This window comes from Lissotriton vulgaris, chromosome 6, assembly GCF_964263255.1.
Source record: "Lissotriton vulgaris chromosome 6, aLisVul1.2, whole genome shotgun sequence".
NCBI lineage: Eukaryota > Metazoa > Chordata > Amphibia > Caudata > Salamandridae > Lissotriton > Lissotriton vulgaris.
The window spans coordinates 1,921,835,606-1,921,907,694 of NC_141694.1; the positions used below are offsets into that span (position 1 = coordinate 1,921,835,606).

At 45.4% G+C, this 72,089-nt stretch overlaps 1 protein-coding gene across 1 annotated transcript; it reads left to right on the forward strand.

The window, feature by feature from the left end:
- The first annotated feature begins 26,099 nt into the window (after window positions 1-26,099).
- On the forward strand, window positions 26,100-27,053 carry LOC147709930 (olfactory receptor 2K2-like). The gene has a single exon (XM_086926136.1). It carries the CDS (start codon window positions 26,100-26,102, stop codon window positions 27,051-27,053), a length of 954 nt encoding a protein of 317 aa, XP_086782262.1.
- The last annotated feature ends 45,036 nt before the right edge of the window (window positions 27,054-72,089 follow it).

A 72,089-nucleotide genomic window follows, 5' to 3' on the forward strand; every position in this document is an offset into this window, starting at 1 on the left:
ACAAAAAGTAGAACAGGTAATGAATAATTGAGAAGATGGCATGCAGTGGACAGCAATGGCTGTCTGGCTCTGATGAAACCAATTGCTGTTTGTTTTTTGGGCATGAAATGATGAATCATATGTCTTGTCTTAGTTATTATTTAATCTTTTACACAGTAATTGTAACTCATGTCAACTACTCTGTTTTTTTTACCTTGTTTAATTCAAATTGTACTTAAAATTCAGGGGCCACTATGTTGCCTTTTACAATATGAAAAATGTCCTTGGAGTGGACTCACTTGACAATATACCATGATGATTGATTAAATAATATATATATTTTTTTTACAGTCACTTACTGGGATGGATGGAAGAACTATGGCCAATTCACGAGTGGCAAACAGGTAAACCAGTCTTCAACAACTACTACATTAGAACTACAGTCTGTCTATTCGTGGGATGTAGTGGTCGAGGGCGAGGCAGTATACTGTTGTTGTTATGCCAGGCAGAGTTCACTCCAGACAGCAGTTCATGTAAAATTGGGGCTATGTGGTTTGCTGCATACAATTAGATATGCTTTGTCTGTCTGACAAAGAGCCTAGGTAAGCTTCATCAGGTTGCTTCACTCAGTGGTGCCTGCCGTGACCGTCTGCATGCCACTGCCTCAAGCTTGTGCCAAACATCTGTTATGTTTGCGAAATTTGCTGTTTTGTGGTTTTTCGCAAATCTCGCGAAATTACCGAAAAATCGCAAATTCTTGAGCAGAACGGATTTTTGGCCCATGCTTGCAGCAGGGCCATGCAGACGGTCAAGGCAGGCACCACTGAGTGAAGGATCCTCCTGATGTAGCATACATAGGCTCTATGACACAGACAGACAAAGCATATCTAGGGTTGGGGGTTCAGTGCGATTTACTAGGGTTTTTGGGTTTAAGTTGGTAGGGATCCCGCTGAGTCTAGGGCTCAGAGCCCGATGCAGGCTCGTTCATAATGATGTTGGCAAGGTTTTGGTGTTCTTTGGTTTAGAATTGGCAGGATTTTGGCCTTTTTTGTTGTTTTGCGGGCGCGTGTGTTTGGGTGAAAACTAAGTCAAAACTAGTCGTAGACCTTCTTCTTCTTCTTCTTCTTCTTCAAAGAGCGCAGTGGTTCGATTTTGTTCTACCTTGCTGGGATTCTTGGGAATCGCTGGAACAAGTGTCCAGGTAAGTTTCAAGAGGATCGAAGTAGTGGAAGTGCTGAAAACAGCAATTTTTTGTGAACAGCGCAATTTGCCATGTTTTGAATATACCAGTATTGCATGTTTTTGCACTGGTTTGAAGAAAATCCTTGGTGGAAAAGGGGGGTTTGGGCCTAGTTGCAGACAGCATTTTGGCACAATTTAAACTGAGGCCTAGCAGTATTGCGTGTTTTTGGGGGGCTGTTAGGAGGGTTCTAGATTTGTGGGGGGGTCTGGGGGTCTGGGAGCATTGCTGGGATAGTCTAATTTTGATTGCAAGTGATTTGAAGAAAATCCATGGTGGGAAAGGGGAGTTAGGCCTAGCATCAGAGCGCGTTTGGACCGTTGTTGACTGGTTGGCTGAAAATTTTCTAAGTGTGAGTTTTTGCATTTTTGCTTTTTGCCTGTTTGGGGGTGTTCTACTTTTTTGCGGGTGGGTTGACGGGTCTGGGGGCATAGCTGGGAAGGTCTAATATCAGGCGCAAGTGGTTTGGATAAAATCCTTGGTTAAAAAGATTTTCCATTCTTGCTCACTTGCCTGTTTTTTGGGGGGCTGTTTGGGGGGGGGCTTCTAGGTTTTTAGGGTAGGTTTTGGGGTCTGGGAGCACTGCTGGCACAGTTTAATTTTGATTGCATTTGTTTTTAAGAAAATCCATGGTGGAAAAGGGGAGTTAAAACCTAGCTGCAGAGTGCCCTTTGGCACGATTTGGAGTTAGGGTTCAACCTGGTAGCAGTACCGCATGTTTTTAGGGGGCTACTTGGGGGTGTTCTAGATTTCTGCAAATGAGTTCAGGGGTCTGGGAGCACTACTGGTAATGTCTAATTTTGAATGCAAGTGTTTTTAAGAAAATCCATGGTGGAAAAGGGGGGTTGCATAGGAAGTTTTGTCACAATTTGGAGTTAGGGTTAACACTCACATTTTTTCTTGGGGCTACTTGGGGGTGTTCTACATTTTTGCGACTGGGTTCAGTGGTCTGGGAGCACTCCTGGGAATGTGTAATTGTGATTGCAAGTTGTTTGAAGAAAACCCGGGGTGATTTTTTTTTTTTTTACCAAAATTGATTTTCTGTGGAGGGCTACTTGGGGGGGGGGGGGTGCTAGATTCTTGCGACTGGGTTTAGGGTCTGGGAGCACTCCTGGGAATGTCTAATAATCATTGCAAGTATTTTGAAGAAAATCCAAGGTGGAAAAGGGGTCTTTTGGGCCTAATTTCAAAGTACGCTTTCTGCTTGATTTTCAAGTAGGCCTCATCCCCGTCGCAGTATTGCATGTTTTTGGTGGGCTACTTTGGGGGGTTCTACAGTTTTGTGCCGGGGTTACGGGGTCTAGGGGCACTCCTGGAAATGTCTAATTTTGATTGCAAGTGTTTTGAAAAAAAATACTCGGTGGAAAAGGGGGGTTTGGCCCTACTTGCAGAGTGCGTTTTGGCACGTTTTGAAGTTAGGGTTCAACACCTGGTAGCAGCATTGCATGTTTTTAGGGGGCTACTTGGGGGTGTTCTACATTTTGCCGACTGGGTTCAGGGGTCTGGGAGCACACCTGGGAATGTCTAATTTTGTTTGCAATTTTCTTTAAGGAAATCCATGGTGGATCAGCAGAATTCAACCATAGTTACTATTACTATCCTTGTAAAGGAGAACCAGGTTACGCACTTTTGAAGCGATGATTGTATATAGTAATAATGTCAGCTCTGAAAACTGAAAGTGTTATTTTTTTCACTACACAGATTTTTGTAACTGGTTCACTTCCTGTTTTTTCCCATAAAAAATTACAGGACGGCTTTTACCATGTGCCATGGAACAAACGCTGAACTCAGATGCAATCCGCAATTACTCATCAGGCAGCCAGTGGACAGTGTGTCTGATCACCAATATTGATCGACTGAGCTTAAGATGGAATGGAGGAGTATATCCCGAATAAGAGGAATGGCTGGATGCATGCAGCTTCACCAATTCAACAGGACAACTACAACATAAAGTTACAGTATTCTCTCTTAACTTCTCCTTATCTTTTAAATGTTATTGTTGCAAAAAACTTGAACTTCTACGAATGTGACTAGGTGTGTTTCTTTGTTCTCTGCTTCAAAGTCATCTCTCCAGCTATTTCATACGTGTCTTTGATATTTTTATAACTAACTTAATGTACTAATAATAAGTGTTTATTCTCTATGAGGGCAGAAAGGCAAGTGAAATTGCGTAATAATGCAGCCCTGTACTAGTGTCAATGTCAAATTGTTTCCTCAGAATTACTAATAAGATGTAGTAAGTACAACTTTTCAGTAACCTAACCACCCGTTTAGCAAACAACTTCATGCATGCAGTAGTGCACTACCTTTATGTCCCTTAAAAGATTTATGGATATCTTTGAATCCAAAAATGTGTTTCTCTTCATTTGTTGTTTGCCCATGCAGTGTTTTTTTTCTTCTCTTCACAAAACCTTTCCCAAAAAAGCCCATTCCCATCCAATCTTCAAAAACCCTAACCCTCTTCCCCCGGGCTGTGTGGTTTTTCATTGAGGTATGACTATGACAACAAGAAATTTCACACACTTGCAGGGGAGGATAAGGTCTAAGCACCAGAAAAATGTTGGAAAATGGAACTTCATGTGCGAAATCGTGAATTGAGCATCAAACATCATGCTCATACACATGACAAATCAAATGGTTAATTCTTATGTTTAAGTATCCTCTGCCTTCATAATATTTCTTATAGTAGCCATAGTCCACGAAACTAGTACTTATATTTAGAATACTTTAGCACTGCTTAGGCTACAATTTATGGCACTGTTCAGTAGCTTACTATCTATCGTACTGTTTCTAATGCTACGCTCAGGCCAATCAATGTTTCATTTCCTTTTTTTTCATATGCTGCTACTGCCAGTGTGTACCACTACTACCAGCACAACAATGATATTTCATCCGTCGAGGATTCATGTCAACAACCAACCGTTTGCCATGCAGGCAGCCCTGTGGCTACCCCTACTCTCAAACACGAATCACAGGTAAGATAAGCATTTTGGAGAGGTAGAATAATGGGCTAGGACTGGGAGGAGAGCAGAGACTTCCAGTACTACTAGTTAAGTACTAGTAGGGCTACTGAATTCACTAACTCGGTTACTGCCACTTTGGTACATTTCAGGACTAGAAGTTTCATTCATGCTGGTAAGTTGGAAGAAACCAAACGTCCAGTAACCAAAGCCCACCCCCACACAAAATAGTATGAATGCGTATACTATGTTTTGGTATGAAAAATAATTATTAAGAAATATATTCATGTAGTCCAAAAATAAAATAAATTAACCCAACTCACCCCCCTACCTAGCCCCAACCAATGTCCAAAAGTCCCCTTTCCCAAACACCCAATTCCCACCCCCAACAGTCTTTAAAAAAAGGGGCAAGGGACAGTCACTGTCTCTGGTGGCGTAGTGTGGACAGCTGTTGCTGCACGTCCCGCAGCTCTTTGCGGAGGTCCCAGAGCTGGTGCTGATGTTGTTCGGCCAACCGCTCCAGGTACTCCACTCTTTTACGGAGGCAGCGCTGATGTACCATCCAGGCTCTTGGGGGGGTAGCTGATTGTGTTGCTGCAGTGCGGCAGCGGCGGGAGGCTGTCGGGCCACGGCTCCGTTTGGGTGAATGCTCCTGGCTGGTGGACACGGGTCACTGGAGGAGGATGCAGTGGTTGCGGTCTCCTCCTCCTGCTCCCGAGCCCACAGCCGCCGATACTCTGCACAAATAGCCTCCAGCCCACGGGCCCTGGCCCGGACAGCCATCTCCTTTCGGGTGAGCTTTTTCAGAGTAGCATCTATATGAAGGAAGAAAGAAAAATACTGTAGCCAATATTCTTTAACATAAAGTCAAAATAATTCAAAGGAAAGATTAACTCTCAGTAACACCAGCAAGTAGCAAACACAGTATAACATTTTGGCATGTATCTTTCCGTCATCTTTGTAGGCCTGTGACATTACTGGGAGTTTCAGGAATTCCACTAGCAGGACTAGGGATGGACTCACTAATACATACCTAGTCAGAGAGTACTAAAAAAAGTCTTCTGTTTTTTTCTCTTGTTTTGCAAAAGAAATTACTGGTACGTGAACTTGTGGTAGCCGGCATAGCAGCTCACTCAGCTTGCGCCCAAGAAAAACAGACGCAAGCCATGATGTCGTAGACTCGCAGTACTTTTAGCAGTAAATGCAGGTGGGGATAGGAAGCTCTTACTTTTCTATTGGGTGGCTCTGCCACTGGCCATACTCGGTTACATTAAGGGCTACTGCTCAATGTAATGATATCTTTCGCACTGCCCCCCCGGGCCTTTAGAACAAAAGAAGAATGAAGATTATTCAATTCTGATCATATATCATTATCCTGCCGATCACATGATCTTTGGTTATATCACGGATGCCTTTAGGTGCTTTGTTTTGATAGATTGAGTGAACTACAGTGATAGTCCACCCATGACACAGCTGAAATAAAATTATTAACATAGGGAGTGAGTGTGGAACCCATAATTGGTGGAGGAAGGGACTTGACTTGATATAATGTTGTCAACTATACAATCCATACACAATAGATGCTGCCCTTGCAAAGTAAAGTACTGTACTGTTTGTCAAGGCATGGAGTATTTGTGAACAATCACAAATTCTAGTATTTGGATTTCCTCAGCTTTGCTACTCTGGCACGGACATGCTGTTCAAAGTAACAATCTTCATCCACTCAGCGTCTGCTCTACTACATCATACACCTCTGCTATTGATGAGGAAAAAGAAGATAACATCCAGTCTTCCAAAGTATGTCTATCATTCTTCTTAATGTCTCAAATGTACCAAGTTTTCTTTTTCTCAACAACCAACTATCACCCTTTTCATTATATTTTGGAAACCACTGTCTTCTTCTCTTGACTTGCATTCAAAAACACCATACTTTACAGTCATAAATGTTAAGACTCGCTCATCCTTCGTTTTACCCTTCTTTCACTTTTTGTTCTTCACATCCATAAAGTACATCTGATATGACTTGGCTTCACGATAAAAGTTTTCCAGCTGAGTTGAAGTCAAATAGAGGGGGCCATTTCTTACCCGAGAAGTACCCCCGCTAATGCTATTACAAGTCAAGGTTGACTGTCTTGTCTGTGATAGCAAAGAAGTAGTTCTAAATTAGTAACTGTTCTTAACAGTACAGTGTGCTTGTACTAGTGTACTGTACAGTACATCATACACTCCTTTGCGAGCCTACTCAAAAATGTCAAGGAAGGAGTTTAATAATTCACCACCGTCCGCTGAGCCTTCCCCCCTGCTCCTCCTGGTGGCGCCGCCGCATCCGCACCTAGAGTGGAGCCCTCCGCACTGCTGGCCCCGGCACTGGTGATCATCTGTGCCGCATCAGATGTCGTGACGTCTAGAAAAAACATGGCATATTTTCAGATGCCATACACAACCCCCTATTTCTCCTCGTAATGGAAGGAAATGTTACATAACACATTTTTAGGTCGAGCAGACCTAAAAAGCATGCGAAGCATGCTTTGTCTGTTCGACATCTTTTGCTGGCGTGTCTGGGGGAATGTGAGACAGTGATCGCCCACGCGCCTCGCTGTCTCAGATTCCTCCTCGAGGGCGCGCACGTCACCGTGCACATCCCCTGCCTGCCAATCACTCTCAATCACACACAGCCATACTCACGCATGCGCGCACACACACATACACCCACGCAGGCACAATGCATACACACACACACGAGCGCCCATGCACACATGCACGCACATACATACATGCAGAGACACCCCCTGCACACATACACACACGAGAGCACTGAGGCCCCCCCAGCCCTTTGGAACTTACCGGGGCAATCTCGGGGGACTCCACTCGCAGCACACTCCTTTCCGGGGGCTCCCACTTGGTCAAGGGAGCCCCGCAACACTTCCGCAACCTCCTGCTGGCGGCCCCGGGGCTCTTCACCGCTCACAGGAGCCCCGGGCCGAAAGACCTCCTGCCTCCTCTTCCGGTCCGAACGCGGCCACGCCCCCGTCACAAGGCGACCTTGCCTGACTTCCGGTGCGGCCACGCACAGCGTTTTTGCATAGGATTACGTTGGGCGCGCGCCGCTGATAAACAGGCAGGCTTTGACTCTTCCCGCCCGCTGTCCGTGTCCCGGCCGCTGTCGTGTCCAGGCCGCTGTCCGTGTCTTGTTTTATTAAGCCTTTTACAGTGGTTAAGCAGTAAACTCTAAAAACAGTCCTGCCTATGCCAATCGACATATTTCATCATAAAGTAATGAAAAGGGGGACAGTTTCAGCGGTTTTACCACAACTCGGCTTCTGTGTAAACATCCTCGACCCCAGATATTTTATTTTGTGTACCTCCCAGAGGCCAAGGTTTGCAGCTCCCTCGTGTTTGCGTCTGTTTGCGAGGTACTGTCAAAGAGCTCAGGGACTTGCAAACAAAGATGCTGACGGGATCTGCGTCGATAATGGGGACGACGAGCCAACATATTAACAGGGAGCGCCGAGCTGAGGGACTGTCTTGGCTCTGAGAGCCCATGCTCGAGACGAGCCATGAAAGCGTTTGCCATCAAACATCAACATAGTGCAACGAGCAGCATGCAAACATATTGTTGTCTCCTAATAACTCAAGAGTATTTCTGTAGCATGCAGAAGCGTTTCGTCTGTCTATCCTTTCTCCTATGCATTCAACTGACTGACTGCTCACAAACCTAGGGTGACCCCTCAGTGCGACAGTGCTGGAGAGCATACACAACAATCTGAAATGAATGTGTAGTCGCCTGCCCTTGCGAGAAGCTGGGTAACGTGAAAGTAGGGGAAGAGGGGGTGCTTTACGCAGTTGAAAGTGTTGCCTCTTTTAAGAGCCACCATGCTGCCTCACATTGTCGTCCTCAGAAATGTACAGCTTAAAGGCCTCTGAAACTGAAAGCTTGAATGCATTTATTCACACAGATGCAGTAGGTTTTTAACACCCAAAACGTATTTGCTGAAAGAGAAATGTTTTACTGTATTGTCCATCCTCCTAATGCAAAACATATTTCGCATCTGAATATGGCGATAACTAACGTGGTCACGTGACCTCGTATGACAAGAAAAAACGTACAGCATGCCGAGCAAGCAATACAACTTCTAATTTAGCAGCAGCACTTGGAGGGGCTTTAAAGTTTGTCATTTACATCTAGTAGATTAAGAAGCTCTGTCTCGCTCTGAATCTTGTTACTTCTCGCTCCCCACTCCTCCCTGCATACTTGTTTTATTGCTGACGAAGCGCGCAGTTTTCAGAAGTCTTTTTTTTACCGATTACAGGAAAGCAAATTGCAATACAAGAATATTCTATGCTCGTTCGTCAGTGCTCACACTCTAGTGAAACATAATATCCCCGACCTCGATGACGCAGCCTCAAAAAATGAGGAAAAAACTATCTTGACGGGGACAGTGTCCAATGCGCTTTGCTCGTTGCATTTATTGGCAAAGGATTCGTGCCGAGGCACTGATTTAATCAGGGCCCTGAAAAGCTTTGTGTGTCTCCTTTCTTTCTGCTGTCACTTCTAAATGTATATTGTGAACATCGGGACCGAGGAGGCCGATAACACAATGGGGAAAGGAGGCTGTGCTTTGATTAGAGATTAATCAGGACAGTGGCTATTAACTGGTCGGAAAAAAGTTACTTCGGCAACCGAGATTAGATGCAGCGAAACGAAAAAAGAATGGTATGTTCAAAGGCTTCTAATGGACAAACACGGCTCCGAGCTCGGGCCTTTCCGGTTATTAATGGCCTGCTACATTGAACGACCCATAACTTCGCCAGGCCTCAGTTCTTCCACCCAGTCATAAACTTACAGGAAAGAATACGTCAACGAAAGTATTGCCTGAACATAATGATTATGTACAAATGCCTCATTGCCACAGAACATGTAACGTCAAAGGGGTGCATGGGCCCTGTCCGTCTTTCTGCTTTCTCTAAAACCCCAAAACTGCCCCAGACTATGTATCTTGAATGGAGTTTTGGTCTACCACAAACGCTGGCTGACGCTCACAGGCGTTCGCTCCCTCACGTGTGGAAAAAGTCATGTTTTTTAACCGTCCCCCCTTTGAAGTTCTCATCACTTCTAATTCTACTCACTCAACACTGATCAATAAATGCCTCAGAGAACGTACGTGCATGTTTCACCCTTTCTCCCGCCTCTCCGTCCCAAGCTCTTATTGATAAAGGGCGAACCTCACTTGCATCACAGTGGTGAGAACAGACGAGGAAGGTGGCAGGAAACGACATATTGCATTTGTTATTGAATATTTGCCATGGGGAGGGTAAGGGTGAAGAATGTGTAGGAAAGCGGCCAGATGACAGGTATATTCCTTTGGGTGGTGAAAAGGGGTGATCGTAAGAGCGTGGTGGGAATGGATGGCCGGACACTAGGTATACGTCTTCATGCACGTACAACGGGGGTAGGAGTCCTGAGGGGGGTTGTGGCCATGCTGTGCATGGCTCTCCCAGGACTCCTCAACCCATGCACTGTGTATCGTAGAAGACGATCTGGGGTGGAAGCGCATAGCTAACGCAAAACTGTAGATACTTTTGATAAAGGAGATGTTTTGTTCCGAGAGTCTGAGTGACATCACAGACAACCTGAGCTTTGCTCTTACCTCATTGTCTAGTTGATATCTCGCCCACCGCCTTGATCAAAATAATTCTGTACAGACATTTACCCATCTATTATTCTCTGTCTTCTATCACATCAGTATATTTATACCTGGAATGTGTAGTTTCTTGCTAAAGCCCTGACCTGTCAGTACTGTTTCTCTGGTCCTTGTTAGTCGCACCACCATTGTTTAGCGAATGCGCCCTACAGAAGTGGCCTCACACAGTCAAGTATGTGAAACCAATAGGATCATTCATTGGAAACCGGAATGCTTTCACTAAGCGGCCAGTATTCCACTTGCATGTGGGTTTAGGTGCAACTCGTATCATTTCCTAAAGTGAAATTACACAAAATACAGCAAAAGTATGCGTGATGCCGCTTGCGTTAAAAAATTACCCGAATGGTGTGGTGTGTTCAGGTAAAACATTGAAAATCTAATTTCGAGTTGATTTTCAGTTGCTTGCATTCAAACTTGTAGTGTTGCACTCAAAAAATACCCAAATGGTTCACTCAGGTAAAAATCTACCTGAAGGTTTGTCGACAGCCCACGTTAAAAGAACTGCTGCTAGTGTTCAAAACGCTACTGGTCGCATTCAGATCTGTAGTTCTAATCTAAAAAATTACCCAAATGGTCCACTCACGGAAAAAAATCTTCCTGAAAAGCTGCTCATGCTAAATAATTAACCGAACTGTATATCTTGTGTTAAAATTTAGCCCTGAAACTACGCAATGTGGCATAATCTGTGTAATTTTGTGTAAATGTTGTTGTTAATGCCGTTAGTGCACGCTTTCACCATGCAGACATACAACGGCAGCTGTCCGTGCACGTTTTAACCAACACACTCCTCCAACCGTCAGTGCACACTTTCACCAGGCATACACACCACCAGCCGTCAGTGCATGATTCCACCAGGCACACACACATCACCAGCCATCAGTGCACGCTTCCACCAGGCACACACACCACTAGCCATTAGTGCACGCTTCCTATAGACACACACACCATCAGCTATCCTCACCAGTCAGTGCATAATTCCATCATGCACACACACCACTAGCCGTTAGTGCACGCTTCCATCAGGCACACATCACCATCCGTTAGTGCACACTTTCACCAGTGCACGTTTTAACAGGCACACTCCAGCCGTCAGTGCACGCTTTCATTAGGCAAACACACCACCAGCTACAATTGCATGCTTCCACCAGGCACACACACCACCAGTTGTCAGTGCATGCTTCCACCACTCACACACCACCAAACGTCACTGCATGCTTTCACCAGGCATACACACCAGCAGTTGTCAGTGCATGCTTCCACTAGGCACACGCACCACCTGCCATCATCACCAGTCGTCAGTGCACGCTTCCACCATGCACACACATTACTAGTCGTCAGTGCACGCTTCCACCAGGCAGACACAAACAGCCTTCAGTGCACGCTTTATAGGCACACACACACACCATTAGCATCAGGCATCCACAAGCGTCAGGCATTCACAAGCTTAAGGCATACACAAGCGTAAAAAATCCAAAAGTGTCAGACATACACAGGCACCCACAAACGTCAGGCACCCACAGCATAAGGCATCCACAAGCATCAGACATCAGGCATCCACAAGCGTCAGGCATCCACAAGCATCAGGCATCCACAAGCGTCAGGCATCCACAAGCATCAAGCATCAGGTATCAGACATCCACAAACATCAGACATCCACAAGCATCAGGCATCCACAAGCGTTCCTTTCATAAGCTCTCTGCCATCCTCGTTAGCTTCAAATGTTTCTGGTTCCTCACAAGGCCCCTCCAGCTCTTGCCTTGCTACATTTTAAATTGCCACAGCACCACTCAATCAATCAATCAATCAAAGCATTTATGTAGCGCGCTACTCACCCGGAGGGTCTCAAGGCGCTAGGGGAGGGGGGTCCGCTACTGCTCGAACAGCCAGGTCTTAAGCTGCTTCCTGAAGGCGAGGTGGTCCTGGGTCAGGCGGAGGTGGGTCGGGAGGGAGTTCCAAGTCTTGGCGGCGAGGTAGGAGAAGGACCTTCCCCCTGTGGTGGCTCTTCGGATGCGGGGGACGGCGGCGAGGGCGTGTCCGGTCGATCGGAGATGGCGTTTGGGAGCGTAGAAGTTGAGGTGGCTGTTGAGGTATCCTGGGCCTTGGTTGTGTAGGGCTTTGTGTACGTGGGTGAGGAGACGGAAGGTGATTCTCTTGTTGACCGGGAGAGTGCAGGTCTCTCAGGTGTCCGGAGATGTGGTTGTGGCGGGGGATGTCCAGGATGAGTCGTGCTGAGGCGTTCTGGATCTGCTGGAGTCTCTTCTGGAGTTTGGCGGTGGTTCCGGCGTAGAGGGAGTTGCCGTAGTCCAGGCGGCTGGTGACGAGGGCCAGGGTGACCGTCTTCCTGGTCTCGGAGGGGATCCATCGGAAGATCTTCCGTAGCATGCGCAGGATGTTGAAGCACGATGAGGAGATGGCGTTGACTTGTTTGGTCATGGAGAGGGAGGAGTCCAGGCCAATGCCACAGTACCACTGAACGCCACAGCATCACTCAGCATCACTCAACGCCACAGCATCACTCAATGCCACAGCATCACTTCACGCCACAGCATCACTCAGCGCCACAGCATCACTCAGCGCCACTCAATGCCACAGCATCATTCAGCACCACTGAACGCCAGAGCATCACTCAGCAGCACTAAACGCCAGAGCATCACTCAGCACCACTAAGCGCCAGAGCATCACTCAGCACCACTAAACGCCACAGCATCACTCAGCACCACTAAACGCCACAGCATCACTCAGCACCACTGAACGCCACAGCATGACTCAGCACCACTAAATGCCACAGCATCACTCTGTGCAACCATTCAACAACAACTGGTTCAAATATGTTCTCTCAATGGTTCAAACTTTATTACAAATGTCACAAAAAGATGTTAATATTTCACTTCTGTTCTTTGATTTTCGTCACAATAAAATACACTTAACATAATCTTCACAAAAGTTATTTACAAAAGTTTAAACTATTGCCATAAATTACAATAACTTTTATTTAAGTATTAATTATTAAAAAAAATTAAAAGCCATTGTTATTTGTAATATCAATACATCTAAGTCACGTAAATACAACACATATTGCATTACAAATGCTATAGGTGTCACGTTTGCTAAAGTTAAAACTATTGGCATTGTAAATGACAAAGTTATTAATTTGGCTATTTTCAAAACCAACACATAAATAAAAAAATTGTCATTTACAATACCAATAGCTCAAACTTTCTTAATGCGAGACCTATTGCGGAGAAGTGTGGCTCAAGTGGTTGGAGTGGCAGACCCTGATGCAGAGGTCTGGCCTGGACCAGAGTTCAATTCCCCGCCTCGGTGGGTCTTGGGCTCAAATTTCCCCAGACCTGACAATTCTCGCCTCGGTGCCTATTCCAATCATGGAGTCCCACTCTTTAACTCTGGGCAGTAGCTTGCTTAATCTCCACAAGGGCCCCTCGCGGCGGGATGCCTGACTTTCACCTTGGGGATGCCCAGAAATGGGTTATCATGCAGGGGAATACCAGGACGGGTTCCCTAAGCAAGCGCCGGGAAACCCACCGCGGGTAGCTGTGCGCTATACAAGCTCAACTACATTTACATTTACATTTTTTGCATTGCAAATGCTTGTTTATTACTGGGATTGAGAAAAAATAACGGTTTTGGGGAGGGTGTTAACTTTTTATATGCTTATTCCATTAAATGCTACACTTCTTAGGACAACTGATGAATGCTTGCTTAACGTGCACCATTTTTCTAATTACAGAAAGAAGATTACATTGCCCTTCTGCCAACAGGACGATTCACCAACTACTAGTAAGTCATCACCAGCAGTACTTTAAGTACTTTAAAGAAGGTGGTGGCTCCCGCACAGTTATTCTAATAATTTCATGTGTCTGTTAACTATTACGTTAAAGTAATTTGATTCATGGGAATGTTGTTTAAACTTTAACGTCATCTATCAGCAGTGCTCCCTCCGAATACCACGCTATTAAAAATAAAGAAATATTTTTTAATTTCTTAATTGAAAATAAAACTTTAAAACTAACAAACAATATGTGGTTTTTGTTCACGAGTGAGTGAGCGGAAGGGTTTGAAGTACTGCACTTGGCAGTCATGTTTCTGTGACTCAGATAGGCTGGGAGTCGGCGGTAGTCTTCTTCTGTTCTTCTGGGTCGTAAAATCATTGGTCAGACACACTAGATAGCCGGTCAGGGGATTGGGGGTTCAACTTCTGTTCTCACTGAGTTTGTGGAAAGTTGAACTGCACCTATCATCAATAATGTCCTATTTCTCTTGTCCATACTTCTTTATGTGCAGAATAGTCCCTGAAACACTAGCGGTATGGGATGTGCTCCCAGAAAATCAAAAAGGCAGCTGCTACCTTTTTCTTGGTGTAAACATTGACATTTTGTTGTTGGAAATTGTCAAAGCACTTACATTAAGAAGACTAGAATAGACAGCAAGGGCAACCCAGAGGACTGCACTCAGTGCCTAGAGCTATTGCTGGATCAGAGTTTTGTTTAACACTGTTTGCCGACTGGGCAAGCTTAGCTACCTACACAGACCAACTCATAATCGTAAATAGTAGTAGCACAGAGAGTGATGGTAGAGGCAGGATAAGAATGTAGAAAGTAGTCTAGATTAGAAGAAGATCAAAGACTATTTTGTAAAAAATAGAATTAGGAAACAGTTTGTAAGAATAGGAGCTGTAAAAGTTAGGGACGTAGAAGTATTAATATAACAATAGAACAACTTACTGAGGCAGCAGAAGAGCCTGCAAGGGACCGATCCTGTGATTGTACACCGTCTTCCACCGGAGTCTCAATGGTGCTGCTAGTCGCCTTGCCCCTGGGAGGTGCTGATGATCATGAAATAAAGAAACACAACTTGGATGATTGTTTTTTTGAAATATTTGATTTCTTTGACCACAATCTAAAATTATCTTGGGGAAACAAATTAGCAACATTTGCACTACATGTATTAACCTATCTGATCTGGTCAACTAGGAGGATACTAGTACAGTATTGCTGGATTCGCAGACCGTCTACTTGGAAAGTTATGTAAATCACTAACTAAACCAACAACAAAAGGTTCTACTATGACTGCCAGCACTCAGCAGCACGCGACGTGACAGACACAGTCCGTCATCATGATTGCAGAGCACTAAAAAATGTCCTACTACTACTAATATCAAGTCATAATATACTCAACCTATCAATCCATCACTATCTCTTCTTCTTAGTGGCAGCAGGAGTACAAAGGAAGGACTAGACTTGAGTCTCTAGTCTCTCTAGCATTACGCAGTTCTGTAAAGTACTGCACTCATACATATTCTCAGGCCAAATGAGCAAACAAGTAATCATAGTACTAGCAACGCCACTGAGGAGGCGAGCACCTGCAATCACAGAAGCTATTTAAACACTATTTTACCTGCAATGTAATCGAATAGGCAGCACTCTTGCTCTTCGGGTAAAACATATATTAGCAATATAACACAGAGCAGAAGAATACAAAGTAGGTATTAAATAGCTACTCACCAAGGTCAGGGATCTCCACACCTGGCAGGTAGAGCAGGTCCTGCTCCCGGTCGAGGACGTCGGCCCACCGGTGCGTCGCTTGGTCGTAGTTGCGCCGGACCTCCGACTCCCTCCGCATGACCCGGCACACCTTATCCCACTGCTGGCGACGCTCCCGGAGGCCATACCCTTGACCGGGCCTGCCCCCTGCTGCCACGGTCTTAGGGAGGTGGCGCAGAACAAAAAATATCAGGGCCGCCACCTCCACCATGGTAAAAACCTCCCTGGCCACTACATCAACTCCCGTCAATCGCCCGCAAGGGAGCCGGCTACAGGGAGTGGGACCCTTCCCCTTTGATTTGCCGGCTTCCTTTGCCATGATCCTGGCCGAAAGAAGAAAAGAATAGGGGAAAGAAAAAGAACTAAAATGAAAGAGAGAGCTAAACCAAAAAAGTAGTTATAAAGTAACAAAAAGTTGAAAAAAACACAAAATATAGATCTAGACAAATAGAGAGATAGATAATGAGCAAAAAAGAGCAAAAAAAAGTTCAAAGAAAGAAAGGATGGCAAAGATTCAAGCTGGATACAAAAAGCATGCCCAGGACCATAGCAATGAATGAAAAACAAGATAGCCGTGTGGGTAAGTTCGCGCGACATTTCCCCCGCGAGCACGCAAAAACACGCGCAAAATCGTAATAGCGCATCGCACACAACGCGAGATTGCCAAAAGCGCCCGGAAACAGAAATGCGCAACGTGCACAAGATGGCCACGCCCATGTATGACCGCATGGGCAACTTCGCGGTCGGTGCGCTGCAAGCGGTCTGCGAATACGCAAAAAAACCCGCAAATACGCAAAAAAATTCACAAATATCCACGAATTTGCGGATTATGCGGATCGCGAAATCGCTTGCGCACGAATTAGCGGACTGCGAATTCGCAAATTTTGCCCATACTTACCTATGTCCTTCTGAACTAGCCCCTCTTCTTAATTGTTGGATTCTGGTCCCCTTTGTATTTCTTCTTATTTCTTCTGTGCAGGTTAACCTATAAATTATATTGACATTCAATGAACTATTGAATTTTAGCATTAAAATAATTATCTTTCTTGTTAGAGACTCAACTACCAGTTTTATTTATGAAGGTGTTTTCTATGTATTACTTTATTTGGTATTTTCTTGTAAAAGTATTAGGCTTCTTAACCTCTAGGAATAGTTCTCAAACGATTTTTATCTCCTTGTATTTTTGCTTTCAGGTAATTGTGATGTATCAACAAAAATATCTTTTCTATTTCTTTCCTTAGAAATACAGTTTGTAACAGCGTTATGAATTCTCAGGTAAGTGTAAATATTTCTTATTACATAGCCTTATTCAATTAGACTTTCTTTTTCTAGGCTTTTTAAAAAAAACTAAGAACGAAAAACCGTCACTTAGCTGAATTGAGTTGTTCTTGTCTTCTCCTTGTCTTGTCCTCTAAAGGGTTACTACTGCCGGGAACTCTGAGGCAGGAGGAGCTGCAATGCGAAGAGTCAGTCAGACAACGCCTTTGAACCTCTGGACGCCGGAAAAGGGTAACGGAGGAGAAATGAGGAAACAAACACTTCCTACAATCAAGGCATTAAAAGTATGGAGCTTGGAATAACCAAAAGGGGGTAAATCTATATACAATCAGAAGTGCGCGAATTACAGGGTATCACTCGGGAAACGCTGCAGTGAAGTGGGCAGTCATTAGGGAGAGACCCTCTCACTAGAGGTTCCACACAGGTGTGGGAATAAAATCTAGACCGCTGCATTGCTTGTTCCGCGGCAGCCATCTTGGAACTCCTTTCATGCCACAAAGCCCTTCCCACTTTAGACCGCGGCTCTCATCCGACATCCAGGCCCCGCAGGCGCCAGTTGCCGAGCCCGCCTCCAGGTGGCTGTCGCGTTCAGTAGTCGGCTGTCGAGTGGTCACCCCGCTCACGTTGGTAGGCAGAGATTAAGTGGGCGATCGGGGATCACGGGAAACCAGGATAATCAGCTTATATTACGGGCAGTGGACGGAGCTACTCTTAAGCACGTCCACCATGCTCGGCTCGTGGCCACGCCCCCAAACGTGATCCTCTTGTTGACAGGGAGCCATTGCAGGTTTCTCAGGTGGGCGGATATGTGGCTGAGGGATGTCGAGGATGAGTCGTGCGGAGGCGTTTTGTATGTGTTGTAGTCGATTCTGAAGTTTGGCGGTGGTTCCTGCGTGTAGGGCGTTTCCGTAGTCCAGTCGGCTGGTGACAAGGGCCTAGGTGACGTTTTTTTTTTTTGTGGTTTCGGTGGGGATCCATCTGAAGATTTTTCGGAGCATGCGCAGGGTGTTGAAGCAGGAGGACGAGACGGCGTTGACTTGCTTGGTCATCGTGGGGGATGTGTCCAGGATGAACCCCAGGTTGCGTGCATGGTCCGCCGGTTCTGGGGCGGAGCCCAGTGCTGTGGGCCACCTGGAGTTGTCCCAGTCAGAGGGGGATTGTCCGAGGATGAGTTCAACTTCAGGCGGCTGAGTCTCATCCATTCTGCAACGTCTTTCATTCCTTCCTGGAGGTTGCTTTTGGCGGTCGTTGGGTCTTTGGTGAGGGGAGTATCAGCTGGGTGTCGTCGGTGTAGGAGATGATGTTGATGTTGTGTTTGCGTGCGATGGCGGCAAAGGGGCTCATGTAGATGTTGAAGAGGGTTGGGCTGAGCGAGGAGCCCTAGGGTATGCCGCAGAGGATCTCGGTGGCCTCTGATCGGAAGGGAGGGAGGAGGACTTTCTGGGTTCTGTCGGAGAGGAAAGAGGTGATCCAGTCCAGGGCCTTTCCTTGGATCCCGGTGTTGGAGAGGGGGTTTATTAGGGTGCAGTGGCAGACGGTATCGAAGGCTGCCGAGAGGTACAGGAGGATGAGGGTGGTTTTTTCTCTGTTGTCCATCATGGTCCTGATGTCGTCGGTGGCTGCGATGAGGGCAGTCTCGGTGCTGTGGTTGGCTCGAAATCCGGACTGGGACGGGTCGAGCAGGTTGTTAGCCTCGAGGAAAGCAGTCAGCTTTTTGTTTACGGTCTTCTCGATGACTTCTAGCACTTGGACGCCCCCGGGAAGCAACCGTGCTCTATAAATCTACTTTTCATTTCATTTCATTTCATTTCACTTTGGCCGGGAAGGGAAGAAGAGAGATGGGGCGGAAGTTCTTGAGGTCTTTGGGGTACGCTTTGGGTTTCTTCAGAATTTCTGCGTGTTTCCAGCTCTCGGGGAAGGCAGCTGACGTGAACGAGCTGTATATGACGTTCCGGAGATGGGGTGCGATAATGGTGTCAGCTTTGTTGAAGATATGATGGGGGCAAGGGTCGGAGGGGTTGCCGGAGTGGATGGAGTTCATGACGCTGGTGGTGTCTTCAGTGCTGATAGGGGTCCAGGCGCTGAGGATGGAGGTGGGGGTCGCTGGTTTGGTGGCTGCAGGCGGAGTCTGGGGTCCAAAGCTGTGTATATCTGCGATCTTGCAGTGGTAGAACGTGGCGAGGGAGTTGCAGAGTTCTTGTGATGGTGTGACGTTGTTGTTGCTGGCGCGGGGGTTGGAGAGCTCTTTGACAAATGCTGAAGAGTTCCTTGCTGTTGCGGGTGTTGTTGTCTAGTCGCTCTTTGAATGATGTCCTTTTGGTGGTTCGGATAAGCTGGTGGTGCTCACGGGTGACGCTCTTGAGGGCTGTCATGTTCTCTGTAGTTCGTTCGTGGAGCCAGGTTTTTTCAAGGGTTTGACAGGATTTCTTGGATTCTTTGAGTGAGTCTGTGAACCATGGGATTTTCCTGTTGCCGGTCAGGCCTGGGTTGTTCTTCAGTGATGCGAGGTCGCCGGCGCAGTTGGTGATCCACTGTGCGAGGTTGCGGGCTGCGTCGTTGGCGTCGGTGGTGTTGCCTGGCAGGTTCTGGCTTAGTGATGAGAGCAGTTGGTCTGTGGTGATTTTGCTCCAGCATCTGCGGGGATCTGTTGTGTGCGGTGGTGGGATGTGTTATTTTTGAAGGTGAAGTGGATACATCTGTGGTCCGTCCAGTGTAGTTCTGTGGAGTGGCTGAAGGAGACGTGGTTGCTGGCTGAGAAGATGGGGTGGAGCATGTGGCCGGCGAGGTGGGTGGGTGTGTCAACCAGTTGTTTGAGCCCGAGGTTGGCCAGGTTGTCGAGCAGGGTGGTGGTGTTGTTGTCGTTGTTTTTCTCCAGGTGGAAGTTCAGGTCCCCTAGGAGGATATACTCTGGTAAGGCTAGGGCGTGCGGGCTGATGAAGTAGGCGATGGTTTCGCTGAATTGTGTGCGTGGTCCCGGGGGTCTGTAGATGAGCGTTCCTCTGAGGGTGGTCTTGGGGTCGGTGTGAATCTGGAAGTGTAGGTGTTCGGCGGCGGGGAGCGTGACTTCGGTGGCGGTTGTGATGTCGATGGTGTTCTTGTGGACGATGGCGATTCCTCCTCCTGCTTGGTTGACGCGGTCCTTCCTGGTGATCTTGTAGCCGTCCGGGATGGTTCTGGCGATGTCGGGGGCCGAGGAGGGGTTCATCCAGGTTTCCGTGAGGAAGGCAAAGTCTGGTGCTGTTGTGTCGAGGAGGTCCCACAGTTCGATGTCGTGCTTGTGGATGGAGCGGGTGTTGAGGAGGATGCACTTGAGGTGGTTGTTGTTGTTGTTGTGGGGTTTGGAGGGTATGGGGCGGGTTCGGAGGCAGGTGAATTTGCAGGCTTGACAGGTGAAGGGTCCGTGGGTGCGCTTCGGGGTGGCTCAATAGCAGGTGGGTGGTCGTTCGGTGTTGAGTGCGTGGAGGGCAGTCGTAGGGTTTCTGGTGCTGGGCGCGGTCCTGGCACGGACGGGCGCAGACGGACTTGCCTTAGGCACGCCTTCAGCACGCCAGCGGGGCGCCTGCTGCGCGCGTCCTCTGCACGGCCGTGCAGCGGCCGCCATTAGGTGGGAGGGTGGAGGAGGGATCAGCGGGGAGGCGGGAGGGCAGGCCAGCCAATGGGCACGGGGGGCAGGGCGCCAAGGGGCACGGGGGGCAGGGCCGCACGGGAGTCAGTGGCGGGAAACGGGGGAGTAGCGGAGCGAAAGGTCAAGAGTAAAGGGAAACAGGGGCGACAGGCACACGGGGGTACAAAAAGGAAAATGGGCAGCAGGCACTGGCACATGGGGGCACAAAATGAAGAGGGGCAGCAGACAAACAGGGATGGTCTCCCAGGAGGGGACCCGGAGCAAAGCAAGGTGGGAAGTCGGCGCAGGACAGCTGAGGAGCGAGGCAGCAGAACAGGCGGCTGGCAGGAGGAGGTCACAGGCACAGGTGGCGCTGCAGCGATGGGGAAGCGACCTACCCGGAGGTTCAATGGTCGCTGTCTCTATTGCGCAGCGGCCGCTGTTAAATGGGGTCAGCTGGGAGGCGGGAGGGCAGGCCAGCCAATGGGCTCGGGGGGCGGCGCCGCACGGGAATCAGCAGCGGGAAACGGGGGAGTAGCGGAGCGAAAGGTCAAGAGTAAAGGGAAACAGGGGCGACAGGCACACGGGGGTACAAAAAGGAAAATGGGCAGCAGCCACTGGCACATGGGGGCACAAAATGAAGAGGGTCAGCAGACAAACAGGGAGGGTCTCCCAGGAGGGGACCCGGAGCGGAGCAAGGTGGGAAGTCGGCGCAGGACAGCTGAGGAGTGAGGCAGCAGAACAGGCGGCTGGCAGGAGGAGGTCACAGGCACAGGTGACCTTTACCCTTGATTCACTAAAAGGAGCCGAGTCCCTTGGATTCTCTATCAAACTCAATGAGTCCACCTCATTTTCTGGAGGACTTATCTATCGTCCACCAGGTACCGCTACCAAATTTTTAGATTCCCTCAGTGACACCCTCGGTCAACTCCTAATCAGATACCCGCATGTCACCCTGCTGGGTGATTTTAACCTGCACCTCGATTCAACAGAGGATGCGCAGACACTTAACTTCCACCAAACCCTGGAGATTTTTAATCTCCAATAAAAGGTTAAGCAACCCACCCACCTAGCGGGACACACTTTAGACGGGGTCTGTACCAACCTCCCCTTTCTAGAAACCCACACCCCAGTCCCACAAATCTGGACCGACCACAATCTGATCCCATTCTTCATCAGAACCCCCCAGTATATAAATGCATTTAAACCTTGCTTATCTACAGAGAACCAGGTCAACTGGAAAACGGTAGAAGAAGCCTTTAAACTCAAACACACCTTGTAGAAGAAGCCTTTAAACTCAAACACACCCTTGAGACCCAGATACCCAGCATGACTGGAAATGTTGAACAAGACTCCCGATCCTTCCACAACTGGATATCACACGAAATTAAAATCCGTGCCCCACCCAAACGCACCAGGAAAACAGGTACAATAACCAAAACTAACGCCCCCTGGTTCACACCAGAAGTAGCCAAAGCTCACCTGCTTTGCAAAAAAGGAGAACGCAAATGGCGAAAAACATATGATAGTATGGACAGAAACTCCTACGTCCAACTAAGGAAAAGCTATCACTGTACTATAAAAAACGCCAAAAAAGAATTCTACATCAAGACCATTAATGAGGCCAAACAAAAGCAAAAAACCCTGTTTGCAATAGTGAAATCCTTCACTCATCCTAAAACCTTACAGTCTGAAATACCTCCATCTCAAGATCTCTGCGACAAAATAGCAGACTTCTTCGAAGAGAAAATCAACCTTATTCAGAAAAACTTCCCTCCATACCAACATTCACAGTCCCCCTTCAGACAGGAACAAGAAGATAATTCCACGGCATACCTAAAGACCTTTTCACAGGTCACCCTAGCACAAACCAAGGAAGTCATCCTAGCATGCAAGTCAGGCGCCCCCTCCGACTCCTGCCCTCCCAGCATCCTGCATCAACTGATTGACACTGTCAATCCCATCATAAATGAAATAGTGAACACCTCCCTCAGCACCTCTAATGAAAAAGCCGAACAAACCCCCATCGGACCTGACCAACCTCCGCCCAATCTCCCTCCTCCCAGTTTTGGGGAAAATCACAGAACAAATAGTATACAGGGAGCACAAAACCCATTTGGAAACAAATAATATCCTCCACCCCCAACAATCAGGATTCCGTCCACAGCACTCAACAGAAACAGCCCTGATTGAGTTGACTGACTCCATAAAACTTCTCCAAGATCAAAGGAAAAACGCCGTACTGATCTTGTTGGACCTCACGGCAGCGTTCGACACAATCTCCCACCTCATACTCCTAGACAGACTTAGGGACATCGGCATCTCTGACCTAGCATTAGAATGGATAACATCTTTCCTTACCGAAAGATCACAATCCATCAAACTAGGACCTTTCAGATCAGTAGAGAAAAAGATACAATCAGGAGTCCCACAGGGTTCTATTTTAAGCCCTCTGCTTTTTAACGTCTACCTCATACCCCTTATCTCTCTGATCGAATCATACGGTATCACTGTTACATCTTATGCCGACGATACCCAACTCATAGTCCCACTTGAGGAGAACTCCACAACCGCCGAACAAAATCTAACAAACTGCCTGAAAGATGTCTTCCTATGGATGGAAACTAACCATCTCAAGTGTAACACAGGGAAGACAGAGATCCTCCCCATGAGGAAAAACGTCAACTTCTGTCCCCATCTCTGGTGGCCAGAGGACTCCACAGCCCCCCCCAGACTGTCGTAACTGCAAGAAACCTTGGAGTCACCTTCGATACTGACCTATCCTTCGACCAGCATGTCAGGACAGTGGCAGGAAGCTGCTTCGGAATCATTAAATCCCTTAAAAATGTTTTTGATTTCCTACCAATTGAAGCCAGAAAGACGGTAACTGTGGCGCTGATCCTCTCGCGCATAGATTACTGTAATGGTCTCCTGGCAGGTGTGAAAAAAGCCACACTCAAAAAACTGCGTGTTCAGCATTCGGCTGCCAGGCTGGTGCTTAAACTCCCCAGAAGATCTTCAGCCTCCACCGCCCTAAGAACCCTCCATTGGTTACCCTTGCACAAAAGGATCCAATTCAAGATCCTAACTGTTGCTTTTCGGGCATTCAACCACACTGGCCCCAAGTACCTAATCAAACGTTATCCCCGCTACAACCCCCAGAGGACTCTGAGATCCTCCAACAACAACCTAATAACACTAGCCAACTTCAACCTAAAAACCAAAGGGGGTAAAACTCTTACCCACCTTTCTTCCAAAGCATGGAACGCTATGCCCCAGCATCTGAGATCCCTGACCAACTAAAGCCAATTTAGGAAACAACTTAAAACATGGATCTTCAGCCTATCTGATGAGTACGTGCGGGACACCATCTAACCCTGCCCAATTCCATCCTTCTACACACCTTCCAGTCAGCGCCAGGATGCTTCTTCCGGAGCGACAGCCGCGCTTTATAAATACCAATTCCAATTCCAATTCCAATACAGGTGGCGCTGCAGCGGTGGGGAAGCGACCTACCCGGAGGGTCAATGGTCGCTGTCTCTATCGCGCAGCGGCCGCTGTTAAATGAGGTCAGCTGGGAGGCGGGAGGGCAGGCCAGCCAATGGGCTCGGGGGGCGGGGCCGCACGGGAATCAGCAGCGGTAAACGGGGGAGTAGCAGAGTGAAAGGTTAAAAGTAATGGGAAACAGGGGCGACAGGCACACGGGGGTACAAAAAGGAAAATGGGCAGCAGGCACTGGCACATGGGGGCACAAAATGAAGAGGGGCAGCAGACACACAGGTAGAGTCTGCCAGGAGGGGACCCGGAGCGGAGCAAGGCGGAAAGTCGGTGCAGGGCAGCCGAGGAGCGAGGCAGCAGAACAGGTGGCTGGCAGGAGGAGTTCACAGGCACAGGTGGTGCTGCAGCAGGGGGGAAGCGACCTACCCGGAGGGTCAAGGGTCGCATTGCAAAAAAGCTCGCGGCCAGACCAGTTGAAGCACTTTTAAAGGTCTACAAAGCTAAACGTCTGGCGGTTGCCATGTATGGTTCTCAGATTTGGGGCTATACCCCTCATGTTAAAATGCAGTTAATAGAGAATACATTTCTGAGAGGAGGTTTAACTGTCCCACAGTGTACCCCCACTTTCTCCATCCATACTGAATTAGGGGTTGGATTTGTTACAGATGAAATTAAAATAGCACCACTGATATATTGGTTAAAAATCTGGTTAAACAAAGAAATCTCCCTTAATCATACCATCTTGAAAAATTGTATAGAGCTGGATAATGCACACAAAATTCTGTGGCTGTCCTATATAAAATCTGGTTTCCAAAAAATAGGGCGCCCAGCCCTTTTTTCTTTACCCGAAACTATAACAAAAAAGGACATCGCCCTGACAAAAAATGCCCTGTTGAATATACTATCATTAGAGCGAGAGGAGACTGAAATGATGAAACCACTGGCAAGAGCTAATTATGCCCTAGTCAGCTGTCCAGGCCCCGAACACTACCTGATTACAGTAAAAAAACTCATACCATCGGCATCTTTTATTCAGATTTCGGTTTAACCAGATACATTTTTCTTTGGGCTTCTTCAAAACATGGTGCACCCCCGAACAGGCCGATCCCTGTAAATGTGATAACTTTTCAGTACAGGATACTTTACACTTCTTCATGTTCTGTGATCGATACCAGGAGTGCAGAAGGAAGTACGTGTTTCCAATCCTGAGGGAGGCGGGATTTACACAGGTTAGGCCAGCGTTGTTGTATCTTCAACAACCTAATTCACCCCGAATAATGTTTCATGTTGCCAGTTTCCTGGTTGCTGCTATCCGTATCAGGAACAAGAGCATTATGCCATTACTGACCCCAAGTAGCCCTGATTAGCATATTCCTCTCTTTTTTAGAATATGGTCTCAATGTACAGTATAATTTTAATGTAGTTTTATAAGGTTTTTAAGACTATTTTTATGTGTGTGTCAAAATAGGATAAAATGAGTACAACATGTATAGTATGAACTTTTAACTATAAGCATTTTACTGTGTAATTAATAGTTTTTACTATTGCTCACGATTGTACCATGTCCTTTTATGATATGAAGTTATCGAATGAAGTAAATTGACTGAGTGACTGACTGAGTCAGTTCAACAACTTGGGGAATGCTAACCATCAACATTATTCATCAGGGAGCCTGCCTCCAACTTACCCCTGCATCCAGAGTCAACTGAGAGGAACACCCCTAATTCAACCTAACTTTTACACACCCCGCTACATACACATGTTTTACCTGCGTTTACTGAGAGTAGTGAAAGATAGTAGTCACAGAGGAATTATAAAATAGAGGCATGTAGGGCACTCACTATGTCGCAGGTGACAAGAAATTTGACCTGTCCTGACACTTCTAATGATGCTGCCACCATTGCCAGCCTAGAGTAATGCGAGGGAATTGTTGGTGATAGTCACACTCGCTATCAAGGGCTCACTTTGTGTTGTCCCCTCAGACTACAGAGGCTTTCATTTGAATCCAACCTATCTATATCGGTCTCAGATGTCCATGCATGATTGTTCTGTGCCCTAAAGCCAAGCCAAAAACTTGCTGGGGAGTAATCTAGAACCATACCGGTTTCCTTCTAATCTCAACAAAGACCATATTCGAAGCGCATGAGAATTCCTGATAATGGTAATGACTAATGTGAGTGAACTGAGATTAGTCGTCACAAATACGTTTGCGTTCAGTTTGTGAATCACACATTGTTTTCCTGTGTCTTTCTTTCCAGGTTCACTGAGTAGGAGAGGATGGAGACTAGAAACCAAAGCCAGCCAACTGAATTCATTCTTTTGGGATTCTCCTTTCCATCCCAGATGGTTTTAGTGGTTTTTTTGGGGTTCCTTGTAATTTATCTGGTGACCATCATAGCCAATGTCCTCATCATCGTAGTCGTTAAAACAGATTCTCAGCTCCACTCTCCCATGTACTTTTTTATTTGCAACTTGTCCTTTTTGGATTTGTGTTATTCATCAACAAACATCCCTAAATGCCTTGAAGGTTTTCTCTCTGAAAAAAACCACATTACATTTGTGGGATGTGTTATCCAAATGTACTTGGGTATCTCCTTGGTTGACACCCAGTGCATCCTTCTGGCAGTAATGGCCGTAGACCGCTATGTCGCTATATGTAACCCGTTGAACTATCAACGCTTGATGACGAAAACTACCTGCATCGTGCTGTCTGTTGTTGTGTGGACCTGTGGGATGCTACTTGCCACCGTTCAGGTATCTTTCACAATGAGAGTGCCATTTTGTGGGTACAAGATCAACCATGTTGTCTGTGAATTGGCTGCTGTCTTACGTCTATCATGTGTCGACACCCACTTGGTTGAAGCTGTGATTTTTGTGATTGGTGTTGTAGTCCTGATGGCTCCTCTCTGCTGCATTACGTTCACCTATTTTCACATCATCTCCACCATCCTGGGAATTGCAACAGCTTCTGGTAGACACAAAATGTTCTCCACCTGTAGCTCTCACCTAACCGTGGTTATTATATTCTTTGGGACCATCACTGTTATGTACATGAGACCGCGGTCAATGATCTCAACGGAGAAAGAGAAAGTCATCTCCCTCTGCTATGGTTTAGTGACTCCAGCTCTTAACCCACTCATCTACACTTTACGAAACAGGGAGGTGAAGGGAGCCATGAAGAAACTGCTCAGCAGAGCCAGACCCTGTGCAACCTGGACTGCTTTAATGTGAAAAGTCTGAAAGAAGATCATTTTGCTTTAGATGTTTGGCATTCTGGGAAATTTGACTTTTCAAGTTGTATGATTACAACACATTGATACTAACACAATCCCATTCAGATCCCCACAAGCCCTCTGCTAGATGATTTAGGGGAAAGGATATATTTCTACCTTGCCTCCAGCTATTCCCCCCAGAGGGACATCTCTGAGGACCCCACTTTCCAGCACTTCAACTGCCAAACTTATTAGAGATCATAACACAGCTTTGCTCTTCAGAGACACCTTTTACAGGAACAAAAAAAAAGATTTAATCTGGTTCGTGTAATCAAAGGGAAATCAGCATTTACTGGGCTTCAGTTGAATCTATTGGGGCTTTTAAGTCTGATGCCCTGAGGTTACCTCACCATGAGACATCAGTGAAGTGTTTGCTTCGCTGCTGTTATCTCATGCAATTTCTGGCAATTTATGCTACCCACGTAGCGGTTTTTAATGGTGTTTGTGTTTTTGTGCTTCAAAATGGATTTGCAGATTTTTTTGTACTTTAGTGCTAAAGGTTAGATTTGTATTTCATGTAATTTCAAATAATTGTTCCAGAATTTGGTAGAAGCATATAAAGGACATACGCAAACTTTGCATTGCCATGCTTATTGGCCACAAATCTGCGTCCCAAGTAGATTCTATCAGTGCTATCTAAGGTTTACTCATGCAGGTGGGTGAGATAGAGACTCTGAACTCACTGAGAGCACAACAACACAATAACACTCAATAAATCAACATCCAGCCAGTGCTTGGTCTTTTAAAGAGAAAGTATTTAATCGTGTCAATGTCCTTGTGAAAACAAAAAGCAGGGAATATCATAAGACAGGTGATTTACTTGAACTGGTTTGGTTTTCAGACTCCTGGAAATGGACCTCTCATGGGGCTTTGTGGTGGGGGTTCACCTCACTGACATAGGCTACCCTACCAGACAACTGTACTAAGGCAGTTGTCTTTATTTCAATTTTTATTTTTTTGCAAACCATGCACTCAGACTCACTGTTTGTTCCCACAAGTTTGCAGCTGTGTGTATCTGGACACAGTGAGGTACTGTGTTGCAGTGTTTCTGCACACAGACGAACTATGCTCAGGAAATGGGACCTCGATGTATAGGGACTGAGCCTTATTACCACCTTAGTGCCCAACAACCCAGGACTGAGTAGCTATAGCATCTCACTTGCTCTCGTACCCACTCACAGAGACACAAATGGTTAGAGACCCCAGAACACAACACTCCCAGATCTCTCAGGAATTGCGGTAACACGACACACCCTTTTGCTCACTCTGTTGTGCTTGTCCCAGATAGGATCTGACAGAGACACAGAATAGTTTAAAATATTTATTTTAACTAACATGCCCTAACATGCAGTATACATGCCACAACAGCCAGGTAAATGCATAATACAAATATTGTCAGCATAGCAGCTACATATCATGAAGGGAGATGTCATCAGAAAAATATAATGAAGAAAAGACTACAGTGCCTGACCTCCCTTCCCGTGCTACGAAGAAGTATTATTATATAATAGAAGATCTTTGGGACTTGTCAGCAGACCATATACCTTAGCCTATAGATGCTAGATCTACATCGAAGGTGCTGTCTCGCTCTTCTCTCTGGTAAGGTCCCTCTCCAAGTGTGTCGCACCTAGTCGTGCACCCCGCTAAAAATCCAAGTACCCTGTCCAAACAACAGCTGCATCAGTACATTTTGTCTATGGGACAAAGACTGGCCAGAACAAAGTACCAAGGGGCATTGTCGTTCAACCTTGCACATAATGTTCAGTCAAAATCCCTGGAACATGCAGAAAATGAAAACAGCGATGAGTTCTCTTCTCATATGATAGCACTCTTTGACATTATTGCAAAAAAACAATGATGTGCAGTAACGTGTGCAAAGCAGCAGGCAAGCTGCAAGGAGCTCATGCTCAGTTAGTGAAAAACGGCAATGTCCCTATGGGCCACGTGACAACTTAAGTCATGTTTGGAAGCCAGGAGAGTGGGAAAGTAAAGTGATGGAGGAAACGGGAATGTGCTTCAAAGAGAATATCCTGCTGGATTGACAGTGGCCCAGCTATTCACAGTTTTAGAACACGCACTTCAGGATGGGCTGGAATGTTAGGTTGTCGCATGCCTCAGAGGTATCACTCTCTGGTCATGGAGTGTGATGCATAAAACGAGATGGTAGTGTTGCCTGGGTTAGGTATTGTCCCTCTGAGCACAGCGTGGGTTTGCAGGAGGTAATATAGTAAGTTGGTCTGAAGAGTTTAAAAAAAAATGTGAACACTAATCTTCATATATGTTGACGAGATTTTATTTGATGATACAATATTGAATCAATCATATCGCAAATCCATTCATGTCAACTTGAGAGCATTAGTTTGAAATGATCCACATCATCTAATGCATTTCGGTCAGTTCTTGTCCTTCATCAGGGTATATCTATACAAAATACCAATGCAAGGTATAATTAGTAACCAGACAAATTAGTGACCTCCACCTTCTCCCAGGTGTGAGAAAAGATGTTACATGCATCGAGCACTGAATAGTGCTCACTATTGTATCCAGACGTAGAGTACGAATAGGGAAAGAAAAAATTCCACAGAATAAGTACCAGGCTTACAGTCTATTAGTGTGGTCATGGCAAATAAATAAAATAAAATTAAGTGGATGCAAATGTGAATAATACATAGTGCCCGAGTGTTGACTATACTGTGCATGATGAGTGAGGAGGCGTATTAAAGACAAATGCACAGTGTGAAAAATAAGCGTTTCACAGAACTAGTAGATGCGAGTATAGACACGTGTCTGCAACAAGTCTTGCAGTCTGCCAAGAGTTACAAAAAAGTGCAATCTGAAGCATGCTGTCAATCGTGCTTTCAGAAACTTAAAAGAAGTGGGTATGTTTGCTAATAGAAACGTTGTGGTGATGGCTGGCACCAAACCCTGACAGTGTACACGCGAGGGTGTGAACCGGACGTTGAATTACAGTATAGTCATAGAAACAGACTACACTCAAAGTACGTGAAATGATGGCAAATGTGGTTGCCATGTTAAGGGGGCGTATTTGTTGAGGGGGCAGCTAGTGTACCAGAGGTGAAAGGAAGTGAAACGGGGTACGTGGTAATGAGTCATATCAGAAAATGATAAGCTAACAATGTTGTATAAGTCACAAAGTGTCAGTGAACAAACACTAAAGAATGCTTATCAACGCCTCACATTAAACTAAATGCAACAATGGTGTACATAATGGTAAAATATAGGAACCCATGCAAATGGGTTAAATGATGTGCAAGTATTCACGTTTGGCCTGACAACTACAACCCGTAGTCATGAGCTGAGTTCTGATGTAGAACGAGGACCTGTCCAAAAAAGTTGCAAACTAACAATATTACGACAATCACGGAGCATCAATGAACAAGCGCTGGAGCAGGTGTTTCAATGACTTGAGTTCACATTAAATACAACGTTACAATGGATTAAAATAATATGCAGTACCCCATGTAAATGGAGAGAACAACTTACAATCATCCAAACTTGGCTCCGTTCTGCAGGACAACATCAACATGGACATAGGTTGAGTTCCCCTGCTGAAGCAGGATAAATATCAGGCTGTAATGAAGCGTTCATATGTGAGTTCACAGAAGTGAGCATATGTCGCTGAGAGGATGCATGAGAAAAGATAAGTGAATATAGTTTGTGTGTGCAAGATCAGCATGTCGTATGGAAAGGGTAATATAAGTGGTTGAAAGAAGAGGACAGGAAAGCAAAAAGATGGTATGTACCTGTGAAATAGGAAGCAAGGATGAAAAATGCAATGTGCGAGAAAAAGTGACAGTGAATCCCAATAGGGGAGAGGCTATAAGCACCCCATAGCATGAACTTTACAAAATAAACGTGCCTGAACTATCAGTGGACAAAATCTATATGAAAAACAACAATACATCAACAGTAAAACGTTCACAAGTAACATGCAAATTTCATTGAGTCATTAAAACCACATGGTTTCATGGAGTCTAAAAATGTAATCCAATAGTTCTCTCTTCAAAAAAGACGGTTGTTATTGTCTCTGCCATCCAGTTTTTCTATGACTTCCAAGATAGTGAATTTCAACGTCTTATGTTGTGGTTGTTTTCCATGAAATCAGCGGCCACTACAGATTTTCAGTTTTTGGTATGTATGCTACTCTTATGTTCTTTCAGTTTTGCCTACATAAACAAGGCCACAAGGGCAGTTCAATAGGTATATGACATTGGTAGTGTCACAATTGGCAGTCACATGCAGTCGAATAGTGGTTCCTTTCATAGGATGAATTATAGTATCACCTTTGATGATCATGTTGCTGCAGTTGCTGCAATTGTAGCAGGGTGAAGATCCTTTATATTTTGATCTGCAGCACATTTCCATATCAATGTGATTGCATTAGCTGCCGGCGCTCTCCAGAGGTGAGACCGCTCTCCTATGTGAAGTATTGCTACTCAGCCTTATCCACCTGCACCCATTTTAGGGGATTGGGGCTCCTTTGTCACCAACTGACCACGACCCATCGCAAGAGAGAAAGACAAAAAGGGGAGAGAGGAGACAGATAAGAAAACTTTGATGAAGGCAGAAAAGGGGATGAAAATCAACCTGCAAGCTATTTTACGGTAGTGAAAGAAAAAGGTTATGGCACATTTGGCCTACAACAATAGGACCCTAAGAACATTTTTGGGGCTCTTACAAATTACACACGGCCCCCCAAAATGTCACCTCCACATTTAACATCAGACATCCCTCATTTTCCTATTGTTAGAATAACAAATCTAAACCACTCTCACATTTACCAATGCAACCTGACACAGCTCACCATGGCATCAGTACTACCAGAATGCCCACACCAAGAATGGACCATACATTTCAGAGTGAGAGGTACCAGCTCGTCAGCCAAAAAAAGAGCAAGCTTCCTGGTATCCAAGCATGAGAAGGAAATGGTGACAAAGGTAACTTGCAAGAAAAAAACAACAATGTCAGTCCCATCTACCACTTTCGAGATAATACTGGCCTTCAGAAGGAAATATTACTAGTTTGTGTAGGAGAACGACCCATGTGAGTAGATATAAGAGCAGTGGGAGGCACCACAAACTATCACAAGTAATCAAAATCAACACTAGACGATGCTCGCTTATAAGACCTCTGCATATTCTAGACATGTCACCTTGCCAACCTGGTGCACCAGAGCCAGCCTACTTGACCTACTTGTTTGAAGTAACACTGACCATGGGCTCACCCACTCACTGTAACCTCATGCTGCTGAAGGCAGCCCTAGGAAAGCACACCGGTCTTTCATTTATTAGATAACATAACTCAGTCTCCCGGACCTAAAAGCATCATAACAAAAAAGCTAACCTGTGTTATTGTGTTTTAATGCAGTGCATTGCAAACTTCGCATCATTGATGCCGGTAGGTGTGAGAAGGGCAAAAAACAAAACACCCATACCTTGGCAGGGTAACAACTTGATAAAATTTAACACAGCTATATCCAGAGCTTTCAAATTTCCAGAGTCACAAAAATGCAACTTGTCTTCCTTTAACGGAAAACAGCTATTTAACATTTAGTGATTGGAACTAGTAAATTAAGCACAACATTTCAAAAGTTTAGAAATAATTTTTTGTTGAGGTGTTACAGATGTAGATACTTCTGCTCAAAACTGAAATAGTTGGGTTGTGAGGAGCAAACAGGATTATGCAAGATTATTTGAAGTGACAAGTGCAAAGTTGCAGCATCTGCCTGCCACCCACACTTCAACCTCATGTGCCAAGAAATAAAGACAAACATTCAAGCTAGCCTGGCTGATGAGTGTTTATGCCCCAAAACCAGTCCTAGGATGCTTCTGTCCAGTCCAGTGAGGTCCTGGCTTGGCAGTTCGGGCTGGACTGTTCCCATGAGGAGCAGGGTCAAGACTGATTTGCATATGGCTGTGTCCATACTGGGGTGGCATGGTGAGCAAAAGAACCATGGATTTAACACGGATCTTTGTGACTGGGAGTGAATGTTTGAATTGTTTAGCATCCCATCCATTATTTGTTTCTTTTGCTTTTCGTAGCCCTAAGTGGGAAGAGCATGCTCAGATGTGGGTCCCTTGCTCACTGCACCAGTAAATTGAAGCTAGTCTGGCTTAAGAGAGGTGAAGGCCTGATGTAGGCCAACTAGCCCGGTGAGGCATTGGTGTGATGGCTGAAACATGCTGACCCAGGGTGACAGAGGACACTAGTTTTCTTAGTGCATCCTCACCTGTTTTTCACTCTGTCAGAGTGTCATTTGAAAATAAAATGAACCTTCAGGGCACCCTAGACTATTTCAAATCTAGGATCCCACCCAATAACCAAAAATGTCCTTGGCAACCATGGTTGAGCACGCCCGGATACATTAGGTATCTGGGATGAAGAATCATGCTGCTTGGAGTTCCATGGGCGAGAGCCCTTTTAATACCATAGGTGATCCCCTTGGGCTGGTATGGAGAGATAGGTTAAGCATAGTGGGAGTTTGCTCCTGTTGTTTTTCTATGGTTAGGTGTTTAGGAAGGTGAGCAAACCATGTATCACTTCTCACTCCCTCTTTCTTGCAATATAGTAATAAGAATCTAAGCCACAAATGTAATACATTTGACACTTGACTTTCATGTGGCTTCTACCTGCCAGCCACACTCTAACCTCAGGCACCAAGAATTAAAGACATAACATTGACCTTGATGTGAAATAGGAGAAATAAAGAGATGTCCACTTGGTGGCTGATTTGCACAAAGCGAATGCAGAAACACTGGCACTGCCCATGACCTCCGCATGTCAGGTGGGGTGCGTGGTGATGATTGAGAGGATGATTGAGGGCTGTCGCCATGGTGCATTACTCGATTGAGGAAGGAGCCGTCCCACTGTGCAATGCTGTGACCTGAAGGGGACATTTTCCTCTGTGTGCTGTCACAGACCCTGTATGCGGGGAGGGGGGCCGTATTGCAGTGATTGGTATGTTGCCTTGGAGCAGCGTGCAGCTTTTAAGGAGACGCAAGCTATGACCTGCAGAGTAGGAGCAGTGATCCAACTACCCAATAATCCATTAGGACCCAAGACCTGCAGCTGCGGAGTCTTACCACATTCTCCTAGGAGTATTTGGATGCCTTCCTTTCCTACCATAGCATCCTGTCTCCTGCTTATCACCAGGCCGCAAACAGGGAACTCTGACCCTTCACTCGATCGAAAGTGGGAAAGACTGAATACTATACACCCAATACTGGGCTTGCACTGACTGATACGCGATGGCACGGACACACTTTGACTTTCTCAAGCTCATCATGGAACTTCTAAGACTTAAACCCAATAGCGGGCCTCGCTGGAACGCTGCCTCACCTACATGGGGAATACCCTTGACCCTTTTACAGGGAAGAGGAACTCGAGAGTCGATCCAAGGAAAGCTAGTGTGCTTCCCTTTGGAAGACAGTGTATATTATTTGCACACAAAATCTGAGGGTGGATGTACGGGAACATCCAACTCATGACCGATGTAAAAACTACCTGACACACAGTAACGTAAGGTGGCGCAATCGGCTGCCTTGCATATATTATTTTGCCCAAAGTCATGAAGAAACTATCCTACGAGGCTAGTTCCTCTTTGATTGTGTCCTCTAAAATACAGCGTAAGTGCAAAGAGGAAATAAAAGAGGAGAAATGGATATATTTTGTTTGCGTTGATGGATGCACTGGAATGCCCTAGCACCCCCCATGCAATGTTTACCTGACATACAGTTAAGCAAGGCAGGGCAGTGTGCTGCTTGCGTTAGGTTTTTATTTTATTTTACAAACCCACTCAAAGGGAATGTGATTAGCACTGTAATTCACAAAATAGTTTTTACATCAGGGTAGTGCCAGAAAAGCGACTCAATTCTGGTGAACATTTTAAGACTCTAAGCCTAAACATTTATATTTTGGGGCAGATTTACAAGGCCCTTGCGCCACTTTTGCGTCACTTTTCTCATGTTAAAAATGACGCAAAAGTGGCGCGAGAGCCTTGTAAATCTGCACCTTTTTTTTACTCTGCCACAAAGAATGTGCCAACAAGGAGACAACGTGAGTAAAGCTGTTCTGCCTAATTGGTTGCAAATACTATTTAAAAGTATCTTATGGAGTTAAGGCACCTGTTGTAGAGGTCTGTGTGTTCACAGTTAATCCGAGTGAATATTAATGGTAAAATATCTCTGGAGGTTAATGCACTTGCTGGAAAGATCTGTATTTTATCTAGCCTCAGTTTTGACTTACAGAAGCCTAGGGGCTTATTGTGCCTCCTGCAAAGCACATCATGTATCCTGTAAATGACAGATTTGATTTTATATAGGTAGGTAAGTGGGTTGTTGCTTTGAGCACAGAGATCATTATGTTACTTGCAGTTGCATTGTAATTCTTCTAATATAGCACAGTGAGCTATGAAAGAAATGTGACTTCTACACCTTGTAACCCCCCACTGTTTTATGTATATCATCCTGTACATTGATTTACAAATGTATATAATTTATTGTATATGCGTTGACATGAGTAGCACAATACAAGAAAAAATAGTGGGATTTAAATTATATCAATGCCTTTCATGGGAAGTAAGAGCTATTTATTTGTGTAAATACTGGGAAAGACCAACACATTTGACTCCTAAACAGGGACTGAACAAAGTGAAAAGCTGCCTCTTAAGTATGTGTGAAGTGTTATCAAGGTGCACGCCGTGTTTCCCCTCTGCTGCTTGCATCTAGGTGTGGAGCTCCTGACTGCTCCCAGCCAGGAGACTCCAACAAAAGGAGGCCTGATGACCCTTATATCTGGCCTTTGTTATCACCCAGCTGGAGTCTGAAATAACAAACCCCCTCATCACCTGCAGGTAGCGGCTCAAAACAAAGCAGTCAAGGTGCAGTCTCTGCTCTGCTGAATGTGTCTCGTGTTTGAAAATTATGAAGAACTGGGATATCAAATACCCAGCGGTGCCAGGGACACGCCCAGAGTCCTCTGGGTTCCCTTGCCTTGGGATACAGAGACGCAGAATACTTCTAGGTGGCGTCAGAGATCAAATTTATTAGCTGCAGCTAGTAGCAGAAATCCCAGCAATACAACACGGTATACAACTCAAGAAACTGCTCAATTTTACTAAGGCGAGACATCCCTATTTATACACAAAAAGGTACATTTAAAATGCACGCCCCTGCACCAAAATTCAACCAATAGAAAATACATGACTTCACACAGCATCATACAGTAAAGCTCATTTTACAGTGTCGCAGCCCACAAGTTAATATTTAGGCATACCTAAATAATAATCTGGAAGGCCCGGACAAACCCTTAATTGAAAGCGTAACCCATGAAATGAAGAAACAGTAAAGAAAAGTAGTTTCAGATAATGTGCAAGATAACAGAAACGTAAAGACACTTAAAAGTTAACAAATGTCTTGAATGGTGATTGGGAAAGTGGATAACGATCTTGCAGGGAAATTGGCTTGGCAGGGTCAATTCCAGGTGAAAGGCCAGCTTCTGAAATTAACTCCAGCGCACGAAGAAAACCTTAGTTAATGTATACATGACCCACAAAAGGTCAGACGGCTTTGCTCGCAGACTAACTTCTGAGGCCTACGTAAAAGGCAACACCAGATGGCAGTCACGACGCATGGCAAAAACCAATGTTTAGAAAAGGAAGTCGTAAGGAAAGAAACAATTTAGATATTGTTTAGGATAAGATATGTGCAAGGAAACTAAAGGTTAAGGAGGTCCTGAACAGTGATTGAAAAACTCAGACAACGGCCAGCTAGTGAAACTGGTTTTGCACAAGGTCAGTTTCAGGTGAAGAGGGTCACTCTCTCTGCAGTTCATTCAGAGTCAGAAAAACCCAAGTTAATATATGCACGAACTCAGAAGGCCAGGCCACTTGTTCGTTGGGCCTACTTCACAGGCCTACGTGAGGGTTAAGACTAAAATGGAGTCAGGTTTGAGAGTTTCAGAACCACAGACCCTCCTTTTGCCATTACGTAGCCAATAACCTAAACTCATGTTAATCTGAATCTAGGTCTATATCTATTCTTATCAGGTCATCAAGGTGTTGCTGTAACATCATCTTATTATCCTTCACTTCTCTCGGGACTGGTCTTCTCACACAGATCGTAGCACAAAGACTACAAATGTGGGGACCACACTGGATGCATAAACAACACGAGAAAAGGATTGCTAACGCCATATCAAGAATTTTCAGAATCTTACATCCCCATTTGGAAAGCGATTCCCATAACCATCCCATCAACGACCAGTTACCTTCGTCCACATGAATAGACTCAGAGATCTTATGTAGTCTAGAGATGGCTTGGTACACTGTCGAGGCATTATCTGGTATGAAAGCGCAGCAACTAGATCTAATCAATTTGCATACCCCACTTCTATCTGCAAGTATAATATCTATAACAAAACGGTTCTGTAATGTCATAAGGCGATCCGCTTGAAGCTCAGCTGTAATATTGCTAAGGGCACCAGCAGTCTCATTTATAGTGGCCTCAACCACTCTCGTAAACTGATGAATATTCCTACTATTAGCCATAGGACCCCAAAAGGGTAGAAAACCCTTGAAGAAGTCTCCAGCTTCTTGTGCGACAGTATCTTTCGCATCGATTATACCTCTACCATATCTTGTCTTATGGTAGTCGAAAACAGCAGTGTATGTAGGGGGAAGCAAAAATGCCACGTAACATGTACCGAAAAAATCAGATGGCAACCATGTGTCTGCTCTATCGTGACAAACAAAATACGTGCCTTTAGCTGGCACAAACGGAGCAGATTTATGGGACGTGTAGACGTATGTGTGAACAGACACACTCTTGCCAAGCTGAGCTCTCGGATTCTGACCATTACCTTGCAAAAAAGAGATGACCTCGGTGGGGTATAATCCAAATAGGAGGAGACCTTCGCTGCCTTTCTTTCTCCGTCAAGCTAACACTATATGTCGTCTTATTCCAACCGAGATATGCTCGTACCTCATCTCTAAGGATAGCGTTATACGCATCGATATCTCTAATCATATCAACTATTCCCCATATCAAGGAATTATTACTTGCATTGTCTTTGACGGAACGTACAGGAGAGGCTTCATTGGCATAGATAAACATTGATTGGAGTGCCCAAACTGACCCGTTAGGCGAAAAGGGCAAAACCAAATATGGCATTCCCTTATCTGTAGTATGCGGAATAAGACCAGACACCCAACAATTCGTGGTATTTATGACTAGCTGATGCTGATGCAACATCTGTATAAACAAATTGTTCACAAATTCTGATTTTCGTGTCTGTTCTTGTTCAGGTAACGTATGAAACTCATCTGGAGAAACAGTAGAAAAGGAAAGAGTAGGTTGGGAGGTAGATGTAAGTGGCAATTGTGTGACATAGAAAATCCAACCCACACAAGCTAACGTAATATTCACAAGCATAAGAAAATACATTATTAAAAAACATTTGTTACGAATCAATATACATATTTGGACTTTAGAATCCACTTTCCTAACACATTTATCAGATTAAAAAAAATCCATCCTCTAACGTGCTGCTCACGGAAATTTTCCTTCTTCGCTTAAGTTCAAGTTCAAGTTCAAGTTTGACCCTGAACCACAGACCTTGTGTCAATACGCAGCTCACCCCTTAAGAACTTCCTACCGTGACCCTGAAGCTGAGTCCGGATGGTGACTCGAAAAAGGAAAAAGCAAAAAAGTCTCCTGATCTGACAAGGTGTAATTCACTATATAAAAGAATTCGGTTTTATTTGTCCATGGCAATGGGCTTTCTTGGCCTTAAATCGTAGCGTTCTTTATCAGGTACAGTTGGATCCTTAAATAAAAGTTCCGGATTGGTGGTGTCAATCTTTAGATGAGGAGGCACAGCAGCTTGCAGAACATCATCATCCTCGCGTTCTGACGTTTCCATGTCAAATGAGCATCACTAAAGGGCACAAATGTGGGGACTCTCTCGCAATCTGTGTCAGCTATACCATCCCTCACCCACTGATCATACGGTAAAGGCAAATGAACTTTTTTCGTATGGGTGGCATGCACCCAGTTATTTTTTACCAGCTACTCTAACAGCAGTTCTAGTGACCAGCAATACCAAATAGGGACCAGTCCATCTCGGTTCCAAATTCTTGGATCGCTGAAAATTCTTCGTCAAGATAAAATCACCAGGTTGGATCGTGTGCCCTGGATCTGTAGTAGCTGTCGGCAAACTGTCATAGACCTGTTGGTGGAGAACACGTAATTTAGCAGTCAAGTCATGTAAGTAATCCACCAACATAGGGTACTCAATACTGCTGTATTCTTTAGGATGAGGCACACCCCCAAACATTCGCAGGACGACCAAAAACAATTTCATATGGACTCACTCAAGAATGCACAGTCGTCCTTGTTGACAAAAGAGCCAACAGCAAGGCATCCGACCATGTAAGACCAGTGCTCGCTTGTACCTTAGCTAATTTCAGCTTCAAGGTACCATTGTAACATTCAACAAGTCCAGCAGACTGGGGGTGATTCGCTGCATGGAACTTCTGATTTATTCCCAAACCAGCACATACTTTCTTCATGATTTGACATACAAATTCACTCCCATTGTCCGACCATACAATTCTCGGCAAACCATACCTAGGGAAGTACTCTCTTAGCAAACCTTGGCTGTAGACAAGGCAGTATTATCCTTTAGGGGGTAGGCCTCTATCCACCTGGAAAAGGCACAAACAACCAAAAGGACATACTTCAAATTATTGCATCTCTCCATATGTATATAATCTAGCTGTATCACCTCAAACGGATACATCAGAGGAGCAAAATGACCAGCTGGAGTTGGAGTTCCCTTACCAGGATTATACTTCAGACAAATCATACAATGTTTCACTACGTTCTCCGCACGTTTCGGAATTCCAGCATTCTGCCAAACTGGAGCCAACAACTTGCATATTCCCTTCGAACTTATTGGAGCCATTCCATGAGCCATTGTAACCACTGGGAGCACATACGCATCTGGCAACAGCCATCGCTGGTGTTCTGACAACTCAACCCAACAGCCTGTCGAATCCAACATACCCGTAGTTTCTCTCCAAACACTCACTTCTTTCTCAGTCGCTTCAGCCTGAATCATTTTCACACTTTCTATTGTGTCTTCGCACATTCCACCAGCCATAACCCAATTAGCTGGGCCTGCAACATACATACGGCTCATCATGTATTTCGCCGTTTCCTTCGCAACTTCATCTGCAAACGCATTCCCTCGACCAACATCGTCCACAACTTTCTTATGCGCACTACACTTCATAATTGCAATCTGCTTTGGGAGAGTGAGAGATTCCAAAAGTTCATTCACCAACTGCCCATGCTGTATTTTTGTCCCATGCGAAGTAAGGGACCCACGCACTCTCCATAAACGCCCAAAACTATGGGTAACACCAAACGCATACTGGCTATCGGTGTAAACATTCACTCGCTTTCCTTCTGACAACACACACGCTCTAGTCAGTGCAATCAATTCTGCTGCTTGCGCAGAATTCTTTGGTATGCGTGCTGTCTCAACAACTGTATGTAAAGTTGTAATAGTATACGCTGCAGTCGTTTCACCATTCGGAAGCTTAAAACGCGAACCATCTACCCATAGGGTACCATCAACATTCGTAAGGGGAGTATCCCTCAGGTCAACTCTAGCCTTCGTTTCTTCCTCTGTACGAAGAAAACAATCATGCTGTTCCTGAGGATCCGTCCCTGTAGAGATCGGTAACAACGTAGCTGGATTCAACACATTACATCTTTTAATGTGCACCTGACTAGCCAACTATGTCAACTCGTAACCTGACAGACGTGCACTAGTAATGTGCTGTGTCTTAGTCCTGTTTAATAAGGTATCCACTGCATGTGGGACCATCACAATCAACGTATTATCCAATACCAAACCAGCAGACTGTCGGATAGAAACAGCCGCTGCAGCTGTAGCTCTCAGAGAACTCGGCAACGCCTTAGCAACTGGGTCCAACGTTGCTGAAAAATACGCACATGGACACTGCTTGTCCCCAAATGGTTGTGTCAACACTGACAACACACAACCTTCTCTCTCGTGCATGTACAACATGAAAGGCTTACTATAGTCTGGAGTACCCAACACAGGAGCCGAACACAATGCATCGCCTAGTTCGAAAAAACTTTCCTGACATTCGTCAGACCAAGGAAGAGGATGCGGAGTATCTTTCAGAGTCAATGCTATCAGAGGTTTCGCCAACAGTGAAAAATTGGGGATCCACTGTCTACAATACGATGTAATACCTAAAAAGGCACGCACTTCTCTCTGTGTGGATGGTACATTAATTTGCGCAATTGCTTGAATTCGTTCTGGAGTCAATCTCCTTCCCTCCTTCGACAAGAGATGACATAAGTAGGTCACTTCTTGGCGACAATATTGCAACTTTGAAGGGGACACTTTATGATGAAGGTCAGACAAATACCATAACAAAGAAAGAGTAGCCTCTTTACAAATCTTTTCATCATCAGCAGTAATCAACAAATCATCGACGTACTGAATAAGAGTAGCACCAACAGGTACAGGTAACACAAAACCGTCAAGCTGAGTTTTCAACGCCTGACTATAGATGGAGGGACTTTTACAATAACCTTGGGGAGCTCTCCTAAACCCGGAAGGGTCGGCCTCCTAATGAGAAGCCAAAAATATCCCTGCTCTCCTCAGCAATAGGATTACTGAAGAAAGCATTCTTCAAATCGATGACAGAAAACCAAGCTGCCGAAGCAGGAATCAAAGTCAACAAAGCAGTAATATCAGGTATCACAGGAAACTGTGGCACGACAATCTTGTTTACCTCTCGAAGATCGATCACAAACCGGTACACAGCTGGCTGAGAAGCATCAGTATGTTTAAGGACAGGCAAAACAGGACTGTTACACACATTACCTCTCGTTTCCTCAACCACACCCTTCTCAACAAGATCATAAACAATCGCTAAAAGAGCTCTCTCACCATCACTCGAGATTTTGTATTGGGGAATACGAGGTAGCCTAGCATTTGACTTAAGGGTGACAACATAAGGTGGAATCTGCAAAAGACCAACATAATTTGGACCTATAGCCCAAAGTGTATCAGGAAGCGAACGCAATTCCAGTGGCAAACAATCCTTAGACAAATACATTTGGGAAATCACTTTCTTACCGAGGGTAAGTTGTACTCCTGAAGGAGAACAATGTAATGTCGCATACAATCTTTTCAGCAGGTCAAAACCCAACAGATTCTCACCACAACCAGTCGTTAGAATAAGTGGAGCTTCCAATTCACTAGGGCCAATGGAAAGGGACAAAGGATTAGAAACCGGATTACGAACTGGGGCGCCTGAAAATCCCACTGAAACATTGGTCAAGTCAGACAAAGGTGCACCAGGAAGTTTAAAGTGCATAATAGAACTCTTCATTGCAACAGTATCCAAAAGAAAAGGTTCTACCACACCTGATGTACTCACTTCAACATAAGGTCCACTCTGATCTACTGGAACTGAGACTACTCCCTCACTTTGTCCTTGGCTGTCCTAGTTATCATTATAACCAGAACTCTCACCTTCGACATAGTAATCCTTAACATATTACTGGGCAGACTGACCACTCGGAACATTCTCTCTATCAAAATAATTCGCAGAATTCTGTAGGGAAGAGTAACGCTCATTCTGAGGGATCACACCACGTCCCCTACCCCTAGGAGCTTGCTGAAAACTACCACGACCTCTCTGATCATATGCACCATTCGTACGCTGTAACAAAGCAGGGAAACTATTCTAGTAGTGACCTTCCTTTCTGCAATAAGCACACTGATTAGGGCCAGGAAAGAATCGCTGAACATAAGGCTCAGGCTTCTGTAACAATCTCTGAAATTGTGGAGGTTGCTGAAACTGAGGCAGATTCTGACGAGGCGGATAAGCTTGCTGCAAAAGAGAGACAGCCCATGAACTCTCAGAGTCTTTTAACTTATTAGAAAGTTCGGGAAGCAAATTAAAAACAAATTTATCCACAAACAACCTTTGACCACCCTCCATACTCATATCCTGACCACTATGATCAATAAAAGTCTCTTCAAACCTAGTGAAGACATCAGATACACTCTCATCTTTCTTTTGCTTACATGCTGCTAACTATCCCAATTCACTCGTAAAGCGGGCATCATTGTTTTCATCAGAATAATAATTTTACCTGGTAATTCTGAAACTAAAGGTTCAGGTTTAGCACCTCCCTCCTGTCTACCATCTGCTGGAAACAATATTCGCCCAGGTATCACCTAATTCATCAGCATGATGCTCATGACGAATTTTCGCCCACAAGGGTTGAGGGACTACATTACCTATCAACATATCGATGTCAGCTAAATTCATAATACACGCTTCAACTGTCTGGGACAACTCCTTGTAATAACCAGCAGGATTCTTACGAAGGTCAGGTAAGGTCTGCTTAAGAGCCAAGACCTCTGCTGTCTTCCAAGGGACATGTACCCATACACTCTAGAAATGTGCCGGTAAACCCTGAATACCGTGATTAACATTAGCAACAACTTCCTCTCTCCATACAGGGGGAACCTCTCTCGTAGGATACTGCTTCACTTTCCTCCTAACAGAGGAATCAGGTTCATACAATGTCTGAGGCGAAAGTCTAGATCTGAAGGCAAGTATTGTCTCTACGGCATCTGTAACATCAGATTCCACTATCATCCCTGTAGCAAACTCTGACTAAACATCGAGCACATCCTGTGGAATCGGACCCAACTCATTATCTTCCCATTCCTGGAACAGAAAAGTACACATTACATCAAAAACATACCTTTGCTTAGGCGGTTCCCACTGAAAGAAAACATCCATAACTGCTGGCAAATCCTTCCTCGGAGCATTTAAAATCCACCTACAAGCCAACAAATCCAACACTGTCCGTTCTTCAGAACTAGGAAGCTGACTACGACTCTGTTTACGTTCCGAAACAGGGGTCGTATTCAGTGACCCAAACAATGGTGACAACAGATTAACAACAGTCTCGGTCATTCGTTTTCGAGCAGAAGGGGAAGAAGTAGACATAAGAACAGGAGAATAAGTATTCTGAGGCAAGGAAGGTGTAGGGACAAGAACAGTAGAAGTCGAAGATGCAGAAGCAGAAGGCAAAGGAGTTTGAGGCAAAGCTGGTAGCAAGGCTGGCGACCCTAGAATGGGTTGCGCAGGAGGAGGCAAAACCATCTGTGGAGCACCGGGTGGCTGAACAATAGCAGGAGGTTGAACAACAAAGGGTGGAACAACCGGAGGTAATGGAGGTGCAGTAGCACCCTGCACATAGGGAGGAGGCAATCTCAGTAAATGAGAGATCAAAGGATCTTTTTCAAGGTCTTCCATCATTTTCGGAGGAGAAGATGGCAAGGCCGGATAACATTTATCTATGGCCATGCAACGCTGTCTATCTAAGACTTCACTCGCACGCTCTTCTCCATCTTCCTTAAACTGCCTAGCAGCTTGTAGTACTGACATATTCTTATCTTTCCTATCTCTCTTTGCTTGCTTAATTTCTCGCTGTTTGGCTTCCTTACGCCAAAGGCGGAAAGAGTCAAACATTGCCGGCCGGGCTTTCTTCTTAAATAGCCTAACTTCTAGATTGTCTAAAATCTCTGTTTCAAAACTACCATATGGGGGACATTGCAAAACACCATCTTTTTTTGTGTAGCGGACACATACTTCATTATAAGTAATGGGACCCACTCCGTGTTTAGAATAGAGCTCATAAGTCGGAGTTCCAACCGGAGGTATCGGACATGAATCCTCCAATCGGGAATCCCTGTTACTACCACAAACAAACCAATTACCAAATTTACCAAGACCAGGCATTTTGCTCACTAGTCTGGTTTCAAACTTCAAAGGGAATCAAAAAAATGATACACTCGTAAATATACAAGCCCTTCAGCTTTGGTTACTGCAGCAACCAAATCAAAACCAAAGAACCAAACAAAGTCGTGGGAGCGACCCACTTATACTTTACCAAATATCTGTCACGCCACAAGAAGACCGTCTATCGTCCCGCTTTACAAACATCAATCGGAGGGTCCAAGACAAGACGACAGTCAGAGCAGCAGTCCTTCGTAGCCGTTGGAAAGCGGGAAGCCTTGCAGAAAAGACCTTTGGTCCACGTCGACATGCAGGGGTCAATGAAGTGGGGGCCCTCCTCCAGAATTTCCTCACGTGACTCCTCGCAATCTTCGGGCTTGGACCGGTACTACTGAAGTCGCCCCACATTGGCCGCACCAACTGAAGAACTGGGATATCAAATACCCAGCGGTGCCAGGGACACGCCCAAAGTCCTCTGGGTTCCCTTGCCTTAGGATACAGAGACATGGAATACTTCTAGGTGGCGTCAGAGATCAAATTTATTAGCTGCAGCTGGTAGCAGAAATTGCAGCAATACCACACGGTGTACAACTCAAGAAACTGCTCAATTTTACTAAGGCGAGACATCCCTATTTATACACAAAAAGGTACATTTAAAATGCACGCCCCTGCACCAAAATTCAACCAATAGAAAATACATGACATCACACAGCATCATATAGTAAAGCTCATTTACAGTGTCCCAACCCACAAGTTAATATTTAGGCATATCTTAATAATAATCTGGAAGGCCCGGACAAACCCTTAATTGAAAGCGTAACCCATGAAATGAAGAAACAGTAAAGAAAAGTAGTTTCAGATAATGTGCAAGATGACAGAAACATAAAGAAACTTAAAAGTTAACAAATGTCTTGAATGGTGATTGGGAAAGTGGATAACGATCTTGCAGGGAAATTGGCTTGGCAGGGTCAATTCCAGGTGAAAGGCCAGCTTCTGAAATTAACTCCAGCGCACAAAGAAAACCTTAGTTGATGCATACATGACCCACAAAAGGTCAGACTGCTTTGCTCGCAGACTAACTTCTGAGGCTTACGTAAAAGGCAACACCAGATGGCAGTCACGACGCATGGCAAAAACCCATGTTTAGAAAAGAAAGTCGTAAGGAAAGAAACAATTTAGATATTGTATAGGATAAGATATGTGCAAGGAAATTAAAGGTTAAGGAGGTCCTGAACAGTGATTGAAAAACTCAGATTACGATCAGCTAGTGAAACTGGTTTTGCAAAAGATCAGTTTCAGGTGAAGAGGGTCACTCTCTCTGCAGTTCATTCAGAGTCAGAAAAACCCAAGTCAATATATGCACGAACTCAGAAGGCCAGGCCACTTGTTCGTTGGGCCTACTTCACAGGCCTACGTGAGGGCAAGACTAAAATGGAGTCAGGTTTGAAAATTACAGAACCACAATTACACTGGGCCCAGTTCAGCACATTTTTCAGTGGGATCGAACTTCTTGGCAGGTGTTAAAGAATGGGTGGACGCCGTCCACCCATGTACACCCCTTACTCGTGCCCTGCTTACAGCACATGATCCTTCGCCTGGTCTTTGTCCTTCGGGATGAGTTTGCGCTATATAAAACTGCAAAAAAACAAAACAAAAAATGCCGATGCCACACGCCTCTTTCCAGTGCATATCACTAAAATCACAGTAGCTCCGCCCCTTACACGCACCTTTTCACAGAACGTAATGCAATAGCTCTCTTGATGTAAGCCGTATCTCCTCCGTTATGGTTTCAAAACTTAGGAATGGGTGTATGTAAGTGCCATCTTGCCCAATGTTTACAGAAATATCCGAGGGGAAATCAGTTGTGTGTTTCTGTCACTGGAGTATGTGGCACTTTCACAGAGTGCTAGCTGGCTGCTTTCCTGATAAGCTTTTAATCACAATAACCACAACTGTGAACTTTGTAATATGAACCTCATTGCCCTAAAAAAACATCCTCCTGTATTACATGCAAGACCTATTGCATTGCCAATGCTTGTTAGGACCTGCCGTCAGGTCCTTCCATGCCCAGGCAAACACAAAGCCTCGTTGAGAGGGCCTTTTAAAGAAAGCTCAGCCCTGCCCCTGGAGTGTGCATGCAATGTGTGTGAGGGGCAGGCCTTAGGCTTTACTGGAACCCCTACAAAGCTCATCCAGGACAGGAAGGAGGATGGGGGGTTCAGGTCCTACTGGGGCACCCAGGTGCACCCACTGAGCGATGACGCATGGAGACGACCACAGTTCCTAGGTCTCCGATTGATGACAGAGAGCTAGCTACGTGACCCTTGTGCGCAAATGCCTCATATCGCAGTCTCCAGGGTTGTAACCTTTGGACCCCGCTCCTAGAACCCTCCTATTGAGAGCTTTTCACAGAAATGTTCAGTGCTTTTAGCAGACAGAAATTTAACCGCATCCTGCCAGAAGAGTTGGATTGCTAGGCACTGCCACAGCAGATGAACATCAGATGCACCTTCTAGCCTACACTTGGGGCAAGGCCTCTTCTAGCTTCCGCCCATCTGTGAGAGCTTCTTAGGAGACCAATGCACCCTGTACAGAGGTGTCAGAGGAGCAGATCTCCCTGTAACCCAAAGTGTGGACATAGATACTTGCCATAGGTGTAGGATGTCTTGCCCCTGCAGGTCCCTCTTCCTAATTTCCTTGGGCAGTGCTGAGGGCCTTCCTCCTCTCGTACCAGCATCCAATACCACTCGGACACCTCTTTCATATATCCCCGGTCTCTCATTTCTCTTCCTCCCTTTCTGATTGGAGCCCAATACCTGATTGTTTACTGAGCCAACTTGAAAATTGGTAATGTTTTAACCTTGATGGAGTGAAGTTAGAGCTGATTGCTAAGGAATCCCATGATATCAAAGAACCTTGTTCAACTAACGGACCCCATCTTCTCAAAGGCTGCTGTTAAAATTGGAGAGGCTGAGGCGTCTTGTAGACATTGAGGGGTCCCCGGTGTTTCCATATCGGCGGTTTATAGCAATAACAGGGAATTCCAAGAACGTTTAACTTGGGTCCACAGCTTGCAAGCTGCAGATAGAATCTTGAATTTGATCTTCTTAAAGTACTTAAGGTGACAATTTAAAAAGAAAATAGTTGCCTTCATACAGAAGATTTTTTGTTAGATCCCTAAGATCAGATGGATTACTTTGTTTGCAATACATGAGCAGCTGTCTTAGATTTTTCAAAGAGAAAGGACAATATTATTGCTGGAAGTCCGGGAGTGCCATCCCTCCAAGCTATTGGTTCGCTTTTATTCTTGTAAATGAAGCTCCTCGAGTCAACTTGTAGCTTTCTAAACCATTCAGTCTTAAAATGTAGCAGAAGATAGTTAAATATGTAGGTGCATTTAGGTAGGCTCATCATTTTGACTATGTTTGCTCTCCCTAAAATAGACAGAGGCAGATGTGCTCTGAGTGTAACAACTTCTTAGTTTCCAACCTGATTCTATTGAAATTAATGAATGTCATTTTGTCCACGTATTTGACTACCCTTACCCCTAGGCATCTGATTCCTGACCTTACTAGTGGGGAGTCAAATGTATCATTCCAAGTCATAGTCGCATCCATATCAACATTTACAAGATATCCAGAGACTCACCCAATGGCCCCCGTTAGTTCCATCATGACTGGTAGTGAGGCCTCCCGATTGCACGGGTTGATTATAAGACCATTTGCATGTCGTTCTTCTTTTTTAATCCAGTCCATATATCGAAAAGGCAGAATTTCTTGTTCGCCCCTTATCCTTCTTACCAAGGGGTCTTTATATAAATTTAAAAGGAAGGACAAAAATCGGCATCCTTGTCGAGTACCCCGACCATTAGTAATTTTGGAATTAAGGAACCCATTTATCACTATCCTAGCTGTGGGGGCATTGTATATTGTTCTTATAGCATTGAGGAAGTTGTTGCCTAATCCATTCTGATCAATAACTTCATATAAATAAGGCCACCTGACTCTGTCAAAGGCTTTGGCAGCGTCCATCATTATAATGGCTGCGGGGGTCTTTATTGTAGTAGCAAAGTGAAGTGCACTCACCATATCATGAGTTAAGTCATGGAGCTTCCTATGTTTCATAAACCCTTTTGATTGTAATGTACAATATTTGTTGTTACACTGTCTAGCCTTTTAGCGAGTATTTGCGTGAATATTTTATAATCGCTATTAAGCAGAGAGATTAGCAAGTATGATTCACATTTCTTTGGGTCCTAACTAGGTTTTACAATTAACGTTATAGCTGCCTCATTCCAAGGGATTGGGGAAGGTAAATGTTTAATATCGATGTTGTTCAGTAATTTGGTACGGTATGGCGCAATCACTTCCTTTAGGGCCTTGTATAGCTCATTCGGAATGCTGTCTGGCTCTGCTGCTTTTCTTTTCTTAAAGTGTCTGATTGATTTTTCTACCGCTAGAGCAGTCATTTCCAGATTAAGAGATGTTTGTTGTCTGATAGCTAATCCAGGGAGAATGTCCTGTTGTAGCCACTCAGTCAGTCAGTCAGTCAAAGTACTTTTATTTGATTTTGATAAAAATCATAAAAAGACATTGCATACAAAAGTTCATGAATACATTTACAGATACATCAGGTACAATCATGTTAAAATAGAGATTAAAATACGTGATCAGACTTTACAATACAGCCTTATAAAAAGCAGTTTACAAAAGTTCAAAATCTATAAGAATATCAGCAACGGCAGACACAGTGCAAAATAGGCAATTTGATCTACAGCAAAAGGGAGTCATTGTATGCTGTCAATGGATACATGTTTAGCTTTAATGCGCGCTACTGCGGCCAGGAAACTTCCCATACAAAAATTATTATACGAACAGTACTCATCGACTGTAAATATAGGAGTGCCAGTTTAACTTCTCTAAAGCCCGCCTCCCTTAAGATTGGGAGCAAGTATTTCTTTCGGGGCACTAAAAACAGTGTGCAAAACAGAGCAAAGTGCGTGGTATCCTGAATTGAATGATTGTCGCAGGAGCACAGGGGGGCTGAGTCTGGCTTGGCCCAGGATGGGTAATTTCCCAATAGGTAAGGGATCAGATTTAATCTGAATTTTGTCAAGAGGAACCTGCGGAATGGTCTTGTGACTATTGTGAGGTAGGGTTCCATGGCAGGGGAGCATTTTGTTAAATAGTGAATCCTGACCGAGGGCTTCTGCAGTTCTATTTCCTCTCGGTTTGATCTTGCCAGGGACAAAAACTGCCTCTTGATCGAAACTACGTCCTTAATTGTTATGCTTTTAGGTGAATCAAAAAGTTCCGGTCTTCCTAGCCGATGAAATGACCTCCTCAGATAGTTCAACCAAGGAATCTTTTTGTGGTGCTCCAGTGACATAACATCCTCCATAATAGAGTGGTTCAAGGGTACCTCTTTGTTGAGCCACGTCTTTAGCCAGTAGATCAGTGGGGCCAGGTTTAGCCTGTCAGTTATATAGTCCAAGCCCACCTCCGAATAAATGGAATAAGTTGGGGTAGATGGGGGGACTGATAGTAATGAGCGTAAAAACCTGTTCTCCACTCTATGGGAAGGTTCAAGCTGTGCATACCCCCAAATTGGCGCGCCATACATGACTATTGACAGACATTTCGAGGTGTAAGCCTTCAGTAGGGCCTCCATTGGCCTAGCACCCAGTCTTTTGGAAAAAGCCATGAGGGCAGCTGATGACCTGGACACCGATAAGCTTTTTGCTCTAACCTGTGGGCCCCACGTCCCCCTCTCGTCAAAGAGCACCCCTAGATAGAGAAAAACTGCAGTTCTGGAGACCTCCAGACCCTTGAATTTGTAGGTTTTATTCGTACTTTTAGGCCTGTGTGCTCCTACTACCATTGTGTGTGATTTACCCACGTTAACCTTCATGTCCAGGTCGTCCATGAAGGTACCAAATGCATCAAGCAGGCACTGCAGAGCGTTACCAGTACGGGCAATAAGGACTGCGTCGTCCACGTATAGGAGTGCTGGGATCTTAGATACTACTTCACGCGGGACATCACCCCCGGTCTTCTCTAGGCACTTCCCCAAACCATTGATGTATATGGTAAACAGGAGAGGGGCTAGTATGCATCCCTGCCTTACCCCACGCCTGGAGTTAAATTGGTCACTGCATCTTCCCTCCCTGGTGACCCTGACCTTAGCGGACAGATCCTGGTGTAATAAGGCTATGAATCTAACCAGGGCTTCGTCTATCCCAATCTTCAGTAACATGGCCCAGAGCTTTGTTCTGTTTGAGGAAATATAAATTTTTGGTCAAGTTGTGTTCCCTAGCGCGTACCCCACCGACTCCATGTACCAGCTTAAAATGCATGTAACTTCCCTCCTGTGCCAGCTATGAATACGCAAATACATTTGCGTCCAACGTTAACTTGTCCTCTTTCAGACCCACCCTGAATGGGTTAAATAGCCGTTCCTAAGTATGCTATGCCAACGTCTTTTTGTAGTGTACTCTACATGTTTTTCCTGCTCTGACAGAGTAGGCCCTGAATTTCTGCCATCGAGCCTCTTTTTCTGGCTTCTGACTATGACAGCCTCAGCCCAGGTTGCCTCCGTACCCGTGAACTCTGACTTACTCCCAGCGCGGCCCCTCGCGCTTAGCTCAGCCTGCTTTCTGCCAAGACTGACTATAACCTTCGAGTTATCTGTCCGCTCCTCGAAAATGCATTCCTGCCTACCAGCTTCAGTAAACATCCTCCCCAGCTGCAGAGCCAAAGGGCCGACCTGTCTCCGTGCAAGTAATTCATAGCCTCTGTTACCATGCTCCCATGGAAGGCCCCGTGCCCCCACGCTTCTCATGTAGACACTTAGGCGCTTATACACGCATCCACAGTTAGCATAGAATAGCTTTCTGCCCTAGAGACCTTTCCGCCCAGATAATATGGTTCCTAAACATCAGATATCAGATATGATAGAAGTACAAGTTGATCTGACATGCCAGACTTCTGTCTCTTTCCGTCAGTGTAAATGTCAAGTCCCCTGCACCCCGTCAATCACACGTCATGCAGCTGCGCGCGCATCCAAGCTTCCGATTTCTGCTGACATTGCAACATTTCTGTTAACGCCACCCACTCGCGTCACCTATCAGTGACGTTTCTAGCACACACCTCCAGTTCACGCCTCTTGATTACGTACTAGTACCACGTGTATACTGTTATCTTGTCTTCTCTCAACTGTTACGCCTACTGCATTGCTTCTTATGAAATGAATTAAGTATATAAGCTATGTATTGTCAATAAAATGTAGCGCGCTCTTTCTATCCCTTCTGACACCCCTGTGGTGGTCAGAATCCGATATCTTGGTCATGACCATTCCTTTTTAAGGAATAAAACCCTTAGAAACTCTAACACCACGGACTCTGTTTTTTTCTTCCGATCTGAGTTATTATTGATTAAGTACTTACCTGCATAGAAATTAAGAGAGTAAATTAATTATTTACGTCATTTTGGCGCCCGAATAGGGACCCCTCCCCCACCTCACGCGCCGGTTGGCGCATTGCAAGCTCTGTCCCCTGCCATCAGTTAGATGGAACCAACGCGTACCGGCAGGATTTCCTGCATCTCCCTCTGACCCACGGAGGTGACGAAGACTGCGATCAGTGCCCAGACGAGGCGGTGAGGAGTGCGGAGGATCCCGACCAGAGCCTAGCCGAAAGAAGCAAGGTCCGAGGTGTCAAGAGGCCCACCAGTTTTCCGAAGTTTTCCGAAGTTTCCCGAAGTCGAGCCGAGTCGAGTCCAGTCCAGTCGAGTTTTCCGAGGCCTTCTGTTTCCGTGCTTCCCGGTGAGTACCATTGCTGGGACGTATCTAGACGGGTTTGGGTACACAAGTCCGGTCTGCACTGTTTTTAGGCAGTGTATCTGTACTGTTTAGCAGTACATCCAGTATAGAGGGTAGTCATCTATGTCTCAAATGTTTTCTTGTGTGATTAATGTCGTGGTATGAATGTGACCGTTTAATGTGCATTATTGTGTTTCTTGTATAAACTAGCTGTATCTAGTATTAAGTAGTAAGGATCGAGTATTCAGTAATAAGTAAACAAGATGCCGTTTTTCAACAAGTTAAAGCAGATAGGAACTAGGAAAGGGATACTGGAGGAAGAAATTCCTATTCCCCCTAGGGACACTCCAGGTAACTTTATGTATCATAAACATGGCATAGATGCCATATTGTATCTAGACTTATGGGCCGATTATACCAAGCACCTAGAAGAAAGACACAGATGGCCCACTACCGGAACATGGGATGCCGAGTGCATCATGAAGGTAGAAGAAGCATTATGGAAAAAGAAAGCTAGACAATCTCAGAAAGACGCCATAGAATTCTGGCGTAAGGAATCACATAAGCGTGCTGAGAAAGCACTCCGTAGAGAAGACAGACTTAAAGAATCAGACAAGGCCCAAGAAAACGAGTTAGTTACTGAAGGGATCCGAGTAAAAACAGAACAAATAGACCGTGCCCGAAACAATCTTGTAAATGGTATGTATCTCGCGGCCGAGGGTACACCTGAGGCCCTATCAGAAATACCGAAAAACTTACCGCCACCATTAGTTCCAACTAAAGTAATGCATAAGACTACTAAAGACATATTCCTAAATTCTTATCTAGAGGATGTAGCACCAGCTTACACCAATCTGCCTGTTCGTGCCTTGCCTACTGACAGGGGCGGGGGTGGCACCCCGCCCCCGGATCATGTCCCGCCAGTACCGCAACAGACCTCCCCCGTTCCGCCAGCCCCGCCACTTCCCGCACTCAAAACTGACCTACCGAAACCACTTCTACCTGATCCTACGAAACGACAAACTCAAGTTCAGATCCAGACTCCGCAGGGAGATAATGCTCAAGCGTCCGCCTCAGGAGGGGCGACCGCGGGTCTTCGGACCCCACCATTAACACACAGATTCACTCTCAGGGATATGCAGAGTCCTCTCACGTTCAGGTCACCCCGCCTGGACGCATTAAAAGAAAACATTTCAGTTTGCAGATATGATCCAGTACCCGGAAAAAACGATCTAATGATATTGGCATCACTACGGTTAAGATCTGCTACTGATATCTTGCTATGCTATGTAGGGATGAAGGACCGTCTAGATAGAATATATGAGTTTGTACAGACAGGGAAAGACCCTGACAGTATCAAGGATGCCATGGAGAAACAGAAAGTTGACATTCAAGCACAAATACTACGATTTTTCATAAATTGCCTAATAAGAGAACGAGACAGGCCTGGAACAGATCAAAGTGAATTAGATGCACTAAACAAGTGGGGTCAACATATAGCCGATGGAAAACATGACAAGGGGGCTTGCATAGCCAGTATGTACAAGAAAATCAGAAAAGCAGTGATAACCGCACACCAGAAAGAAAAAGCTTCCTCCGAGGAGGAAGAAGAACCTGAAGAACCAGAACGAGCTACAGATACCATAGCGTATGTAGGTAAGGGAACTTACCTTAGGAAGGGCATCCGTTCAGAAAACAAGAGAGTTTTTCTCTCTGCTTTAACAAACCCAAATTCTTCTGAACACCAGTTCCAGGAGACTGATAAAAGACTACGAGAAAGAATGGGGTACCATGTACTCAATTCGATGGATGAACAAGAACTAGCTCGGTCAGCCATCTTATGGGCTGAAAATCCGGACATATATAATGATGATACCTTAGCACAGACGTTTCTAAACCTTTGCCCAGACGAACAGAAATTAGCAAGTGTATACATGATTCAGCACCTCCTCACGAAATACCGAAATAAACATTCCGATCCAGGTCCCTTACACGAAACATTAGAAGCACTACTCATGGATAGATGGAGAGGTTTCAGTACCAAGTTAATACAAATAATTCTAGAACAACGACATAAATATAACACTTTCATAAGTTCTGAATATGTTCCGGCCCCGCCTCCAGAAAGGAAAATGTACCACATGCAATGCGGTAGTGGCATTGAAAGTCAGAACCCCTTACGAGAAGTACACCCAGTTATGGGTACGGATCATGTCTTGAAACATGTATATGTACACACGCCACTGACTAAGTTAGAACTGTTAGAAATGAAGAAACTAGTTCCGTGCCATGATAAAGACCCTGCAGGTTTTCACAGAGAGCTTAAAGACATGTTACTAATGGGGGATTACACGTATGATGATATTATGAAAATGTTAAAGGTACTGTTGCCCACGGGCATTTACGAGAAATTAAAGGAAAAAGAATGGGAGGTGGGAGACACAAAGATTGCATGGGCAGAAATAGAAGACGAAGAAAGCAAACGTGTCCCAGGGGTAGGCCTTGGGGACAAGACTAAAGCATTACCCGGTTTAATAGTACAGGTTCTGCCAAGATTATTGACAACTAGAAAGGAAGATTGGGACGCCATCTCGTCCTGTAAACAGAAACATGATGAAGATACTAGTGACTTCTATTCCAGATTCGAGAAATGTTTCATTATAAATAGTGGCCTACAACCAAGCAGCGAATCATATCCACACCTTTTTGTATCAAAACTAGTCGAGAACTCCCTACCATTAGTTAAAAATAGAGTGTACAAAGTTGAAAGTACTTGGCAGGCAAATACGCCATCCCAGATGTTACAAATGTTACAATATCATCAGAACAGAATTAGAGAAGAACAAGATCAGGAACAGAAACGTATGAAAGACACCAAGATGAAAATGTTAGTAGCTCAGACGGTCCCGACCGACGGTCAGAGAAAAGGTGGGACCCAGACAAGTCACACTACAGTTTCCGTTAAAGGGACATGTAATTACTGTAAACAGCCAGGTCATTACGTACATGAATGCCCAGTCCTGAAACATAACATAGCAACAGGTAAAACTAAAGAAAGACCGCATCCGTCTAGACAAGACCAGGTCCAGCAACAGACTTCACAAAATGTACAGCCAATGCAGAATACACAGCCTATGCATGCTCCATCTCATACAGCACAGACAGTAGCAGGACCACAGCCCATTGCCGCGACTCAGCAAGTTTCGCAACAGATGTACCAGTATGCCCAATCTGCATATCCAGAATACCCCCGATATACATGAAACAGCCTAGAGAGGGAAGGTGGTTTGCCTCTTATTGAAATTCCTGTAGATCAAGAAGGTCCTTATGTACACAGTTACGTATTGGGAAAAGACAGAAAGTTTTTAATTGACACAGGGGCAAGCCGCACCACAATCAGCCATAATGAAGTCCCAGGGGCACCCCTCTCAGGCTCACAGAATGTTTCCCTTGGTTTTTCAGGACAGCCTATTGTAAATGAAGTATCGGAACCAGTACCCTTGGCTGTGGGTCCATTATCACGAGTTACAGATTTGTTACTTACGAATTCATGCCCAGAAAATCTGTTAGGAATTAAAACTCTGAAGGCTCTAGGAGTTATAATCTGCTGTTCCCCGGAGGGAGTTAGACTCTTTCTACGGGATTTCAAGGGTCATTATGTTTTACGAGAATTTGATGTCAGATTGAAAAATGTACCAGATCACCTATGGGCAAAAGGCCCAGCTGACGTAGGTTGTATGCATATCACTCCATACCGTGTTACACTCAAGACAGGAGTTGTTCTACCCAGAATCAGACAATACAAGTTACCACCCGATGCTGTAGTGGCTTTACTGAAAATTGTTGAAGAGCTTATTGCCCAGGGAGTGGTCATAGAGACCGACTCCAATATCTGTAATTCACCCATCATTCCAATTCTTAAACGTACTGACCCCAATGCACCGCCAGTATATCGGCTGGTGATTGATCTTCGAGAATTGAATAAATGCATTGTACCACAGTACCCTGTGGTCCCCGATATCTCTTCCCTATTGACTGCTATTGATTCAGAAGCAACGTTCTTTACTGTAATTGATCTCAAGAACGCTTTCTTCAGTGTACCTATTGATCCGGAGAGCCAATATCTCTTCGGATTCAGTTTAAATGGACGAAGTTTCAAATTTTCCCGCGCACCTCAAGGATTCACAGAAAGCCCCAGCATCTATAGTCAAGCACTGAAAAGACAACTAGATTGTATTCAAATGCCAGTTAATACCGCTTTACTGCAATACGTCGATGATCTACTGATCACCGCACGAAGTGAGCCCGAATGTGAACAAGCATCATTGACAGTTTTACATTTCCTGGCAGACAAGGGACACAAGGTGTCTCCTTCGAAGCTACAATTCTGTGTTCAGCAAGTTGTATACTTGGGTCACTTGCTGTCCAAAGTGGGGAGACAGCTCACTCCCGATCGCATTCAGTTAATTGTAAACATGCCACGACCCCAGACACAAAAGGAAGTGCGGGCCTTCATAGGCCTCACCTCGTACTGCAGACAATGGATTCCTCAATATGCATTTCTAGCTAAACCACTCATCCAGTTAACGACGCAGGAGGCAGCAACTTCGACTGTCCTCCCTTGGACTCAGGAACATACACAAGCCTTTGAGGAATTAAAGAGAGCATTATGCCAAGCACCAGTTTTAGCGACACCATGTTACAGCAAACCGTTTACACTTTTTGTTACAGAACGTGATGGTACAGCATTGTCTGTCCTCACTCAAGATCAAGCAGGTTCACATAAGCCTTGCGCTTATTTTTCAAGTACATTGGATTCAGTAGCCCAGGCACTCCCTGCGTGCTTAAAGTCAGTAGCAGCAACAGCGTTAGCAATAAGACAGAGCGATTCAATTGTTTTAGGCCATCAGTTAACAGTACAAGTTCCACACTCTGTAGAGGTTCTTTTAAACAGAACTCAGACTCAACACTTGACTATAGCACGACTGACAGGTTACGAATTGACACTATTCCAGCCACACATAGAAATCAGACGCTGCAGTATCCTGAACCCAGCAACACTGTTACCTACCATTATGACAGATCCAGCTCCGCATGATTGCATAGAGATCATTAATGCAGTAACAAAGCCCCGACGAGACTTAACAGATGTTCCATTGACAAATCCAGACCTGACACTTTATGTGGATGGTTCATGTATGAGAACAAGTACAGGAGAGTTAGTGGCCGCGTATGCAGTGACCACTGAAACTGAAATTAAAGAAACACATCGTATTGATACACTGTCTGCTCAAGCGGCAGAGCTCATCGCTCTGACCCGAGCCTGTATTCTAGCCAAGAACAGAAATGTCAACATATACACTGACTCCCGTTATGCGTTCGGAGTTGTACACGACTTCGGCATGTTATGGCAAGAACGAGGTTTTCTGACCTCTCACGGTGCCAAGATCCAACATGGTCCCCTCATTCAAGCACTGTTAGAAGCAATACATCTGCCTTCAGGCATATCCGTCATGAAGTGTAAAGCACATACTAAAGTCACAGATTCTGTTTCCCAGGGTAACGACCTGGCAGACCAAACAGCAAAACGTACAGCATTGACTAACACTCAGACAACTGACATAACAAAGACAATAGGACCGACAAATTGCATGACAGTCAGGGATCCCGCACTAGATGTTATTGACATTCAGACACACGCTACCCCAGAAGAAATAAAGAAATGGATTGAACTAGGAGGGATCCAGACAGATCAAGGTTGGATGACGAAGGGAAAATCTACATGGTTTCTCCCTGACTCTATGGTTCAAGTCATGATAAATACAGCACATAGCCCAGCACACCTAGGAGAGAAAGCGATGTTAGACAGTTTACAAAATCTTTGGAACAATAAACACTTACGAGCAGCAGCGAAACAGAAAGTGCGTACTTGCATGATCTGTTGTCAGTTCAATCCAGGTAAAAGCGTCCCTGTAGAGCAAGGTGGATTTCATCCTCCCGATCACCCTTTTGAAGTCCTCCAGATGGATTATATCCAGATGGACCGTTGTCGAGGATTTAAATATGTTCTCGTAGTTGTCTGTGCTCTGTCCCGCTGGACCGAAGCATACCCAGTCCCAGATTACACTGCTCCGACCACTGCCAAGCAGCTGGTTTGTGAATTCTTCCCACGATACGGCTTGCCTCGTGTCGTGTACTCAGATAACGGTCAGCCATTCTCATCTGCATTAATGAAAGAAGTTTCTCTATTACTGGGATACCAGTGGAAATTCCATTGTGTCCGACATCCTGAAGCCGCAGGCCTTGTAGAGAGGCATAACCAGACACTAAAGATCCGCCTTGCCAAAATATGTCAGGAGAAAGGGGTCGACTGGATAGTCGCCCTGCCAGTGGCACTATTCTACATGAGAATGGTTGCCCATTCGAGATCAGGGCTATCTCCGTACGAGGTGGTCTTTGGCAGACCACCGAATATGTGGGGGACGCCCTTTCCGAAAAAGATCACTGATGTTGATTGTAATATGTTGACAGATTACCTTGCCTCCTTGATGTCTGCACTCCAATCATGTCGTTCACAGGTTGCCGCAGCCTTCCCTGACAACACTGATGTAAAGCCGCATGACGTCCGTCCCGGGGACCTCGTCCTAGTGCGCAATTTTGATAGAAAGAGTCCGTTGGAGCCCCGCTGGAAATCACCGAAGACCGTCCTTCTCACCACGAGGACCGCCGTGAAGATCGAAGGGAGAAAGGGGTGGGTTCACACGAGTCATGTGAAAAGATTTTTTGAACTGAAACCTGATCGAGACTCGTCCACCCCCACCAAAGACTGTGTTGATCCAAAAGACTTTACAGAATCTGAACGAGATAAAACTCCCCAAGAAGACTATCGCATGAAACTCCGATCTAGCAAGTCAGACAGTTTAATTGTTTAAGTCCTCCCCTAGGTGAATCGGTTAAATAGTTTCTGACATGTATCCCCTAGATCGAGATAGAGAGAGAGAGAGGCGAATTAAGAAGCATGTATATTGTAAATCACTCCGTAGTCACTGTATAGTGACACTATTAATCATGTTTATTCTGAGTATTCTAATTATTGTTGCAAGCATCCTTTTACCTATCTACTACCCTATTTTCAAGCGTGAACAATCTGTTTACAATGTCTCTGCTGAACACACTTTTAGCAAGTTACCTCCACATGAACTTTCCTACAGACTTGCGCTGCGCAACAACTCTTTTATTAGTATGCTACATCATTCCCATCAAACTAACAATGCTACAGACTGCTGGATATGTGGCCGACTCCCTCCCTACCAGAATTACAAGGGAGCTCTGCCCCTCTTTCCGTACCCGTTCACTCACAATGGCTCCTGCGGTGCATGGTTTAAAATAATTAATTCCTTAGATCCTGATATTGCTGTTTTCGACGGGGGCTGGGTTTGGGGAAACCTGAACTTAGTCCTGCTCGATGTTTGCTACCCTGATAAGGAGGGACTCCCCACTAGAATAGGAACTGATCTAGAAAATGAAGTGTATGGATTAGGTAACTATACAATTAGCCTTATGATTCTTACTGTTGAATCCGAAGACGCACCTGTTATACCCACTATGCCAGTACTGCCAGTTACTGGTGAATTATGTATCAGGAAGAAAGGTTCAGTACACTTAGGTCATAGTAAATGCACTACTGTGGTCGAATTCAGTGATCATGGAAAATCGTCCTTTAAAGCTATTAGTCATTCTTACTTTGTTTGTGGTCATACCGCATACATACGTCTACCTCCAGATTGGGATGGTACCTGTTACATTGCATTCCTTCTGCCACCTGTTTTCCTAGCCCCCCCTGATTACCATAGAAATACCAATCTAGTAAAGAATAGACCCAGAAGAGATATCCCACTTGTCGACTACACAGAAACGGCATGGGAACAGTACACCGATTTTAATAAAGGATTCTTTTTCTTTTTAGGACCTGTTCAGAATAGTAAATTAATACGCAGATTAACTAGAACACTTGAAGCAGTAGTAAATGAAACTGCCTCCGCCTTAGGTAACCTAACAGAAGAACAGTCCGCCATGCGGGTTGTTGTCCTTCAGAATCGTCTTGTTATTGACGTCATCTTGGCAGATAGAGGCGGAGCTTGTAAGGTCATCGGGTCAAGTTGCTGTGTTTTCATACCACAAAACGCACCATCTGTATATCAAGCTATTACACGTCTCCATAAAATTGCAAATCAGATACATCAGGATCCAGGCACCTGGACTTGGTCCGGTTGGTTCTGGACAACGTTAACAGCTTGGGGATGGAAGATCCTATCCTTCCTAGGCATTGGCTTAGTCCTAGTATTCAGTTGCTGCTTGTGCCTACAGTGCGGGCCAGCGATTTGTGGACTGTGTGCCACTTCTTGTATTGAACATTCCAGTTTTTTCTCAAAACGTAAAAGAAAGAAAGAAGAACAAATGATGTTACAAGAACAAACTGATCGATTCATGAGGATCGATATATCATGAAGGGTCCGTAGGGAACAAGGAGGGAATGAGGAAATATAAATTTTTGGTCAAGTTGTGTTCCCTAGCGCGTACCCCACCGACTCCATGTACCAGCTTAAAATGCATGTAACTTCCCTCCTGTGCCAGCTATGAAGACGCAAATACATTTGCGTCCAACGTTAACTTGTCCTCTTTCAGACCCACCCTGAATGGGTTAAATAGCCGTTCCTAAGTATGCTATGCCAACGTCTTTTTGTAGTGTACTCTACATGTTTTTCCTGCTCTGACAGAGTAGGCCCTGAATTTCTGCCATCGAGCCTCTTTTTCTGGCTTCTGACTATGACAGCCTCAGCCCAGGTTGCCTCCGTACCCGTGAACTCTGACTTACTCCCAGCGCGGCCCCTCGCGCTTAGCTCAGCCTGCTTTCTGCCAAGACTGACTATAACCTTCGAGTTATCTGTCCGCTCCTCGAAAATGCATTCCTGCCTACCAGCTTCAGTAAACATCCTCCCCAGCTGCAGAGCCAAAGGGCCGACCTGTCTCCGTGCAAGTAATTCATAGCCTCTGTTACCATGCTCCCATGGAAGGCCCCGTGCCCCCACGCTTCTCATGTAGACACTTAGGCGCTTATACACGCATCCACAGTTAGCATAGAATAGCTTTCTGCCCTAGAGACCTTTCCGCCCAGATAATATGGTTCCTAAACATCAGATATCAGATATGATAGAAGTACAAGTTGATCTGACATGCCAGACTTCTGTCTCTTTCCGTCAGTGTAAATGTCAAGTCCCCTGCACCCCGTCAATCACACGTCATGCAGCTGCGCGCGCATCCAAGCTTCCGATTTCTGCTGACATTGCAACATTTCTGTTAACGCCACCCACTCGCGTCACCTATCAGTGACGTTTCTAGCACACACCTCCAGTTCACGCCTCTTGATTACGTACTAGTACCACGTGTATACTGTTATCTTGTCTTCTCTCAACTGTTACGCCTACTGCATTGCTTCTTATGAAATGAATTAAGTATATAAGCTATGTATTGTCAATAAAATGTAGCGCGCTCTTTCTATCCCTTCTGACACCCCTGTGGTGGTCAGAATCCGATATCTTGGTCATGACCATTCCTTTTTAAGGAATAAAACCCTTAGAAACTCTAACACCACGGACTCTGTTTTTTTCTTCCGATCTGAGTTATTATTGATTAAGTACTTACCTGCATAGAAATTAAGAGAGTAAATTAATTATTTACGTCATGTTCACCAAATCAAAAGCCGAGGAGAGGACGATAAATGCTAGAAATAAGGACCCCTCCTTGGCAACCGTGTACTTGGCGAGCAGAAGATGTAAATTGGAGAACTGTTCCACTGTGCCCCTCTTTTCCCTGAAACCATATTGTATTTCGGCTAGCCCATCATGATTCTCTATACTCTCCCTGAGCTTGGTTAACAGGACTCTGCCTAAGATTTTGACGGCAGAGTCCAGGAGGGATATGGGCCTATAACAGCCTGGGTCGTCCCGGTTACCTTTCTTAAAAATTGGGACAATGATGGAGGTTGCCCAGGAAAATGAAAAAAAGCTGCTGGTGGCTGCGTTAAATACGTTGGTCAGAACGCCTGCCCAGATACCAGGGGAAGATTTATACAAGTTGCCCGGGACTTCGTCAGGGCCTGGTGCTTTGTTCTTTGAGGTTTCATGGATGGCTTTTTCCACTTCACCTATATTGGAGGTCAGGGCATAAGACTCCAGGCCGGTTGGTGGATCGGGGGTACTGTCCATGCTCTCGGCACCATATAACGCACTAAAGTGACTGATCCATTTTTCATCCGGAATCACACAATCCATGACTGAATTAGGTGAGTCCATGAAAAAGGGCTGGTTTATTACATTCCAAAATGCTTTACTGTCCCTTAGAATGTCTACGTTCAATAGGTTATCCCAGGCTATTGACTTAATCGTTTCTTTCCTTGATTTGATGGCCGACTTGTACTGTTTCCTAAGGTGTGCTATATTCCTCGTGTCCCTTATAGGTTGCTTTAGAGCAAGCATCAGCAGTCTATGGGCCTTGGAGCAGTTTTTAATCGAACCAGCGATGGGGTTTGCTGGTTCCCCGCCTCGTGCTGACCGTAAGATCTTTCACAATTTGGTTGCAAATTGCTTCAAAGGCCCCCTAATTTCATCAGCAGGGGACGAAGTGTTTTGGCATACCTCTAGATAGCAGTTGATTTTTGGTAGGAGCTCAGCGTGAAAAGTATTGGGCACTACATTGGCCCACTTGAGCCTTCTCCCCTGGTCGGTTGGACGTACTGAGATATGGGCCTCTTGTGGATCGGGCGTAGGGCCCATATGCTGCCCCCAGGCTACCTCCGCTACTACCTGCTTGTGGTCACTATGTACAGACGCCAGCGTGTTGTATGACATTACCCTATTCAGGATCCCTGGGGTCATAAATATGTAATCGATAGTGGACTCTGGGCTAGTGCCTTTGTAGGTATGGGATCTAATGGTGCCTTCGGGTGAGTTAGGTTCATAGAGATTATGATAAGCCACTAAGTCTTCTAGCTCTGCCCCCTCAGTGGAATGCTCAAAATGTGGCCCTACTGGCCCTGCGGGGTCTGCCCTGATCGTTGAACCACATGGACCGTTGCATGGGTGAATATTAAAATCTCCTAAAAGAATAATTTCATGGCTAAGACGTGTGTTTTGACTGACAGAAACTAAAAAAGCATCTAGGATTGCAATACTATTATTGCTAGTATCCTTATTCATTGAATTATAACAATTGATATAAAAGGTGGGGAACTAACCTTTCAACTATTAGCAGGTTTGGCCAGGGATTGTTGACCAGTTTCAACGAGCCTCTGAGTTTCAGGGAAAAAAGTGTTATGAGACCACCCCTAGCTCTACCTGAGCTACTTGGGGATTCGGCCTTAACGAAGCTAGTAAAGCCGTCCAGGCAGAAACTATCTGCTGTGTCCCAAGTCTCCTGCATGGTGATAACTTCATATCCGCGGACCACTCCCACCCAATCCTCATTTGTTACCTTGCTTTTGATACCTGCCACGTTCCAGCTAGCGAGTTTGCAAACCATATCCTTCCCCCGCTCACCAGGTCCAATTTGGAGGGGTCACCCGTGAACTAATGGTCAATCGACCTCCTCCAAGCCCTCCATACCCTCCAAACCCTCCGTGCCTGACAATGGAGCAAAATGGTTGCTGGTGGGTATCCCGCTAACTGATGGTGCGTCTCCCACCCCTTGAGCTGGTAGTGGCAGTGATATGGATTCTGAACTTTGGACTGGGCGTTGAGGGGAGCCCATGGTAGCGGCCGCGACGGAACCTGCCCCTGGGCGTGCGATCAGGGTTGGGCTTATGGTGCCGTGACGGTATCCAACATAGGTTCTTCTCGTGGGAGGATAAAAAAAACCAAGTGGTACGGGTCTCACATGATCTTTGGAAGTTATAACTGAACCGTCCCAGAAAAGTTTATCTGCCAGGTTGGGCCTGTTCAAATTTATGACCACACAGTCCCCCTTGGTGATTTTGGGTCTTTTCCCTACCCTCCCTTCTCTCCTTGCAAAAATAAGCAAGTCTGTGGGGTTCTCCCCACTGGAGGAATCAGCACACCAAGTTCTTGCTTCATTTAGAAGGTTCCTAGTGGATTCAAATTAACCCTCTTCAAGCGGTGGTACTCCTAAAACACTGCCACCAAAGGGGCAGCAGCCGAAGGTTAGTTCAGGTTGTACTTGCTTGGTTTTATTTCCTGTGCGGGGACGTGGGTGGAGGCAACCGTGGGTGGGCGATAGATGTTTGACCCGCCTGGCTTGTGTGTGTGATTGCACGGGGAAGATGCCCTCTGGAAACTGTTCCCTCTCCCTTCTGGAGCGGGACTGTGGTATAGGGACTTGGCCCTCCTGGCACTCCAAGACCTTGAGGCGGAGTGCCCCTCCCTCTTAGGCTGCTCCAAGGGCGTCGTGTAGGAGGTAATGATTTTATCCAACTGTGCACATTTCTTGAGGAGATCGGACAAGCAGGAATTTAGTGTGTCAACAATGTCTTTTGCGATCCCCACTAGCAGAGGCTCAATTCTAGCAACGAAAAGTGCCTCCAGTTAGTCCCCAAGAGGCTCAGTTAGTTAAATGGCCGAAGCCGCTGCTTTGCTTTTTTTACCCTCTGGGCCCCTTTGGCGGTTGGGCTGCCTGTTGACAAGGCTGCGATGGCTTAATAGGGGTACTAGGCTTGGTTGCTGTTGTGGCTAGGGAGGCGGGAGTAGTGTTGATAATTACCACGGGGTCCAAAGGTATAGGGGGACCCACTATCGTTGAACCAACTGGGCTGGTGGGGAACAGCTCGGGAGTAGGGCAATGTTAGACCCAGTTCTTGTTAGGCGCTAGCAATTTCTTTTGTATGAGCCCCCACTGCTGAGGAAAGATATGACAAGATGGACTTAGAGTGCCTGGGCATTTTGGCGTTTTTCCCCTCATCCTCACAAGTCGGTGTTTTCTTACGCTTACCCATTGTTCGTGGTTGAGGTGTTGTTAGGGGGTGGCCCGCCCCGCCTCCTCCTGCCTCGGACTGCCAAAGACTGCCCCGCCCTTGTCCCAGGCTTCTCCCGGCTGCTCCTGCGTGCGACTCGCGAGGCGAGAGGCGTTCCGCTGTTTTCAAGCGCCTCCGGGCGCGTCTGCGGCGTCACCGGCTCTCCGGGGTAGCTAGGAGTTGAGGTTCTCCCACTGCTGCCGGTGAGCTCGTCCTGCGGTCGAGGCCGTTTCCTTCACGGCGGTCCTGGGGGCTGGGTGATGGCCGTTGCCCTCAAGGCGTGCTGTGCTGGCAGGGGGGTGTGTGGCAGTGTCCCCCCCGAGCGCTATGGCACTCCGCTGTTTTCAAGCGCCTCCGGGCGCGTCAGCGGCGTCACTGGCTCTCCGGGGCAGCTGGGAGTTGAGGTTCTCCCGCTGCTGCCGGTGAGCTTGTCCTGCGGTCGGGGCCGTTTCCCTTACGGCGGTCCTGGGGGCTGGGCTGGGTGATGGCCGTTGCCCTCACGGCGTGCTGTGCTGCCAGGTGGGTGTGTGGCAGTGTAGCCACTCCTTCACATCTATCGGAGTAGATTGTATATCACCAGTATAGAGATCTTGAAAGAAGTCCCTAAATGCCCTTTCAATACTGTGATCTTCCAACCAAATAGACAAGGAGTCGAACTCATCTGCACCTCTTTAATCTCATTCCGGATTAGGTCTTGCTGTGTCCTTCAGGCTAATCATTTCTCACATCTTTCCCCAAACTCATAAAGAGACAATTTGCTGGCATCTCAGCTCACCGCACCCTCCTTTCCAAAAATTCAGGTACGCCTTCCTTGCCCTCATTCAATTTCCTATGAAGCTCAGTTTATAATTACTATATTTACAATCTGTCAGATCTTTCTGCGCCTTATCAATACTCAATATCGCCTCATTGGCGGCGATCGTGGCCCCTTTCGGAATCCATATGGTGACTTACGCCAACGACACTCAATTGGTCGTTGTGCTCAACCAAGCAAGGCAGCAGCCGAATGACCTAGACGCATGCCTAGCGGGAGTCTCAAAGTCCCACCTGAAGCTCAGTGGTGAAAATACTGATATTATGATCCTGGGCAACCCCTCTAATGTGACACTGAGGACTATGTGGCCAGCAAGCATGGGTCCAGTCCTGGTCCCCAAGACCGAGATAACGAGTCTGGACATCTGGTTAGACCAGAACTTGACATTTAAGGTGCAAGCGAGGAAGACGGTTGCCACCTGTCATGGCCTGCTTAGAATGGCAAGAAAAGTGCTTCCTCTCCTTCCTCCCCAAGCCAAGACAATCCTAGTCCAATCACTGATACTCCCAAGGATCGACTATGGAAATGCATTTTACTTGGGGCCCTTATCGCAGTAACCACGAAATTGAAAACGGTCCAAAACTGCGTGGCCAGACTACTGTTGGGAATGTCAAAGCCCCTCTCAGCTAAACCGGCCCATCGCTCCGTTCACTGGCTGCCACTGAAAGAAAGAATCAGCTTCAAAGCCCTTTGTGTTGTCCACAAGTCCCTGCAGGGTAAAGGGTCACCGTTGATTTCGACCGTGATCCACTTATACAAAGCAAACAGGAAACTGTGCTCAGACAAACTTCACTTGGTTGAAGTCCCAAGAGTTAAGAGGGCCAGAAGAGGTGGCCGGCTTTTTCTTGCAACGCAGAAAAACTCTGGAATGCACTGCTGCTACATCCCCACAGATAACCTAGCCACCTTGTTTTCCGAAAGCAACTGAAAACACTTCTGTTTCCCTAAGTCGCTCTGCCTCTGATCCCTAGTCATGCAAAGCGCTGGAGGCCTCCGGGCAGTCATGCGCTATACAAGTGTCCTTTCATTTCATTTCAATACTAGATTCATATGCTCCTAGTTCTTGTGTCCCTTCTTTTATGCGCTGCATAGTTTATTATTCTTCCTTGAACGTATGCCTGAAAGTATCCCACACAATGGGGTCGATTAGGATCGCGGACGGACTTGAGTCCGTCCGCGACCCCAGAGTATGAGGGAACGTCCGCATGGGCTGCGGCGTTCCCTCATGTGCGATTAGGATGTGACCGCCACCCTGGCGGTCACATCCTGGATATTTAACATTGCGGCGGGTGCTGCTTCAAGCAGCACCCGCCGCAATGTTAAAAGTGCATGTGTAACATTTACATGCACAAAGCGGCAGGCACCGCGCGGTGCCTGCCGCATTGTGCATGTAAATGCTGGGGGGTACCATAGGTACCCCCCATGTGCACCCCCCACCCACCAACACCCTGGGGGCCCGCAACGGGCCCCCAAAATCAAAAGTACACATGCTTTTCCACGGCGGAAAAACCGCCGCGGAAAAGCATGTTTTCAAATGCTTCCTAATTTGGCCGGCAGTGTCTGATAGACACTGCCAGCCAAATGAGAGCTTTTCCGCTGCGGTTGTAATCCGACCGCGGCGGAAAAGCAGCGGACAGAAACCAAGACCCACCAGCCATCGTAATGTGGCGGTGGGTCTTTGGTGAGCCCGCAATGGATTTTCCGCCTCCTCCGGGCCGGAGGTGGCTTCCGCCGGCCCAGAGGAGGCGGAAAATCCTCCATCCTAATCGGCCCCAATGTGTGCAGGGGCAGATGTTCCATTTATCTCAAATAAGTCTACTGTATCTTTCTTTGTAGCCTTTACAACTTTTTCATTCCCTGAGTGAATTATTTCTAGGGTCCACCTAGACTCCAATTGGTGGCACTCAACATATATTGTTAAATTTACAGCAGTGTGATCCAGAAGATGTTCTGTTTGGTGCATAACTGTCGAAATATGCTTGCTTAACTTTATATTGACCAAAGAGAAATCTATCCTGGAGGCATGTGAGTATTTTCTATTCTGATGGGTAAACTCTTTTTAAGCCATGCTTTTAGTTTCTAAATGTCCATTAAACCCAGATTCTTGATTAGCTGCTGTGCAGCCTCCGTCATTTTAGGGGCATTTACTCTTAGTCTTACTGTGGATTTGTCAAGAGCAATATTCCACAATATGTTGAAATCTCCTCCTGTGATAATGTGGTACCTCATGTCAAGCATGTGTTTGTATCGTTCCTTAAGTGGAGAAGGATCATCTACGTTTGGACCATAATAACTCACCAGTGTGTATCCTATGCTGTCTATTTTAATAGTAGTTATTGCCCATCTGTCCCCTATATCCACAATTGAACTTTCTAGCTTAACTTGAGTGGATTTTTTAAATAATTTAGCTACCCCTTACAAGTTACACAATTGATTAGTGCGTACCAATTGCACTATTCATCTATTTGTCTTAAGACTGTTATCCCATTCCTCGCAGCGCAGGTGTGTTTCTTGTAATAATATTATGTCATTATAGGCGAGTTTTAATAATTTCAAAATCTTTCTCCTTTTAGTATGAACCCTAAGTCAATTAATGTTCCAGGATAGTATTCCTATTTCAAGTGGGTTATGTGCCTCCTTTGTCATGCTGCCTTTTTTTTGTCAATGTCACTTCCTTTTAGGCGACCGCCTAATATCACATGTGATGACCATTTTTATTTTATTTTTTCCCTAATGCTCCCCACCCAGTGCGCATAATTGCAAATAAATGTGTGTGACCCCACTTTCCTCCACCCATTCCAACCTACCCTGGGGACCCTCTCTTTGTCCAGATGGGGTAGTACATTTTACCCCTTGAGCGCGAACTCTCCGGCCTATCCTCCTATAAATTATTTTGCGCTTTAATCTGGGTAATTAAACCCTCAACCTCAGTGGCTTCCTTCATATTAGACATTGTGTTATTCCACATGACCCATAATGTCACAGGGAACTTCAGCTGTGCATATGTCCCCAGTGATTTGAGGTTAGGATAAGTTTCCCTAGCTCCCACTGGCGATCTTGTGTAATCTTCACAATGTCTGATCTTATGGTGTAAGACCAATTTCCTTTCTGAAAATATTTTTCTTTAAGAGCTGCTGTGATAATTGCTTCTTTAATTACATAGGTGTGAACTTTTACTAAGAATTTCCTTGGTTTATCCCTTTTTGGATTTCTCCAAAGTGTCCTGTTCTAGATCCCAGGTAAGAATTTCTGGCATAGACTACTTAAAGCAAATCTATTACAGAGCCTTTCAGATCTCCTCCTTCCACTCCCTCAGGAATATTTAGAAGTGTTAGATTATTTCTTCTGGAATTATTCTCTAGTGACTCTAATTTGTCCCTGATTTATTTTTCACCAGTTTATAGGGATTGAATTACCCTATGATTAGACTTAACCCCCTCCTGTAGTACGCCAAGGGACGTTTCCATTGTCGTTAATAACCTTGCTGTAATATCCTCCATTTTGGCTTGAAGGTTCTCGCAGGTCTCCTGGATTTTTGTTTGTTTTGTTTCAGAGATTGCAAAGTTGTACTTAATATCTCTTGAAAGTGAGAGCAATAAAGCACTTGTGTCTGGGACTGCCATGTTGTTAACTAAAGTTGCATCTTCCATGCACAAGGTCATTTGTACCTGGTTTCCTTCCATATTATCTTCAGATAATGCAGAGAATCTATTGAATGTAGGGAGATCTATCACTGTGGCCGACTGTGGATTGGAGACTTGAAGAAGCTTAATTGCAGCCATCTTCTCAATAGGGATTGTAACATTTGATGAAGGTGTGTTACCCTGGAGTTCTGTCTCCCTTACTAATAGGACCTCAAGGATGGTGTGACTTTAATTTTTCCCCCTAGAATTCTAATGTTCCACATGGTCCCAGTGTCTCTCAGCTTGGTTTGATGACTGTATGGTAGTCTTTGTCCGTACTGTTATGGGTGGAGAAATAGCTGTTGTATTTGTGCTTCGATCTTTTCTAAATTCCCCATCCCCTGACCCAACAGATGTCCAAGCTCACCATTCCTTAAATAATATCTACTTTTACCTGCGACGGTGGCAGCTTCTGCAGATTTTGTTTCTGGCAGATTTATCAATGTTGCCTTCTTCTTCCTATCTCCACCGCTCTTTCCTGGAGTGGCTGTATTCCCTGCAATGTGGGTGCTGTGCTTCCTCTTGGTGCCACCCCTAGTACGTCTCTTAAGGGTCATAAGTTTGCACCATGTGTCCACTGCCTCTGTGTGAGAGAATGTGGCAGGATGTGTGTTAATAAATAGGCAAGAGACCTGCTTCTGGTGTCCTCCACAACCTCCTCCTCCACTCTAGGTACAAGCTGCAGGTCCCCTCAACTTGTAGTAACTCTGCCTAACACGTCATCTGCCGAGACACCAAAGCCAATGTTGGCCGCTGGCCAGGGATTCTGCCACAGCTGTTTAGCAGCAATCACGCAGGTAAGAGGTTGTGGTTGCATTTTTATTTTAGAAAAGAGACACTCATGATAGGATGTATGACAATACAACACATGCTTTTACCACGCATGCTTTTACATCGCAACTTTTACAATGCATGCCTTTACAACGCATAGTGTTGAGGGGTGCTGGATAGTGAATAGTTTAATTTACTATTCCAACTCCAGTCCCCGTGGATAGTAGGGAAGGTGTTGGATAGTAAATTAAATCTATTCCCTTACCTAGAGCGCCCCCCAGCGCAATGCGTTGTAATGGTTTGCGTTGTAAAAGTTGCGATGTAAAAGCACTGCGTGGCAAAAGTTCCATTGTAAAGGATGTTTCCCCTCATGATAAGCTCTGTGTAGTCTAACTAGTAAGCATGCCGGAGAGAGCAGAGATCACGGCCAATGTGGTAGCTGGCCACCATGTTCCCCCACCGTCGGTTGATTTCTTGAGCAAGTGCAATGTTATGTTGCTTTACATTGCTCAATGTATGTGTTAGAAATAGCTGCCTTTCTGGCTGGATAATATCAGTATTTTCTGAATGTGCAAAACATGATATGCTTCCATTTCACCCTGTCACATTATCGAATATGAACACATCATTTCATCTCACTCTAAATATGCATTACTTAGGAACTGCTTCTATGATACTACTCTACGAAAATATAGAATTGTAAAAAAAAATATTAGCTGTTAGAAACGTTGAAAAAGCTGGCAAATTACATGGAAGCTGAGTTCAGGAGACTTAATCTGAACCTCTGAATGCAGGAGGTTGTTGGGATATGTCAGTGAAGGGAAGATTAGGTCAGGTCCAAGGCAAGATGCTGGCAATGTAAAAAAACAAATAGCGTTAGACAAGATAAAATCAATCACTACTGCCTTCTGTGCACTATAGTTTTGTGCCAGCAATAACAAAGAAGCATTAGGCTGAGGTGCAGTAAAGAGGATCGTCAGAGACAGTAGAAAGCTGAA

Bases quoted from the DNA above. Each gene is read 5' to 3' on its own strand.
- LOC147709930 (XM_086926136.1), top strand. From the start codon at position 26,100: ATGGAGACTAGAAACCAAAGCCAGCCAACTGAATTCATTCTTTTGGGA.